General features: G+C 39.0%; 2 protein-coding genes across 6 annotated transcripts; both read right to left on the bottom strand.

The window, feature by feature from the left end:
• Positions 1-2,876: 2,876 nt before the first annotated feature.
• otud7b (OTU deubiquitinase 7B) lies at positions 2,877-49,396 on the bottom strand. Of its 4 annotated transcripts, none has more exons than XM_039619790.1 (12): positions 49,198-49,396; positions 23,874-24,121; positions 22,533-22,703; positions 21,611-21,838; positions 20,231-20,332; positions 18,420-18,547; positions 15,153-15,259; positions 14,696-14,823; positions 12,604-12,753; positions 11,431-11,548; positions 9,220-9,298; positions 2,877-8,465 (listed from the first exon to the last, which is right to left on the bottom strand). In XM_039619790.1, exons 2-12 carry the CDS (start codon positions 23,956-23,958, stop codon positions 6,996-6,998), a joined length of 2,766 nt encoding a protein of 921 aa, XP_039475724.1. In that variant the 5' UTR covers positions 23,959-24,121; positions 49,198-49,396; the 3' UTR covers positions 2,877-6,995. The 4 variants fall into 4 exon arrangements, with proteins under 4 accessions (XP_039475724.1, XP_039475726.1, XP_039475725.1 ...); XM_031733672.2 differs by having other exon boundaries at positions 6,996-8,465; positions 11,431-11,545; XM_039619792.1 differs by lacking the exon at positions 12,604-12,753 and having other exon boundaries at positions 11,431-11,545.
• Positions 49,397-50,468: 1,072 nt separating this feature from the next.
• On the bottom strand, positions 50,469-55,466 carry rbm8a (RNA binding motif protein 8A). Of its 2 annotated transcripts, none has more exons than XM_031733683.2 (6): positions 55,357-55,466; positions 54,789-54,848; positions 54,618-54,695; positions 53,676-53,812; positions 51,954-52,090; positions 50,469-50,784 (listed from the first exon to the last, which is right to left on the bottom strand). In XM_031733683.2, the coding sequence occupies exons 1-6, from the start codon at positions 55,421-55,423 to the stop codon at positions 50,736-50,738; spliced, it is 528 nt and encodes a 175-aa protein (XP_031589543.1). In that variant the 5' UTR covers positions 55,424-55,466; the 3' UTR covers positions 50,469-50,735. The 2 variants fall into 2 exon arrangements, with proteins under 2 accessions (XP_031589543.1, XP_031589544.1); XM_031733684.2 differs by having other exon boundaries at positions 55,363-55,459.
• Positions 55,467-58,040: the final 2,574 nt, after the last annotated feature.

The raw sequence follows: 58,040 nt of genomic DNA, 5'->3' as shown, positions 1-58,040 counted from the left end.
AACTGGAGGAAAGTGATGACAAGTAACACGCTTAACTTTGTTTTTCATGACTCACAAACTACTTTAATCACATTTTAATATATTTTCGGCTTTTCTCTCTTCTCTTTCACTTCACACCTTAACCATTCGAGGCCCATGGTATTTTTCAGGTTAAAAGGGGTTTTTTCCTCCCCATTGCCATCAAGTGTTTGCTCATAGAGGAACATTTGATCATTGGGACTCTTTCTCTAATACTGTAGTGTTTACCTTACAATATGAAACTCGTTAATATCTGTTCTTGTGAACTGGCATCATCTAAATTAAAATGAATTAAATGCAATGGGCAAATGTAAAGCGGGAAAAATAAAATGTACTGACCTAAAAATATCTCAGTTAATAAGAAACATTGGGATAAATGACATTACTGCTACAGTATCTACAACACTTTATGATAATCAGGACTCTAAGCATGGTATCAGGCCTCTGTTCTAACATCACAAAATGTGATTCTGTCTTTAGCTCTGCTGTACTCAAACTAAATCCAGTGTACACTACCACCTTGTGCCAACTCTCATAGGATAAACCTGTTTGTGTTTACCCATAAAAGAAAACTTAAGAAACAACCAATTTTTAAATGTATCTTTAGTTATTTTGTCACTAGCACCTCGTAGCAAAGCACAAAATGTCTTTTATATTTCTTTATTTGAATCTGCCGAAAAAATACCAAAGACAACACAGTTTGATCGGCATAAAATAATATTTTGCCACAACAAGGTGATTCCCAGAGAGCTATTAACTGAAGGCTTAATCTCACCATGGTAAAGTCAATTTTGAGGAAGCTGAGCAAGTGGAAGACAAAAGAAGTGACAGGTCTTGATGCACCATGAAATACCACCCAGAAAAGATCTGATTGGCAACTGATTTGTTTTACAACTTGACAATGATCCCAAACACACTGCCAGTACAGTGAAAGCATACCTGGATTAAAAAAAACACACACACACACACAAAATGGGAAACTATCAGCCACGGATTGACCTTTCCAGAGTCCACACTTCAACATTATGGAAGCAGTGTCGGGTCATCATGACGAAGGCTACAACAAAAAGGCAGCCAACATCCAAAAAAGAATACCTAAAGAAATTACAAGAAATCTGCCTATTTTTGGCCTATATACTGTGTTCCTGTGTATGTTTACACATTTCAGTGCGAGTATGTCCATGTCTCCTGTTTTAAGTTGGGTTTTAAGCAGGCATTATATTCTGCTGTGCTGGCTGTGCATGACCATCCCCAACTGCTACAAAATCAATATGCAAGCTATTTTTTTCTCTTCAAATAAGTTAAAATATGTATAATTTTGCAAGAAATACAGTTATTTTAAGTAAAGAAGAAAATACATCAGTATTGCAAACTTCTTTTTAGGGTTTGTGCATTATAGTGCCGAAGGTGACCTCTGTGTTTTAAGATCATATGAAGAAAATTCAACTAGTTTGGCCTTAAATGTTTCCAAGAAAACAATGAATGAATCACATTTGCCAAGTTCTTTGGTCTGGAAACTGTAGCAGAGCCACTGAGCCAACATCTATTTAAAAAAAAAAAAAGAGAAATTAATCTCACTGCTGTTAGAAACCAGAAAGAAGAGAACAATCCTGCTAGTTTACCTTCTTTTTGTATCCTTTTTTGATCCCGTTGCAGAGTCCTCTTCTCTCTCATCCAAACCTGAGCAAATAAAGCGTCAGTCTCTCTTTCAGACAAACAGAAAACCTATTTAGAGGAAATTCCTTTCCAGCGAGAACAGGGAAAGTCTGAATAGTGTAGAGCGACACTGAGCCCTGCTGAACAGGTGGGGAGACAGTGTCCCTGTGAACTATAATAGAGAGAGGTCTGGATTTTTTACCACATGGGAAACTGTTCAATATTACATAAGGGTCTCCGATTTCTCTGATATATAAAACAGTCCCAGACACAGGACCGTGCATCATCTGAGCTGCAGTTATTCAGCAATGTATAATGCAGCAAGGTTAGAATGAAACACACAAGTATTAACACAATGAAAACTGCTGAGTTTATTCTGTTTCAGTGAAATCTTTGTTTCTTCTAAACTACTTCAATAAACTCCTGATAAAGTGAGTGGTCTGAGGAAACTGTGCGTCTTTGGTACGTACACTCAGGGGTGGGAGGGATTTGGTGCCCTGCTTTTGGAGGATGTTTTCTGGGAGCTGCCCAGTTATAGGAAAACCGTACACCCGACTGTATGAGCTGAAGTTAATGACAGAATACAAAAGAAGAAATTTCTGTGATTGCAGTCATGATCAATTAAGAGTACAATATGCCAGATTTTAGCTCAATCAGTAAAATGACACAATAATGTTAAAAATGCACTTTTTTTTTGACCAAGACTCAAAAGAAATATTGATTTTAATAATGATTTATGATCATGCTGATGAAAGCCACGAGCTAAAACATAGGGCAGTCTAAGAATAAAGTTGTTTTATGTAAGTGATGCAGCGTTTTGGCTTATTTTTCCTTCGTTATGTACCTTAAGTAGGTTTGTGCCAGAAACTTCTATTGCTTTAAAGGTGTTTGGGACCATCCTTACCGACCCGCTGCCCCTTGAGTCAGTTGTACAGTTGATGTGGTTCATGAATCTGAGTGGGATGGACGCCTCTTTGGTGAGGTGAGGATGACTTGTTGATGACTGTTCTATGCTTGGTCCCCCAATTTAGGTTTAAGGTGTATGGACTCATGGTGCATTCAATTCTGCAGTAGCTCTTCAACATTATGGATTTATTTCATATCACAAACTTTGTGGCTTTAACTTTTACAACTAAAGAATTTGCAGATTTTTTACAAAAGAAACTTTGCTTATGAAAAGCACATGAAAGAGAAAACAAAGCTTTCTTTAATACAATGAGAATTTATTCAAACGGTGCAAAAAAATTAATAATTATAATAATAATAATAACAACAACCTAACATAAAATCTGATGTTCTTTCTGTCCAGATTGCACTGTCACACAGCCTTAGAGCTCTCCTCTCAAAACTAAAAGGAAAAAAGAAAAATGTTTATTCAAAAAAAATAAAATAAAGCCAACTAAAATACCAGGACAGCTGAAATTAAGCTCAGATAATGCACAAATTTGGTAGAATGGTTTGCCATTTACATGCAACATTTTCAGTCCCATGCAACTCAAAAGTATTCCATGTTAATGTTTCTGAGGAGGAATCTTCTGCGCTCACAGAAACGACAGTGTCGACGATATAGAAAAATATAATCGGATCGGTTTTGTCACCGAACTAATTCTGAGCCATTTCTCTTCTGGTTTGGAGGAAACAAGCTGGGTCAACATCACCTGTCATGTTTTAGCACAGCAAATGGTTGCTGCAGAAAATAAAACCTAATTTACAAATTAAAGAAACAAAAAAAAAGCAATAAAATAAAAGTCAGACTGCTAGACAATTAGCCATGTGAGAAAGAACATCCTAAAATCATTTCAACTAAACATTCCACAAGGAACCCTATTTTAAAAAAAAATCTCACTATAAATATATATTCTCGAATTATTAGGTCAGCATTGAGGAAATTAGTTTGCAATGAGAGAGCCTCGAGTACGAAAAGGCTCGTCTGCAGGGTCACCTTCAACAGCCAAAATGTCTTCATTCTTAACACCAGTTGTACCCCAAATACAGCCTCTTACAATCCCGACCTGTTTTCATGTCCAACAATATACATTCTTACCCTTTAAAAACACTGTAAAACTTTGGGCTTACAAAAATAACTCCGAACATATTTATACATCCTCTCACTGTTTTTTTTCTTCAATACAAAAAAGTGTTCGTAGCCTGTAAAGTCTGATGTTTTACATGTTTCTGAGGCATCCATGTCATTGCAAAAAAAATAAAATTGAAAAAAGGTTTGTAAGCTAATTATTACTATGGAGGGAAGGAAAGAGTATGCACACATACACATAAAAAAATAATTAAATTTAAAAAACAAAAAACAAAACATTCGTCACCACTCAGAGAAACACTTGCCGGTCGGGTCTCATCTCAATGAAAACAAATCCACTTTCATGAACACATGATGACACACAAACACAGCAAATGCCTTTTGGGGAAAGAGCGAAACTTCAGTGTTTTAATGTTGTTAAAGCTATAAAGCACAGCAAAAAGAAAAAAGCTGAAGAAATTCTGGTCCTTTGACCAGCATTAGAGAAAATAATGTGTTACACAGAGTGAAATTAAGCCTGAAGAAATTAGTCAGAAACATTTGGTTTTTGTGTGTTTGCAGGTTTGCAGGAGAGAAAAGCACAAACCAAGAAAAACACAACAAGGGCGCCCTCGTTTGGAAGAGGCAGTGTATTGCAGACTGAATTGTGCTTCTCTAAAGCCCTTTGCAGACACCCTGATCGCTTTTCTGTAAAAGTCACAACATCAAATCTACGAGGCCAACTGCCAGTTGCCAGTTTAGGTTTACAGACGCTTTCTTTTGAGGCCGGTCACGCGGGAGCCAGCTGTGCTCCAGCTGTGCTCCAGCTGCAGGTGAGGATTACTGTATTCTTTTAGGTTTTGTAAGAAATGTGGGAATTGTACTAAAATGAAAACATTGACTGACACTAGCTCATCAGAGAAAACCAGAAACACAAATTACAGCCACTTCATGACATCTCCGACTGTGTTACTTATTTGATACTAATACTTCTTTCTTTTCTCAGTCCAGAAGAGAGAGACCTCTTTCTCTGAATCTGATGTGGAGGTGCAGACTGCGAATTAATCACAGTCAGACTTCTCGAGCTGACGTAAAGTATTTTGCACATATGGATGTACACAGTGGCTCTCGCCATCAGTGTCGCCAGTGTTAAAAAGCAATAACAGCATGATGTCAAGTATCTCATGTCTGAAAAGAAAATACTGAATCAACAAGAGTACAACAACCAGAGTTGCTCTGTCAAAGTTAATCACCATGGCTTAATTACAGGGGGAAAATAACAAATATTAGAAATTAATTTGTCAACAACTAAAACAGCCTTAAAGAAAAAAAAAAGCAAAAATCAAACTGAACACTTCATCAGACTCATGAAATAATTTGCTGAGTTTTGGCGACAGTATTTGTGAAAACTGCAGGCAAGCAGTGGATACTTGAAGTTGGCCTCTTCGTTTGCAAATGCTGAAAAAAGGCAACTGGGACACTGAGCAAGATGGTGACACTATCACAGAAATGCTGGAGTTCTTCTGCGTCCTGCAACGAAAACTTTCTGACCCGTGGCCTCTGATTTCCCAGAACCAGAGGTGGCAGTGTCTGCAGTGATGACCAACTAAAAACCAGTAAAGCTCTGAGTTCACAGACATAAGGAAAAGTGCTCAAATTTGTGCAAAAACAACCGACTTTGACAGACCGAATGCAAAAAAAAAAAAAACTTCAGCAGAACCTCTGAATTTGCAGTAAATAGCCAAACCAATAAGCAGCTAATTAATCAGAACACCTTATTAATTAAAATTTCAGGGGAGACCACATAAAACATGTTTTACATTTCTAAACCTTCAGAGAGAACAGAGGGAAAATATTATAAAATTAATATTAAAAAAAATAACCAGAATTTGTTAATACCATGTCAGTTTCTCACATCCAGGCGAGTGTTTGTGTCAGTTTGCGTCATGGAGAGACAAATCGCCACTGATTAATGCAATATGTTTGGTAACAAAGCCATAAATTTTCTCCTAAAAATCCCAAAATGTGCTTACTAATGTTCAACTAATTTAAGTTATTGACTGTTGTCTCCAAAAATCTGCTGTTCTGAACGTTAAGTTTCATCTCACATTTTATATATTATTGCATCCCGAGGCCACACAAACATCAACCATAGTAACAGGAAACAGGAAGACCCGAGTACAAAAAGAAAAACATTCCAACAAACACAAGAAATACCAGGACAGTACCTTACCATCGTATTATGTTTCTATCTTGTCTTTGTTCTATAATGCCTGGTCAATCATGTGACCTGGTCAATAGCTCTTAATATTAAAGAAAAAAAAAGGGGGGGGGCTGACATCTTCATAATCCAATTTACAGAATTGGACAAAAATGCAGAATTTTTTAAGTGATAGTTACTTTGCCCAAATGAGTGCAGTGCAGAGCAGTCGTCTTAAACGCATTCTGTAACATTAGCACCGCAGCAGCCTACAGAACGCTTATCATGAGCATCACACAACAGTTTCAGTGTGCATTTTATGCGACAAAAGAGGAAAAAAAAGCAACTCGACGAGGATTAATTGTGCTGTTTCCCGAGGTACAAGCATCTAATAATAATAGTGTTAATATCTGTATCTGTAACACTGAAATCACCTTATAACCAGATGTGACTTCAAACATCCCTTAATGAACCAATCCAAACATCACAGAATACAAATGGAGCAGAGACACTCATGCCTTTTCCGTTTGTGCTTGCATCTCTGTTTATGTTGTAGTGTAAGTATTACTTAGTGTGGATGTGTGTTCTGTACATGTATTGAGTGTCATGTATGATGCCTGCCATATACATTCGCTCCACTAGGAGGAGATAGTAGCAAGGCGTTCCAACTCCAAGAATTGAGGAGAGCTTGTACTTCTCTCTCTCTCTCTCACACACACACACACACACACACACACACACACACACACACACACACACACACACACACACACACACACACACACACACACACACACACACACACACACACACACACACACACACACACACACACACACACACACACACACAACGCCTGCATAAGAGCCACAGCAAAATGTAACAGAAGTGCAGTTTACTCTACGGTCTAACGTGACCCTGGCAGTCAAAGACCACCTCGTGTATCCTGTAGGTATGTAGCCTCACTTGGTACTTTCAACAGGTAATGACACGGCTAAGAATAAAAGAGGAGGGAGCTGGTTGCCCTTTCCCTCGTCCATCCACAGGCTGATCTGCTCCAGTCGTGAAAAAGGCCACTCGTCAAATTCAAGCCACAATGAGGTCTGCTCAGAACCTGTGGATGGCCGGTTCTGTCTCCCTCTTCTTCAGCTCTTCCCGGTAACAGTAGGAGCAGTAGTTGCCTGTCTCGGGGTGTCCGTAGTAGTTGCAGTTGGGTGTCCGACAGCGGCTGGACTGCAGGCCGGCCAATCCGCTGGCACTGCCCAACGAGTAGTGTCTGACTGGGGGTTGCCCGTTCCGAGAGTCTAGATTGGAGCTCATGTCCCGGAAGCCGTTGGTGTAGTTCCCAGTGGTGAGTTCAGCCCCAGGGTAGTCCGGTGGGTCGAATTCGGGGGGATATGAGGGTGCGAGGCGGGAAGGACTCAGGGAGGAAGGGCCTTGCGAGTTATTGTACTGGGGATGGGAGGGAGGCTGTGCTGTGGGGCCGTGCCGGGGGAGGGTTGCATACGAGGGGAGGCCAGGGTAAGAGATTGCTGAGGAGCCACCAGCTAGCTGGCGTCGATTATCAACGTAGCTATGCATGTGAAGATGCTGGGTCAGCGAGGCTGCAGGAAGAGGCTGGTCAATGAAGGAGGGCCTGGGGATGGGCACAACAGCCGAGTACATAGAGGGACTCAAAGGAGACAGCTTAAGCGTGTTGAAGGAAGGCGACGAGTTCTCCGATAGCTCCTCTTTGGGCTCGTAAGGCCGGTAACTTAGCTCTGAACAACCAACCACCTCCTTCTTGGGGGGTTGGAGGCTGTTAGCGATGCTTTTCCTCTCTGCCTCGCGGCGCTGTTGTTCCTGCTCAGCCCGGAAGCGCTCCTCTGCATCGGTGAGGTAGCGCTGGATCATCTCCTCCTGGAAGGGCTGCCTGTTGCTGGTGGTGAGGAGGCTGGCAAAGATGAACTTCCTCTCCCCCTGCATGGCAGCCCGCAGGATGCCGAGGCTGACCTTCACATCAGCGCTGTACTTGTAGGGCTCGCTCTCAGTGCTGCTCCCACCACTGCTGCTCATGCTGCTCCCGGCTCCATTGAGACGCTCGCTGCCCGAGGAGGGAGAGCCTTTCCCAGAATCCTCAGAGGCGTGGGCTGAAGGCGAGCTATCCTTGCTGCCCTTCCTCCCTCTAAATGAGCCTTTCTTCTTCTCCCCACCCTCTTGCTTGGCACCACCAGCTCCAACATTTTTTCCTGGCATCAGCCCACCCACGTTTTTCTTAAACTTGCTGCCCAGGCTCTTTCCAAAACTGCCAAGCTTATTGGCCACAGAGTCTGCCCTCTTCTTGTCTTTATCCTTGTCCTTCTCCTTCTTAGTTTTGTCCTTCCCTGCTGATCCACTGCTGGATGAACTAGATGAAGAGGAGGAGCTGTTCTTGGCCAAAGATCCCCCTCCATTGACTGTTGATCCTGTGGTTGTGTCTCCGTTGCCATTGGAGCTGCTGCTGACAGACTCCTTGTCCGATTCTCCGGAGTCAGGAGGCGACCGGGCATCTTCTCCAGCTGATGCTGTGGGAGACTCCGGCTGGGCCAGCGGGGCTTGCTGCAACAAACAAAGCAGAACAAGTTCTAGTGAAAAATACTGCAGACCAGTAGGAGAAAATTATACAACTACATAACCAAGGTCCACCACACTTATGGCAGAAAAAGGCAATGTATGAAGAAAGTGATTCAAGAAGCTCTTTTTTTGCTCCCAAATGCTGAAAAAACAAACAAACAAAAAAACCCCAACATGTCCAGATGTCATATAACTTCCACAAACATGACCTGCAGTGATGCGGTGACTGAAATCAGATAAATGCACCATTTTTCAGAAACTATGCCATCACATGGCTATCCTGTGGAAACAGAAAAACTCCCTCTAACAACACAGGGCTTCATGTACTGCTGCCATTCCTCGTAGCATAACCATGAAACTGCTATGAACTTGCTCGTCCAAGCTTCCTGACGTTACCACGTGGGACACAAGAGGAGCTTTGTGATAGTGTTTGCATGCTGTGACTTTTTGACCTGAACGGGCCACTGTTGTTTGTTTTCACATATACAGCAGTCGGAGGGAGAGCTGGCCCAAAGGAAAAGGAAAGAAATTCTGCTCTTGTTTGTAATAATTGAAGGAATTAACATTCATCACCAACCCCTGAAGCATTTATCTGATTACATCAGGATTTAGTTCCTTTTCTAAAAACCCAAAACCAAATTTGTCTGGCAAAGTACTAAAGAAGTCTTAAATTCTGAGCCAACTTCCTCAGCTAACTTGTCAGCCATTTCAAAAGAAGTGCTAGATTAAAAATCCTTACCTCGCATGGCAGGGGCAGCCAGGTGACCGTCATGTAGCTGTGCAACATCTGGAGCTTGGCCTCCAAAGAAAGAGCCACACTGGGTCGAAGGGGGAAGGAAAGGGAGAGAGAGAAAAACAAGGTAAAGTTCAGTGAGAGGGAACTTTCTGCCAGGGCTTCCTGTGCTAATGGAAAAGTAATTACTGTTGTTTGGGTAGCCGATCACGTTATTTTTATAATGTAACAATGTTTTTGTCATTACACAGACAACAGTCATGAGCTGGATTCTAAAGCATCATAATAATGGGCAGAAAAATAGATACAAAACAAGCAGCAAAGGGAAGTCAACAACAAAAACACAGCGGTGAAGAGAGATTTAGGTCTTACAGCGAGAACAAGAGGTGAAAGCAAAAAAACAGAACATAAGCCAAGTTGTTTTATGTGATAAATACCAGTCAGTTGTCTTCTTAGAGTGAACCTACATCTACAGCTATATCTATCAAATAAGGAGGTTAGCATATGTGTAAGTAATCCCCCAAGAGCCTAAAGTTCAGGCTTCAGCTGCTCTAAATGTTCAGTTTCTGATGTTTTTTTTTTTTCCTTTCATTTTTGGTTCTGGATGATGTCATTAAGCAACCATGTTTCTAATATGGTCACCTCGGATACGCAGCATTGTTGTTAATTAATAGAAATTTATTGCTAATAAATAAACAGTAACAAGTAAATTTGCTGTTTAATGTAACATTTACTGTATTTTATTTTTCTTGTGTTGTAAATTTGCCCTGTACTTATTTCTTGTATTTTATCTTATATTCTTTACTTGTGTGTGAATCTGCATACTCCATCTTTCACTTTGCTGCTGGAACACATGAATTTCCCCAAAGAGGAGCAATAAAGGATATTTTTATTATTTCTAATAATAACAGCATAATAACTGACCCAGGATAGCTAAACACTGCAGTTCATCTATAAATATAATTGTGGTTGGCTTAAATTCATATTACTATTACTTGTTTTAAACATGTTAAAAAGACAGATGTCTTTCATTCCATGTTTTACAATCGTAAACAAGCAAATAACTTCAAGTACGTGACATATAAAACCGTGTGTGCATGTCATCAAAGTTTGCCTTTAAGGGTTGCCTCCATCTCACCCTGTCCCTAGCATCCTCCTCTGTCACGCCAACAGTCTGCATGTCCTCTGTCACTGTATCCATTAATCTTATCTGAGGTGTTCTTTTTTTCCTCCTACCAGGCAGCTCCATGTACATCATCTGTCCAAGTTATCCACTGTCCTTGCTCTGCACATGTCCAAACCATCTCAGCCTTGCCTCGCTCGACCTGAGCCATCCCTCTGATGTACCGACTTATAATCCTGTCATTCCTGCTCACTCCAAGTAAAAATCTTAACATCTTTGGCTCGGCTCTGCCTCCTTTTTTTTCTTTTTTCTTTTTAGTGCCACCATGACCAAACCACACGTCATAGCAGGTCTCATTACCATCTTGTAAACCTGCCCTTTCACTCAGATAAGCCATCTTTCTAACTGCCAATCAACTTACAATTAATGATGGGTATTATAAAGTGTAACCAAAAGTCACTTTAAATAAGCTCCTGTACAAAATAAGGAATTAATTCAAACAGTGACTCATAGCTGCTCTGTAAGAGTCCCGGAGTACAAAGACGGAGCTGGAAATAATGAGTATATGTGCTCTTTAAAGGTAAAGTTAAAATAAAATAAAGACTCACGTGGCTCTAAATGGTGGAGTAAATGGCAAAATCACTAAAAGCATCTCATTGTCGTATACTCTTGATGTGCTATGGCCTTTTAAGTCAATGACCTTTTCAAACAATGTTAACAGCCACTCACATAACATCATCTCAGCCCGCCGTTTCATCTAAATAAGACCTCTGGTGTCACCCACTGACGTAAATAGGGTGGAAGGTTATTTTTTTTGCAGAGCGGCTATTTTAGTGCTCGTTCCTCTGGTTCATTCATAGATTAGCTCAGACGCTTCTCTAATTGTCACTAATCTGGAGTCAGCAGTCAATCCCTACACACTGAGACTCGGTGTTAAAGAGACAGCTGTCAATAAGGGCAAGCACCCACAAGTGAGCATGTGCCACTCTAGTTGTTAGTTGTGTCCTTTGTAACCGACAAACCAAACAGAACAAACAACCAAAGCTGGATTTAAAAAAAAAAGAAAAACAAGAAAAAGTAAAATCTTTTTGTACCTTGCTAGCATCACGTTGTCTGTGTCATCTTTCCCCCACTCCCAGTCCTTCCCTGGATCCACAGCAAAGTGCAGTGGCAGCATTTTGTGCTCTGAGTCAGTGAGAGGGATCACAACTGCTGGTGGAAACAAGAATAAATATCAGAAAACAATAAAAATACACCTACAGAAGAGAGGACTGTGTGCAAACAGCATCCTTCATCTCCTATTTAATATTTAGCAGTTGGCTTTGGATGGTTTTGAGTTTTCTGTGCAGTGAATTTCAAGTATAGATATGTAAACTGTGCACAAAAACAGGATTCAGACTCCACTCTTGCAATCAGAAAACATTAAAACACTGCATGGTCTGAATTCCCATGCTTATTGACATTAGCATGGGAATTCAGACTATGGCTGCGTCCCTATTTGATTGCAAATCCTTCCAAGGCTGCATCAGGAGTAGTATAAAGAAGGCTCCCCACAAATGTGACTCGACCTATCCCAAGATTCACTGCACGCCAAAGAAGTCACAAAGTGAAGGAGCAGACCAACCACGTCCGAGCCAGAAGCACACCCTTGGATTCCTGGGGTCACTGGGGTTTTTTTGTGGGCAGTTTTTTAGTGTGCAAATGCTGTCAGAGGCATTCACCGAAGTTTAGCCAAGTTCAGGCGAGAGTGCAGTACTTACACAAAGAGAAGAGAGCTGTGACTAAATGGAAAACAAATCTACACATGAGTGTGCTGGTGCTCTAGTGTTAATAATATCATTTTTTTCACTTGTTTAAAAACAACAACAAAAAACCATTTAAAAAATATCCCAGTTAGCATCATTACTGGACCCCTGATAACATCTTTCATCTTGTATTTTAACCCCAACGTGGAGCTGAGCTCCATGGATCACAAGGTATACTCAAAAGCCTAGTTCCCTTTAGTCACCATTCCCAAATAAATCACCAAGAAGAATACGCAAAAAGGAATTCCCCATCAAGCAGCGGCACCGAGCTGTAAAGTAAGAAAGAAGCCCCTAGTGCTTACTAGAAAACTCATCAACTTCTCTGGGGGAATATTTGTATAAGCATTCCCCTGATTGATGTACTCTCCTTTATGGCTTTAAGATATCAGCTGCTTACTACCAGCCTTTGAAAAAGGAATCAATATTTATGCGATCATTTTAAAGGATGATGGAGAGCATCACCTTGCTCTTTCGAGCTGTCCTTCTGTTCCATGGAGACCAGAGCAGAGAAGTGCGCCTGATCATATGCCAGGACCAGCGGAGAGCGGTGGCACTTGGCAGCAGGCACTTCCAGCGGTAGGTAGATGCCTCCGAACGGGATGGGAGCAAAAGCTGGAGGGCGAGTAATAAACACATTAAACATCTGCGAAACGGGACCTCAGCTTTGTTTCTCAGTCAGTAAAGCACAACAGAAACATATGAGTAAACAATAAAGATATACAAGGACAATACCTCAGTTGTTGGAAGATTTTTAATCAACCAAACTGTTCATGCTTTAGTTTATTCCAAGAATGCTGGTTTCACATTAGTTTTTCCAAACAAAGTGCTCCAGTATATTTATTTAACCTTTATTCCGCAAGGAAATGAAACTCTAATCTTATTAAGATGAGTCTTTTGTGAGACCTGTCTTGGGATGAGACAGGCAAGCCGTCACAGCCCAGCTGTAACCAGAGAAACCCTCTGAAGCATGGGGAAAACATAAAAGGCTGCCAGGAGTTCACACTGTTTGTTTTATCTTTGAGATATCAGAAGGGCAGAGTTCACTTGAAATACTGCAATCATGAATCACAGATTATCTGGTTCAAAGCTTTTGTTTGGCCTCAGCTTTCTAATCTGTAAATGACAAACATCTACAGTCCTGCTCACAGAAAAATAGTCTTGAAAAAAAAGCTGAGCTCATCTGGAATCTTAATCCCTTGTGAATGTACCCAACTAATTTCCACTAAGGGAAACGCTGGAAAGTACACAAATGTTATTTACATGCTTTAATTTAATCCAAAATGTCTCATGTAATCATCTCACGTACACTATGGTTAGCATAAAGTCCTCAAAAGTTTAATTGCATTTAGTTGAGCAAATGAGATCTACCTACAGCTGAGTTTTTCTATAAACTGGCTGCTCATACAAATAAAACTAGCCTTTACATCACTTTGAGATTATTGTGCTGGAGCTGATAATGCTTTCTGGTTCTGCGACTTTATGAAAAGCCCATTTCTGGTCTGTGACTCCATATCTTTCATAAGCTGGACATTCGAGAATCCAAATGAAGACACAGATTATGTTCTTTGAAGGGGAAAAAGACATTTTCTGGGTATAAGTGGACAGAAAATAAACGGGCCCTGCTACATTCGTGTAAGGAGGCCGGCACCACCATTTTTGAAAACTTCTTCCATCAACAACTTTCCATTTCATCGCTTTCTGTCTTAGCTAGCCTGTTAGCTTTAAGCTGCAGCATGTGCACAGAACGACTGTCAATGTGCAGACCACAGCTTCAGCGGGTCATTGGGAATTTTAAAAAAAACATACAGGAAACACCTTTAGTTGTGATTTCTGTCAGTTTGGTCAAATCAACAATCCCACCCACTGATGCAGACAGTAATCGTCCACTTTGAGTACACTTGTTCAACAGTTTAATGCAAATATCTAATCAGCCAATCACATGGCAGCAATTTAGGCACGTAGATATAGTCAAGATGACCCACACGAGCAGCTCTAAGGTTTTTATAGACGATGGTCCAAAAAACAAAACAAAAAAACAGAAGACGGGCTACAGCAGCAGAGGACCACACTGTGTGCCACTCCTGTCAGCCAGTAAATGTTGTCTGACTTAATGAGTGTCAATTTCTGCTGTAACTAATTAAGTGGCAGTTGAGTGTATATTTATTGTGACAGGGCCATCTTCACATGTGTATTGTAATAAGTATTCTGAACTACTTACAACTTGCATTTAATAAAAACCTAAAAATCTATAGTGGCATCAAGATTTTCCAAAAACCTGACCTCTGACCTTGAGTTTAAGGTTTATTCAAACATCCAAGAGTTTTAGTAGATGTAGCTAAGGCATCAATTTGAAAATCCTACATCGCCTCGTTCTCGGGTTATAGTGCTCAGAAAGTTGGGTGTTCACGCCGCACGCCCGGCAGGTTGACAACAATCCCTCATCAGCCTTTTATGGCTGCAGGTTAAAAACTGAAACTAATGAAAATGGAACATTTAAAAACAATAAAACTAAATTGAAACTGAAATAATGAAAAATCCTTTCAGGCTTATTTACCCTCTCCTCCCGAATCCCTCAGCATGGTGTCAGCGACCACCACGATGGGCCTTCTAAGGACATGAGCCAAGACAAAGACGTGAAACTCCTCCAAACTCTCATAAACTGGCTCGTCTGAAGACTCCGCCCTGGAAACAACAACAGAAACAGTTTCTTGTTTATCAGAGATAGTTGTTTAAAGCAAAGATAACAGTTTTTTTACTGCCAGCTCGAAACTTTGGTTAACAGTAAAACTTAAAAACCACATTGTGTTAGTCTGGCTTTGGTTTTTATAGCTTTACAGTCACTGTATTCACCCAGTGGACTTTTGTTTGCCACAGTAAAAAAGCAGATGGACTAATGAGGGCCGGTCACTCAGTTGTGACTGTGAGTGTGCTTGTCTGTTCATGAATAAAAACATGACTGTGACTAAGTGTGCTGGGTTAACAGTCACTGCATTGTCCGGGCCAGGCCTTACCCGTTGGTGCCGTTGGTGCTGTAGTGTATTCTCGGTTCGCTGGAGGCGAGCTTTAACAGTTCATTCCACTCTTTCTGCCACTCCTCCTCCGTGTACACCAGCCCAGACTGAGGAGAAAAGAAGGGCACACACAAACACAACTGCCATTTAGAGAGGCCGTGTCAAATGTCACAAAAGCATGTACTGACGTTATGGCGTCTCACCTCAAGGTTACATGCAGACAACTGAGCCTAGAGCCTTTAGAAACGTACTGTCGCTCGTGCAGCAGCGACAGAGCAGAGCTGTCAACACATATTCTAAATTTTATGAAATTAAACTGACATTGGTTTGCGAGAATCAATAGTCATCTGTGGAAAAATCTGGAAAAGCTGCACTGCTGCTGGCATGAGAAGAGAGCAGTGATCGAGTGTGCAGATAAACTGACAATTAGGAAACATAAGAGGACAAATATCAGCTGAACAATTCAAGGCAAACGCGTCCTAGGTATGTTAAATGACAGGCATGCCGAATAGGTTAAAGCTCCATATGAACTTTAGATGTCAACTTAAAGCTTGATTTAGACTTTACATCTTAACTTGAGCAGTAACCGGAAACTCCTTTTATCCCTACACCGCAACCTTCCACGCCATTCAAGACGTTGGGGTATGGGTTGACCCGATGTGTACTTATATTTCTTGGGAGATGCATGTCAGGTTACGTTGAATGTTGCGGCGCAGGGTTAAAATGCTGTTCTGGTTATAACATGGCTCTGACCCAGAAGTATAAGTGAACTTAACTCTATCCAAGCTGCTGATCTCAAAGGTTAAATTTATAGTACTGTGTTGAATTCCTGCCATAAGTGACATTGCTGTTTGCATATAGACCTGTGCTGGTGCGTCTGCATTGCTCTGCCATCACAAGTAAAAGTGAGCTTTCATATTAAACTTTGAGCTAATGATTTTAAATTCTTTCCTTCCTGCTTCCACTTTAACGAAATGCAGGAAGGAGAGAAGACTTCAGAACCAACTATGAGCTATTAAAAATTAAGAAAAACACAAAGGTCTACACTGGCAGCAGACAAGCTATCACATTAGCAAAATGAGCAAGCCAGATGTAATTAGAGCATATTACCTTTTGTTTCACAGCGGTATTACCTTGTTGCTTAACAACGACACGTGTTTATGCTGCATATTAAAAATATTATTATAGAAAATTAAAGAGACCTAATACAGATGTTAATGTCTGTGTCACTGCCACACTTACAGGAAGTAACAACAACAACAACAACAACAACTGTGTGATAATGATGGTAAATAGTTCACAACCCAACACTGCTAAACAGAGAGTGATTAACACTCAGAGCCCTGTCTGTAAACATTACAAACTTAGTCACCATAGTGGAACTTTAACTCTTCTTACTGAATAATGAATAGTTGAGTGAAAAAAAACTTCATGTGCTGCAGGTCCCTGGTGGTTTGAATTTTTCCTGTTTTATGTTGAGGAAAAGATTATTCCATGTTTCTCACAGCAGAGCTTACTCAGCGCATCGACTGCCCATTCTTCTATAGCTTAACCCAATAATTGTATTTGTTAATGGTACATAGAGCTTATAAAGGACATCTTTATATTGAAATAAATATAGAAGCTATAGAAGTAGTTATATCAAACTCTGGTTTTGTACTCGTGTGGAATTAATGCACAAAGTACGATATTCGAATGGGTCCGACCTGTGCGTGTTTGTTTAAATGAATGGTCAAACTTGATTTTTGGCCAGTTTTGACAGCCACCAAATAAAATCAATGACCTAAATTCACACAGAGCAGCCACAGGCCCGAGCACTGCCCACGGAGCAGCTCCACTAGAGCGTGTTTGGTTAAAGATTTCCTTGAGGACGCTTCAGACGTTCTGCTGAAGAATGAGTGAACATTATGCAGTCATTCATGTGGTTTCTCCTCTTACTGTGGGTATGTGCATGCTGTCTGCATCCACTTAAAAAAAACAACAACAAAAAAAAAACATACTTGCTGTGCTACAATTTTAAGCTTTCAATAGGATAAAAGTTGTGTTGTGTAAAACAGGCTCTAAAATCCTGTTTTTGCCACATTGCGAAAAAGCGTTATCAGTATGCAACTAAGAAAAAAGGTGGAGATACTTGTGCTTAGAGCTACATTTCAGAGTGATAAAACTATCTCAAAATCAATGTCTGAATTTGATACAGCCATCAGCCATGTTGCCATGGCTGCAAAAAATAGGACAAAGGTGACTTTTCACGGTAAAAAATTGAGTGGAAAACAATTTTTAAAAGTTAGTTAACCAATAATGAGTTACATGGAAATTTGATTTGATATCTAAACCTGCAAGTGCCACTTTTTTTTTTTTTTTTTTTTAAACAACAGCACTGCTACAAATGTTTGAATTTAATCTAGAGCACTGCTGCACAATTAAAAATAAATGTAAAAAATAAAAATAATAAATCCTAAATACTGGTCAAAAATGCTGGAAAACAGATTTACTGAAATTAAGTCAGATTTATTACAAGTTTCAATTTAAGATGGGATTTCTTTGTACTTTAATTATAATTTAACTGAAAAAACAAAGAATAACTTAAATAACTAAACTAAACATAAAACAACCAGGCACAGAGTGAATTCAGAAAGGTAAGGGGTTTACAAAAATATATTTAAAAAAAAACTTTCTTTTAATGAAAGTGAAGGCCAAAGGACAATTTATCAAAAGTACCTTGTTTTACTCCTTTCAGCTGCTCCTGTACCACAGGCTTTCTCATGTTTGAGTTGGCAGTTTTACCACAGATGCCCTTCCTGGTGCAACCCCATGTCTTGTTTTACTAATTATTGTAAATCAAAGTTAATTAAATTTTCAAAACTTGATAAACTTCAGTGAGGAAGACAGTCTTGTCCATAGCCAAAGTATTTACAGTTAAAAATGTAGTAGTAGTGGAGGAAACTAAAAAACAAAAACTAAATTCTAATGATTCAGAATTCAAACTACACCTCGTTTATCTTATTCTGTGCACTAGCGCTGCCCCTTCATCTTCTGCCATTTCATCTCCTCTACTTTACACACATCATCCTTAATGGCTGTATAGCACTGGAGGAACTGCATGGTGCTCGTTAAATATCAAATGTTATGCAGGCTGACTTGAATTATCTGGCATGTAAGGCATGTGTAAAGCCTCAACTTGCCTAGCAACTTCTCTGTGCACCGCCCTAATACAGTCATGGGAATAACAAAGATAACCAAGACTAATGTGCAGCCTCTGTGACAGACCTCTTTGTTCTGCTGGGTCTGCTGCCACCTCCACCTGCGCTTCAATGCCTCTCTCTCCAACCCGTGATCCATCAGCGCGTACAGGGACTTCCGCAGCATCAAGTCTCGGTCGTGAAAGCCCCACATACCTGCAATAGAAACAAAATCAGGTCGTTAAACACACATCAACAGAATCTTTTGTACAACCGCATCTAATCATAAAGGTGTGCAGATGTTTCAGGGTTTTTTCTGTATTGTCATGTCCCAAATAAATAATATTATACTCACACCTACTATAAAAGTCTGGAACAATGGCATGAAAGAGGCATAAAAACCATGAGAGCCCTTTACAAAGATGATGTCTTTCTTAGTTTCTCAGAGCTATCCTCAAAATTTAACCTACCTCCTCACTTGTTTCTCTATTTGCAAATTAGACACTGTGTCTCATCACTGTTTCCAAATTTCCCAACTCTCCCTGCTGATCCTCCATGGGTTGACCTTCTGGTTGTTAGGCCTAATCAAAAATCACCTCTATCAAATATATATTGTATGCTTATGGCGACCGAATCTGATTCATCAGGTAAAATCAGAACCGCCTGGGAGCGTGAATTAGGTGTTGAACTGTTTGAATCATGGTGGGATAAGGTGAATCTCATCATGCGTTCAAGTACACCATGTGCTAGGCTACAGCTTATACAGTTTAAAGTAATAAACAGAGTCCATTTCTCAAAATCCGGTTTATCTAAAAATTTTTCCTTCAATTATAGACCAATGTGACAGATGTCACACCTCCCCTTGCAATCTAAGCCATATGTTTTTCTTCTGTCCGAGTTTGAACAAATTCTGGAGTGATTTCTTTTCTGTACTTTCAGGGGTTTTTGGAATTCAGATCCAAGAAGACCCTCTAATTGCCATTTTTGGAGTTCCAAAGACCCCTCTTAATATAACTCCCCAGCAAAATGAGATCTTGGCCTTTTGTTCCCTTCTTGCTAGACGCTGTATTTAACTTCTTTGGAAATCTCCCACGCCTCCATCTGCATTGCAATGGCTTAATACTGTCCGGACATTCTTGAGGGTGGAGAAGATCTCACTCACAGTGAAAGGTAGTTCTGCAAAATTTATCCACAAGTGGACACCCTTTGTGGAATATCTCAAATCTTTTCCTTAGAACAATGCAATTTACCCACCCTGCAACTAGATTGAAAAGAATTTGAAATTTACTCTTTTTTTTTTTTAAGGTAGGCATAGGATTTAAGCCCCCCCCCTCCCCTTCTATTTTTTATTTTATTTTATTTTTTTTAATGTTATTTATATAGTGTTTTAATTTTTTATTTATTTAATTTTTTTATTATTATTATTTTATTTTACTTTATTTTATATATTTATTTAATATTTTTTCTAATTTACTCACTTTTTTTCCTCTCCTTTTTTTTCTTTTTTTTTTTCCTCAATTTTCTGTTCTTGTGTTGGTATGATGTTTTTTGTATTTTAATTTCTCTTTTGTTTAACAAGAAAAAGTTAAAATGATTGGGAAAGAAATGTTTGAGAAAATATGTCATGTAAGATGCATACAATACAATGTATATAAGTTTGTATAATCTCTTGATGAACAAAAAAAAAAAAAGTCTGGAACAATGCGTGCACAGTTGGAGCATTATTAATTTTCTGCGCTACGACTCCTAAGTGGGTTGTAAAGGCAAAGTGAACGTGCACGGCAACATTGTAAAATGCAATTAGTGCTTAAGCTAACACTGGAGTTCCCTTAATGAATGGTAATGGAGTGTGAACCTACACTGTATTGGGGTCTTGTTTGAAAGGCCCGTGATACTCACCGAGCGAGGCTGCATGCAGCAGGCAATTTCCATCTCCGCTTGTTGCCAGAGGTAGCAGACTCTGGCAGTTTGAAACCACTTTTGTCCACCAGTTCAGCCGCCCTGCAGGCAAATAAGAAATGTTTAACTCACATGTTTGCATGACAAATATGGTGAAGTATTCATCCAAAACAACTGCTGTGCAACTCCTCAAAAAGATATTTGTGTCAACATGTGATTTTCAAGTCAAAAGACTTCCAGAGAAGGTTTTCCTCTTGTGTCAGCAGTCTCAGCAGTGTGTCATTTTGTCTTATTTTGGAATGAAACAATTCACCTTCGAAAGTCAAAGCCTATAATTATGAGTTAGTGATTACAACACCTCTGCCTTTACAGGTATTCAGTTTTCGTTACAACTGTCAGAGCTGTTTAAATCAGTTCTGTGTTTACTGTTGAACTCACAATTTATATAATGATGTTGCAAACTGTCTCTATTTTTCTGCCCTAGCTGCACACACAAGGTGAGCACAAAATAAGAAATTCAACACAAATTTTGATTCACTTTTATCCAGTGCCAGTTCAGAACAACAGTAATCAACAGTAAAGGTCCTACAATACTAGATGAAGAAGAACCCCAATAATCAGATTATCTCCTTTGAGTAGCAGTTGGCAAGGTTGGGAACAAAGAACTTCCTTTTAACAGGAAGAAACTTCAAACATAACTAGGCTCGTGGTGGGGCAGTTATTGGAGAAAGGGAAAAAAAATACTGGCGACCGCCAGTGTTACTGCTCAGCGTCTTAGAAAACACATCTTAGAAGACCTTGCTCTCAAGTTATCACATTCACAAGATTTTCAGAATCTCGAACTTTGACCTTTAGGTCTAGGTCACTGAGATTAGAACTTGTCAAAGAGGTTTAGTAGATACACCTATGGTATAAATTTGAAATGATCACATTCACAAACTTAGCTGTCCATGCTCCCCGCCCAGCAGGGTGACGACACGGAGAAGACAGAAGACAGAGAGGCAAGGACCAAACAAGAAATGTCTCAAAATATATTTCACAATACCACCAGCTGACACTCTGGCGGGTCAGAGTAACAACAAAAGTTCTTCAAAGGGCCAAGTTACCACTGCAAAATAGCATTTTACCCTTGTTGGTAATTTAACATGAACCACTCACAACAAACATCCCTAAAAACAGCATACCGTGATTTCAAATCCAAATATTTAAAACAGAAGTAGTACATCTGTTGTCTTATAAATGCAGGAGTAGGTAATATATTTTGGAATAGAAACAACGAACACACGTGTCACTTAAAAAGTATGCGGGGAGTAAGAACTGTCTTTTATCTGCAACCAAGTGAAGCCTAAAATCTCATGTATGGTACAGAGTTATACTAACCGGCATGCTCCAAGGCCACCATCATGGACTGCTCAATAAGGTCCCTCTCAATGAAGCTCCTGAAGTCGTCCCAGTACACAGTGAGGTCTGGCAGTTGGAAAGTGCACAGGGGCGTGTCCAGAAGAGGCTCATTGCTGCTACCGCCGGTGCTCGAGACGTGAGAGCGGGCCAGAGAAACGATGGTAGAGCTAGCATGAGAAATACCCCTCGACAAACGCTTCTCTGTAGCTAAAGAGAGAGAGAAGAAAAAATAAAAGGTGTTGCACGAAGTGCATATTTGCACATTATGATTTGTAGTTATTATGGTTAGTCTCAGGGTAGACTGGAATATTAAGTGGTAGGACAATTGCTAGTGTTTTTATTTGATAAGGAATGAAACACTCCATTAGTAACCCTTCAGGAATGATACATTATTTTTGGCAGCAGGTTGAAAAAAAAAAAAACAACCCAAAACAAGCTGTTCGCTGCTGTTGTCAGCGTTACACTGTGGTCATCACAGAAGCTGTGACATTAACCGAGCTCTGCAACCATTTTTACTCATATTGGAACTACTGCAGTCTACTAAACCGCCGTCGCTATTCAGGAAAAAAGAAATACAAAATAATATATCAGTGCTTAATCATGAAAAAGTAATACAGAAAGTTTAAACTTCTCATCTTTTCCAACCTTTGCAGTTACATCCCTGTGTCATCTGGGAATCTGGTTTCCTGAACTGCACCAACTCACACACTCAAGCCTCCATTGCGAGCACCAGATTAAAAAAATATTGTGAGGTTTACACCTTCTGTAGTTGTCACTTTATCAGCTGATATGTAGTCACTGCATGTTTGTAGTAGTCAAAACATTTAGATTAAGTTGGTGCACCTAATAAACTGCAAACTGAACTCATATTTTGGACTAACTCACTTCCTGAGAACCTCACCTTGCACCACCTCATCTTGGCGATGGAGTATAGGCCGTCCTACCCGAGCCATCTCCTTTTCAGGGGGCAGATACGTTCGCTCTTCTGTGAATGAATACGACAGGTTCCCAGCATGCACCTGTCGCAGCTGCTCAAAGTCACTGAGGGCAGCAGTGAAATCCCAGTTTTTGCCTACGAAGAGAGAGGAAGGGAGAGACAGAAACATCTGTCTGAGTTAACCGGTCCAACGGGACTACCTGAATCTTTTTGGCAAGCAAATGACTGATTCCTCATCAGTTTAAATATTTAACACAAGTCAATGCAACACGGGCTTTGTGTCGTACCCAAAGGCCGCTGACACATTCCTTTACTTGGATAAATATCAGAATATGGAGCACACCTCAGCTCGCTGTCTTGCTGATGTTGCTGTTACATTTTAACCCATATTCTTATCTGCAACTTGTGCTGCTGCTAGGCAACAGGAGCCCTGCTGACACTAGTAATACCTTCATTCTATTAGACTTTGATAGCATAATTAACAGTAACAAGTCAAAAGCACTTACTGAGTCCACTGCCTAGAACATCATCTCCAGTTTACTTTCTATAACTACATCCCCACTTCTGCTTTTTTTTAGTTTACTTGAAGCAGAAATGAAATTAACAGAATAAAAATAGAAGGGATCAAAGTGTAAAGACAAACAGATCTGATAAGTTTTTGCTTTACATCTGTATTTTCACATTAAAGGAAGCCACTAGAAGAAAGTGGTGCATTCATACAGTTCTTTATTCTATAAACATCACACACTTTGTTTATCTCACATCCACAGCCAATTTAGAACCACCAATCAACCTAAAAAAAGGATTTATTTGAACTGTGGGAGGAAGCTGGAAAACCCACAGATAAATCTACACGGGGCCAGAAGAAACATGTAAACTCCACACAGGAAACTCCCAACAGGTTAGAAGATTCAAACCAAGCACTAATCACCGTACTACTGTGAAAGAAAAGTGACATTTAATCTCAATCTAATTATTTGCAGACAAAAAGCTAATAAATATCACATCAAACCACCAGTGCGAGAAGCATAAATATAAAGCAAAGCAAGCTTTATGCCTGGCTCCATCTATTGCCAACTATTTCATACATAGTGAAATACATAATTAAAACACTGCTGCTTGTTTAGTCTTAATAATTAAGTTCAAGTCTTAATTTAAACAATAAACTACACTTTAAATTAAGGCTCAGTCTGAACTAACATGCATTAAGGAAGGGGAAAGGAAACGTCATGTTGGCCTCTGCATTCATCACTTAGCAATATTGTTAATATTTGTAATGAAATTCTACCATCCTTAGTAACTCACCCTCTAGCAGGTCTCTGGCCAATCCCGGTTCAGCTCCAGTAGAACGGACAAAGTCGGACAGGACTGCGTCCATATCCACGGTCATGTGATCATGAATTCACAAGTTGGCGGGTTGCATCCAGGCATTAAAAAAGAGAGAGAGAGAGAGAAAGAAAGAAAAAGCTGTACTCTGCTCTCCCCGACAGGGCAGCAAAGCGAATGGATAAGGTGGAGTCGGCCTCTATCTTCAGCTAGTCTGTCAGCCACACCTGAAAAAAAAAAAAAGGGGGGGGGGAGAAGACAAAGTAAGATAGGCTGCAGGTAATAACCCATCAGAGTTTAAACATCCACATTAATCAGCTTATAAGAAATGAAAAGAGTGCAAGGGGTGATATAATGACCTTATTCAACCCCTTTTTAAATACAAGCCTGTTGTGGCCTGGCTGTTTTTGAACTTGACACCTTTCACAGTCACTTGTCCCGCCCATGAAAACAGCAGAGGCATACAAAGAGCACAGGTTTCACTAACTGTTTGCTCAGAAACTAACGGGAGTCAAATGACAAGTCGAGTAGCTCTGCGAGGTGTGATGTTTGTCATGTAGGAAACTTTACTGTGTGGTTTCAGCTGCTTTTATGAAGACTCTCTAATTAGCTGTTTTGAGTTCAGAGAAGCTGACAGATTAAAAAATTAAAAGTCATGACTCATGATCCCTGTAAAATCTGGAATCAAGACAAACAAGTGCTTCAATCACACCTGCAAATATGACCTGCTGAAAGAGTAAATGAGTATGCACCAAGTATAATTTACAACATGGTTTCCCACTAAACTACATTTATTTGAGGAAGTGTCTCTGCATCTCGTCTAAAGAGAGCATGTAGTGTCACACAGCTGATTGGTGTGCTTGGTGGAAATTTTACTTTGGTTTAACGTTGTTCAATATTTTCTGTTAAGGCGCAACTGCAACATATCTACAATACACCAAGACTGCATTTTTGCTATTGAGCAATTTACTGGCCCTATAGATATTTACTAACCCACCAAAAAAACTAGCTTTATCTATAAAATCATAGTACTTTTTATAATTTATATATTTTTGTAATTTATATATCTATATATCCATCCTGCATGCTGCACCTATCTCTGCTAGAAATCATGGTTGTTGTATGCTTGCAATTAAGTTTGAAAGAAATCAATCAAATGTAAATTGTGGCAAACTAAACAAAGAGTTGATCTGCATATAGACAGCTTCTTATTCCAACTTTTTAATTTAGTTGTGCTGTTATGTAAAAGAAACAATATTTGAAAGATTTATCTTATTCACATTTAAACCATCTTAACTGAAAGTTTCTTCAAATAATTTTATTCCCATTTTAATGTAAAAAGAAGATTTGTTTTGATTGGTAGTAACCGTCAGCCACTGGGTCAGCTGCTATTTATTTACTGTAAAATCCAGAGAATATCATTGTTGATGCAGACAGCATTTTAGCATCTTCACCTACAGATAAAGACTTCATACCATTCGTTTAGTCCAATGATAATGACTATGATTGCTCCACAATGACCAGTCAGCAAGCAGTCAAGAAAATAATGGGAAACCTTGTTCACAGAAATACCAACACCAACACCCTATATGAATATTTCTGAAAACATTAACTGGAAAAGGTCATGGCTCTTACCAAGAAAATGTCTACTAACCAACAAACGAGAATGGCGACTTTCCAAATTATTCATAACTGTTGCTGTGAAAATGTTGTTCAACCAGAAATTAAAAAGATGGGACTGGACAACTTGTACATGTTTTGTAGAAATTATAATGACACAGTGATGCATCTTTCCTGGAACTGGGGGGAAAAAAAACTTTCAGAATTTTTTTTATATGCTCTCAGTAGACATTTTTCCCCGATGCATTTAAGGACTAAATTACTGAACTGCTAGTTTCTGGTATTACTGAATAAAATTCCAAAGTCATTTTTTAAATTATGGTCATCAGGAGTCAGAAAGGAAGTTTCAAAAAACCAAGATGGTGACAAAAACAGACACCTTTAAGTCTCACCAGACTTTACTAACCAACTGGTAATTTCCCAGTGGCTATGTCCATCTTTTATACTATCTATGGGACCAACAAGCTGAAGTCCAGTGCTGCCACATCTGTGCTTTATATTTACTCTTGTACACTGAGTGAGGAGAATAAGCAAAGATTAAGATAAAGCAAAGAAATAACAAACTATGTGGTACCATATGTCTGACAAAGCAAGAGGTAAAAGAAGTGAAGACGTGTCACATCCAAGTACAGCCTGAGGGAGTGGTTTGGTATGAGGAAACACGTCATGCCTTTCACTCGTTTGAAATCAATTAGTCTTCAAATTTCAATGGCAGAGCCGAAGGACCCACAGTGAGCAAGCTTCAGTTTGGAACTAAAATCAATACAGAAAAATCATCAGGACTGAAATAAAGACAGAGTAAGGATCGACAGGCCGTTGGCATAAAGGATGTAGAGGGCAATCGATGCACAGCAGACAAAGACTATGAATCAATATAGCCCTGGTCTGACGAATGTAATTTGGGACCAAATAAAATCAATGGGCCTCTGTTTTGTTTTGGGTTTGTTTTTTGTTTTTTCTCAGTAAAGATTTGCAGCACATATTCAGACAGTTTAAGTGAGTGCTGTAGCCAACGTGATCAATTAACCAAAAATATTCAGTTGGAGATACGAAACAGAGAAGAAGAAAAAACTAATGCTTTTCCCTTTCACACGTAGCGAATGTTTGAGGGGTGCATACGTAAACCCTGTCCACCAAAAGCTCAGGTCTCAGGATGCTTCACTGTGGGGTTTTTGTGTGTTTGTTTTTTCTTAGGCTCTGCATGATATCAGTGAGAGTAGATATCCATAACATGGTCATCTAAGCCACACAACTTTGGCTTTGAGGACATAAGCTCCATCCAGCTGCTGTCCAGACCTTGTTTCCAAAAGGGGGAGCTACAACAGTTAGTTTCAAACAAACAATTAACTGAAGGGCTGCACGAATGCCCACTATGAGGTAAAAAAGAATTAGTCCAACATTAAAAATACAGAACTGGTAAGCACTTTACTATTACTTCAGAGGGTTTCCATCCGTCTTTGCCAAACAGTTGGCAAACAATTTCTCTTTTATATATATGCTTATAATACAGTCATAATACACTCAATTATATTTCAGTATCATCTAGAATATGTGTAACAGAAGAAGAAAAATTACCCCTAAGAGGAAGTGGGAATTATTCTGTTATCCACTGTAGTGTGGTGCAGAGTTTTTTTTCCACTTTACTTCCATTTTTTGATAAGCAGCATGATGAGGAGGAATGAAGAATGAAGTAGTGATTTAGGTACGTACTACTAGCAGGGATTTGTCATGGCCTAGCCCAGGGGTCGGCAACCTGCGGCTCTTTAGTCCTTGTAGTGCGGCTCCGCGTGGTTTGGGAAAATAAATTAAAAGTATTTAGCTGAAGTGTATTTTATTTATGTTAGTTCTTTTTTAACTTGTAGTTCTAAATTGGAAGATTATTCTAATATTGAAATATAAAAATAAAATTATATTCTATTATTTTTTTATTGCTCAAAATAAGCATCACACTCGTGGAAGCCGGTGCATTTATCGAAACTTTCAACCCCGGGTAGGCCAATTATGGATCTTCGGATCCACATTATGTCAGCAGCTATCCTCCTACGTGAACTATGTTAAAAACAAACACCGCTCACGCCTCACAGATGACAGCTTACAGTCCTGCGTGAAGATGAAAATGACTTCGTACAGCCCCGATTTGCAGACGCTGTGCGCAGAGGTTTGGGAGCAGAAGTCCCATTGTAAGCATACCACAGCCCGACGATGTTTGCATGAACACGCTTTTCAGCATCTCTTTATTGACCACTTTTCACACACGGTTGCTGTACGCATACAGCCGGCTGTAGCTTTTCAGCTCACAGCCCAACACATACCATCACAACAGCAGAGAGAGCACAGACGTTAAGGCGGCGAGGCATGATTGCGGGTGGCGCTCAGGTGCGTCCGACTCCCCTGCAGCAGCGCTGCAGACCACGCCCCGCCACACACATTAACCAGGTAAAATACATATTTAGGCAGAATTTTGCAAATATCTATTTTTCATTTTTTAGCAGCATAGTGCTTTTTTTCCAATTATTTTTTTAAAAGTCAGGTCAAGGCTCAAAAAGCCCAAAGGCGATATAAGGGTGGCGGCTCACAACAGTTTTTGTTTGCTACATGGATCATTTTAGTTCAGCTGGGTGTCTTTCCTTTTGTTATATTTCTTTAAGAGTTCAAAATGTGTTAATTACATAAATAAAATGTAATTTTCTCTATAGCACTTCATGGATTTCATAAACAACACACTTTAGTTGTTCACACAAAGCATAAAGGTAAAAAAAAAAACAAAAAAAAAAAAACAGTATATACAATGTTATCTTCATTTTAGATGTCAAAAAGTATTTGCGGCTCCCAGTGTTTTCTTTTGCGTGGAAACCGGGTCCAAATGGCTCATTGGGTCTTAAAGGTTGCTGACCCCTGGCCTAGCCTTATTATCCACCCTTATTTCTGATCAATGTGGTTCAAAAAGGAAATAAAATGTAACTATAGATACAGTTTGTTTTTAAAATTTTACTCTATATGCATGTAAATCACTAGTTTGATGAGCAAAATAATATATTATAGTGACTGCTGACTCCTATATATATATATATATATATATATATATATATAAATAAAATACCAGTCTCATGGCTCATCCACCACCTAGTGTTCCTGCTTCATCTGACTCAGTGAACTCTTTTCCACTGTGCCTGATGAGTCACGAGTTTACTCTTCTTACACCTCTCCACAGTTCTCTCGCTTTCCCTGCCTCCCTCAGTTTCTTTATCATTATTAAAGGCACGCAGGCACACGGGGGAGAAAGACTTTCTCAGGCAGCACTGTATTTCTAGAGCATTCTTTGCAAAGTCAGCAGCTCGACGGTCTCTTCTTCAGGGCCTCCCAATATTCTTGCAGTTTGTCAGTTCAGTGAGGTCTACCGATCACATACACGTTAGTGTAACGAAACGGGCTGAGATCTCATTTGGACTGATACAGAAACGAAGATTAGACTGTATTCTGACCAACAGCACAATCGTGGCCGACCAGAAGCCTCGACCCACACTCTGGGAATCACTGCGACAGGTTTTGAGTCACTGTCTGACAAGCCTTTGTTATAAAACAAAACAAATTAGGGCAATTTTATTGCATTAGTACAAACTTTGATATAACATAACTACTATAACTACTACACTGACAGGGACATGCTATAAATGAAGTGAGGCCCATTGCAAGAAAACAGAACTATTCAAAATATCATTACAGCTTTCTGGCAAATTCTCTTTTTTTTCCCCCTGGTATAATACTTAAAGAAATGAAAGCGTTTAAAAAGGAGAAAGCAGATTAAAACATACAAACAGGAAGCCACCAGGTTGTGACAATACCACAGCATAGTAGATGTACAGGCTGCGCCTTAAGTTCTTATGGCTAATCAGTGATGGCTTTAGCAGCAGCATCAACACGTTTTACCAACTATGATGGCTTTAGAAGAGGACAGTCTTCTAGTTACAATGTAAAAATCTGTGTTTTCTTATAATTCTGTACCATTATGTGATGTATAGTCTCCCAGCACAGGCAAAAAGTACTCAGAGCCATTAAATATAAAAAAAAAAAAAAAAAAAATGGAAGGGTGATAAACAGAGGGCTGTGGACAGAATGTTCTCACACACCAATAAAAACCTAGCTGCTGCTGATGTGTAATACTAAAATCATCAAATGGCACCTCCTTCAAAAACACTTTTTTCTAGGATCAAGTTGGTATAAATGACAGTCTGTGTCCTCCAAGTCTTCTGGCATTACACTATAATAAAATCACTTATCTTATTTTTTATTCTGTGCTGGATCAGATCTGAGTGCATATTTGCAGGTCAGGTCACTCATGAATCAACTGTTTCGATCACAGTTACTTCTTAACTGTAAAACTTTTTTAATGGTGCTGCACAATAAAACTAAAGTTATAACACAGGATTAAATTATGGTGGAACTTAAAGTCATTAAGACCGCAATAAAAACGTTTATGACACTGAACACCCTGAAGGGAAGGAGGAAGTGTGGGAGGCCATAAGTTTATGGCATCCATCAAATGCTCATCAATAAACAATAATTTGTTGTGGTGTTGGCGCAGACTGAAACTTCACCACAGAGTTTGACACCCAAAGGTAATTACAAAGCCAGAGTTTACCTTTAAGGTCATAGCGGGCTTAAAACAACAAAACATGATATCTAACAAATACCTTGTATTTCATGCCCTCAAAATCTATTATTGCATGGTCAAAAATTTCCATTTGGCAGCCAGGGAAAAAACATTCTCAACAAGAGAGACCCTGCGTGGATTACTGAGCAGTACTATCGCTGCTGCCAACATGGGCCAGTCAGTGATTTGTATCTGGGATGGCTGAGCTTTTGTCTGGCAGGAGCGCTTACGTAACAGGAGCTGCTGACAACACGTGGGTGCTGAGCTGAGGGCGGGAGAACGGCCTGGATCACGGAGGGAGACGGAGAGGTTACCACAGCCCACTGTGTCAGCCGTTGGTGGGCTGAGGGGGTCACTTTGTCGCTTGGATTGGGACTTCAAGTTTGCTTTGCTGTTCTTTACAGTATTTAAGGAGGACACATTTTTTACTGTTTTTTGTACTGGTTTTACTGAACACACGAGGGCTGTGGAAAGTGAGCAAAAAAACTAATTTTATCCACTTTTTATGGTGAATATTACAATATTACATTGATAATAAATCAGTGCTGGCTCCGTATGATTATGATAACTAAATAATTGGGATAAAATCTTTGTTGTTTTTTTTTGCATTAATTTTGGCAAAACTCTGAGAAGTGCAGCTCTAGCATCAATTTCTTGTCATTTTGCATTATCATCTTTTTGTGCTTTTCATGGGCTCAATTACATTTTGTATCCATCCACCTGATCTATCGCCCACATTGTCTTTATCACGAAGAACATTTAATCCAGAGCAAAACATTTGCCTCTCGATCTGTCCTACTGGATACTCGCCTTTTCCTTCAAAGTTCTGTGTTTTTGTGCTTCCCTAAAAGCTCGGTCTCACTCACTGTTTAGTTCAGCTCCAAACAAGATGACTAAAAGGGGGCCCTTGGTGTAAAAGATCTATATTTAAAACTCAAAATATTTCAGTAGAAGAATTTATCAGTAGGTCTTGCTTTCAAACTGTTTCTCATCTGGTATACGTTTGACTCCGTTACTTCTGCTGTGACTACCAGGGTGTTTTCCTTAAACTGCCTACGTCTTTAATTCATCACAGTCTGAAACCACAAACTTCTCTTGAGGGGGAGGAGGACCTGTGGTGGCCACTGTGCGGTGGGGCTAAAAAATTCCCTACTGGATATTGATGGTGTTAATGCTTTTTTCATATATTGATTTGTTTTTCATTATAGATTAACATTAAAATTAATCTTAAATGGCATGTTTTTTATGTTCAATAACTGCATAATACCTTCAAAATAGTTAACAAATCAGGCACATATTAAGACTCAACACCATGCCCCTCCAGCTGTTCAGCTAATATCTGTCCACTTTTTGTTCGCCAGTTCCAGCAGGCTAAATTCAGTCTTTATTTCCTCAAACCAGAAACAATGGTTGCCACATTCTTCACTGGGACTAATTTACCATGAATGCAGGGTAAATTAAATCTAATTTCAAAATAAAAACAAAGCTGAGCTTTTGCCACACCTAAAAACTGATTTCTGGAAAAAGCAAACAGATAAAAGCACTTTTTTTTATATGTAGCATAAAATCTCTCAGATCTGTAGCAGAGCTGGTATGATGTGGAGTCCTATTATGGCAAGACAAACAAAAACGACTGAAACAAAAACATCGAGCTGCCCTCATTGCTGTAAATTTCCATCTCGCACTCTCCAAAAGGCTTCACTTCTTATTACTCGCTCAGCAACACTGTTTGCAAACCACGAGTTATGAACCACGTTTTCCTCTGGCCTGAAAGTACAGAGCAGTCTGACTGTCTACACTAACAGACATGCAGAGAATTGATCATTTGTAGGAAAGAAATACTATATGAATACTGGACAAATTACTAAAAAAAAGATATGTAAAAGGAAAAGCAGCATTACAACAAAACTAGCAGATTTCTACATATGACTGGCTAATCTGGTTCCAGATATCTGAACGATCATTCACAAGATTTTTTTTTTTTTCTTAGCACAAATATCTTTGCATTGATTATTCTCAAAGCTGGCTTTTGACTTCAACTCCATGATGCTAGTGTGCAACTTTCCCAAGGCCATTCAAGAATGTTTAAGAAAATACCTTTAAGAAAGACACTTTTTTTAAGTGCAATAAATTAATATGTTAAATAATCCACATTACAATTCTGTCCAATTGTGTTAATGATTTTTGACACAAATCTCTCAATAAAGCTATGCCTCAAAACTCTCGCTTCTGGAATTCTACTCTACAACTGTGATCCCTCATCTAATTTGTTTGTCTGTAAAAAGCAAAATAAATAACAACTGATGCATTATTACCGTACAGAGGCAAATACTAATGTTTTCCACTCCTGCCCGAATGGACACTGGCAAAGTAAAGCACTGAGATTAAGCTAAAGGCAAAAAATAAGTGAGTTATTAGGTAAATGAAGCCACTTCTTTAGGCAGAACAGGTTCTGTGTTTTGACTTTTGGTAATGCTGATATTTACATTTGCATCACAGTTTGTGCTTTTTCTTGCTCTATGAAAGAGGGAAACGGCTCACTGAAACCCTGTGAAGGGGGAGATTCACCGCCTCGTGTTTTTGCTCGCTAAGGTTTCATTGATTGTGTGAAACTCAAGCTTTGCTCTACATTTAAGTGACAAAGAAGCTGTCACACAAAGAACAAGGATAGTATGCTTTACCTAAATAATGTTGAGACTTCACCAGATGAGGATGGCCGAGTTGTTCTCCTCTAATGGTCAGTATGTGATAAAACACAGTGTCTATAAATGTGCCCGTTCTATTTTTGTTCAATCACATAAACCTTTCCTGTGATCTCAGCAAATGCAAAACACACCCTCTCCGCCTGGCAAAACCACATGAGTAATGAGATAAAGGGCATAAGGCAAACAAACAGGGTGAGGCGATGTGGCTGGTGGGAGTCGAAGCAGGAGTGACAAGTGTGACTAAGTGCTTCATCTCCACCACAGAGGGATGGTGGGATAGAAAGCAAAACCTTCCAGCCTTTGGACAGAGCAGTGAGCACTAGCAGCTACAGCTAGACTGATGAACCAGCCAGATTACTGCAGTTCCATCTGCTTCGGTGCACACACCTGCCAATAAGTGACTACAGCAGAAGTGCAGAAATGACTAATTAGGTCTGATGCACCTAAAAAAAAAAAAAAAAAAAAACACTGTTTGCAATACAAAAACACAACACCATCGTTAACAGTACATGAACCAGTTCTCCGTCCAGTTCATATGCAGACCACCAGAGCAGTCAGCAGCAGTCAGAAACAGTGGCTGCTTGGGACTGATTGGGACTAGATCCTCTGTGGGAAAGCAGCTTAATGGAACAGAGGACAACATCATCAGCAACCTGACTAGACAGCCACAAGACCGAAAGACCGGGAATAGGTGTTTAGCAGACACCAAACTAAAAAACACACACAAAACAACAACAAAAGAAAAACAAAACAAAACACATAACCACGTACTTCCCTGGTTGTTAATATACTTGCATGGTTCATCCAAGTGAAGTGTATCTGTGGATAACTCTGGCATCAATCTGGATTTTTTCCAGGCTCAAAACAGTCCTCACTCAATATATAAGCATAACTGGATACACACTTAGAAAACTAGGAATTTTCCTTTTACAGCTGGTTATTTGATCAACAAAACTATTCTTGTTTTTTAAATTACAATTAAAAGGCTAAAACCTTTTTGGGAGACACCAAAAAAATGATATATCCAGGAAAAACCCTGTCAGTGATCTTTATTAGCTTCAATAATACAATACTACTCAGGCTATCCTGGCAGCTAATAAGGGGACTTTAGAGAGATACTTTAGGAAATACTTGTATAGCCACATGACTGATGTGCCCAAGTCTCAATCACTCTCTTGTTGTCTGACTTGTCAGTCACAGTAAGCTCTGGAGTGTCCGCAAGGCGTAGGCATAGCATACTGTCCTTAAAAAACAGCCACATGCATAAAAACAGAGCAGAGCAATGGCCTCCTTGTTATTTCTTCTCAGTGAGTCGAAGCCAGTTTTTAAGTGCTACAGAAACCGGGTGGATACGCTGTGAACAATCAATCACAGTAAACACCAACCATGCTGCTGAAGGAAGCCAGCAGAAAGAAAAACAAAGGTGTGGTGAGATGGCTGTCCTTCAGCTGTCTGAATCTGTGGAGTGCTGTAATCTGGTTACTGACTGAGCTCAGTCAGCCTACACTGGCTCATTACATAAGAAAGCTACAGCTGGGAAGGAGGCTGATCATTGCCTGGCTGAGGAATGGAGGAAAATTGAGATCTTTATAGGTCTTCCAAAGTTGCCCTCATATGAAGGGTGCAGCACAATGGCTCTGCTGCTTGTGTATAGGAAGTGCTGCTTCAGTCTCCTCAACATAATAAGTAGAAGGTTTAAAAAAAAAAAAAAGGCCTTCTCAGACAACAGCCTTGGACAAGAAAATGCACAGCAAAGCAAACAGAGCGCAGAGCGATGCAAAATCGTCTCATTATATTGCAATATCCTTCTATAGGGCCGGGCAATGCTTTCTTTTCCAACTATGTTGACCTCATCTTCAAGGGCAAATGGATGCATCATAGGAATAGTGTAGGCACATCACTTTCCAAGGGCTTGTATAATGCCAAAGCACTGCAGAAACAGCATCGAGCTAATGCTAGGCTGCCGCAGACATGGTCTGCATCAATTCTCATTTTCCCTTAATTCATTTATGAAGCACTTTTAACTAATTTACTATCACTAAAGAGAAAAAAAAACAGTTTTGCAATTCAATTACAATATTTAGGACTTTAAACTGCTGCATTCTCAGGGAGAGACTTATGGTTTCAGTTGCTATTGGGTTACATCTCAGAAATCAATAGAGTAAATTTGAGTGTGCCTATTCCTCTGGACAAAAGGAAATATGCTAGCAAGCTGGTCATTGGAGCAAAATCAATAATCCCACTGAACTACAGCTCAGGGGTACATGCACAGACATGTTGCTGACATATGAATTATGGGGACTAGAGGACCAGTTCAAGTCCATTAGCCCAAAAAAAAAAAAAGAAAAGAAAAGAAAAGAAGAGAAGAGAAAAAGCTTCATCATCTGACTCAGACAGTGTAGCTGCAGGAAAGATGGGTTATAGTCTTCCCAAATAATATTATTGATTATATTTAGAGGCACACTACTCTGATATGTCGACACAGGTGATCTAATCAATATAATCCTACTTTGTATCTTTAGTCCACTGGCTACAGTAAGGACAGCCAAAATAGCAAGGAGGATCAGCGATTTAGAGTTTCAAGCTCATTTGCCAACAACTTTTTGTTAGCAAATTTTTGGTTTAACTGCAAAATGTGCCAGCACAACCGAGCTTCAGCTTTCAGCACCTGCTCAGGGTCTGTAACACTTTGCAGTATGATGCTGAATGTAACTCTAAAGAATCTAATAATGATTAAAACTAAAGGAGTATCCGAACCACATTTTCCCCTCATTCTGTTTAGAAGAGTACAAGTACAGCCTACAGTACTTGGTGAAAGTCCAGGCCTGCAAGACCGCTATGTACTGATATAAAGTCCCGACAGGTGCAAAGGTGTGAGGTCCAGATCATCGCTTCTTGTTGCCTTAATTATCTGTTAAGTTTCTTTTACAAAACTGGCAAAGCAATGTTTAAATTGAGCGCAGCATTTGGGTAAATATAATGAGCATAAAATACAAATGAATACACTTCAACAAATTAACTATATGCGGACCAATCATGCTTTCGTGTACAGTCACCACCCAAAGACCCATTTTGATCCACAAAAAAAAAAAAAAAGCAGCTGATTTGCATAAACAAGAATGATTCAGTAAGGAATCCAGCTTTTTAATGTAAATCTAGTACTGGATCAGTATTGGATCAGAAAGCCAAGGTATGAGAACTGAAAAAGCTGCATAGCTGCATTCCTACTTATTTTTCTTCCACTTGGCTTGTCTCTGCAAGAGTACACTGCAAGAAGTGTCAGGTCTAATGAATGTTTACAAACAAGTCAGGAATTTAAAAAATTAAACAAAGTAGGCGAGATGAGCCTCCCTGCAAGGAAAATAAAAACACATTTCAACCCTGCTGGCTTAACCACCATCTGGGGGCGTCTGTGTGTGTAATGCGTAAGACAACACCACCATCCCGAATGCACACACAGCTGATGTCAGAGATTCCACACCATGTCTGCCCTCTCCAGGCCGTGCCACCTGAGCTGGACGAGTCCAAAAGCTGTCCAGTCATCAAACAAAAATCTGCAAAGTCTAATGTCCCTCTCACAGCCTCCCTATCCCGTTTGCTGGCTCAGAAACAGGCAAACTTGATCCATGTGAACCTCTATTTTTCTCTTAAGTGCTCAAGGCAAAACAAGCTGAAGAAAACAGGATTTACTTACAGATCATTTGATCACAGTTTTCACATTTGGGTTGCAGACTGCAGCCGTTTTAAACTTCATGACTGAACCAAGAAATTCCTCAAGTTTATCTGGTCTAAAAATAGTGCAACACTGGTAATAAGGGGGAGAAAAACACATTCACAGACATTTAGGTCAACTATTAGTATTGTTCATGAAAACAGGGTTCCTGAATGTTCATTACACAGCTGCGCACTTGTTCTGAGTGTCTATCTTTACATCTAAACCAGAGCAATAACAACTGTGTCAGCACCACCACCAATGCAAACAGAGAGTTAACATCTAATCCAGGGGTGGGCAATCTCAGTCCACGAGGGCCGGTGTCCCTGCAGGTTTTAGATGTGTCCTCGAACCAACACAGCTGATTTAAATGGCTAAATTAGCTCCTCAACATGTCCTGAAGTTCTCCAGAGGCCTGGTAACGAACTAATCATGTGATTCAGGTGTGTTGACCCAAGGTGAGATCTAAAACCTGCAGGGACACCGGCCCTCGTGGACTGAGATTGCCCACCCCTGATCTAATCTGAGCTGCCAGAATTAGAGCAACCTCCTGTTTCAGATAGCCTAAAAATAATCCACTGCTAATCACAGTTTAAACATAGAAAGTCTGCACTGTGGAGAGCTCAAAACAGCTGATGGCTAAGATTTAAACACTGTTGGGGACAAAACCCAAGGAACGTGTAATGCTTCAATCAGAGACAATCAAATCAGTGACGTCATCTTCTCCTTCTGAAAGCATGAAACCCTTTATCATTCAGAGCTAATTTTCATTAACAAAAACCATTTATCTTTTTTGAAAGTGCACTGTTCTTAGGAATCATCATTCTCTGGTCCTTAAGCTGACTGAAACACAAAACACCAGTTAGCATTAGAAGGTTTTTACAGAACGGATGACCTAATAAGCTAGAGTATGCTTATGTTTCCTTTCCTTTGTATGAATGCATGTCTTCAGAGTTTCCTGTTTTAAAAAAAAAAAAAAAAAGTTTCAATTAATGCTTGTCAAAGACCTCTTTAGCGAAAAAAAGGCCTAACAATACCAAAATGATCTATTATTTTTGGACTTCTATAAATAAAGAGCCTTCAAGATGGGAACATAACCATCCAACAATAGACTGTAATATTCCTTACCACAATATACATTTCCTTTTTTTCAACCACACATTACTGTTTTCTTTGGATTTTGATCTGGTCATAAATACAACCTCTACAAATGTAATACCTACAGCAAATTTTATGACTGTATTTACTTGATTTTCATTTCAGATTTTTTTATGTCAAACAGCTAAGCTTGGTTTCAAATCTGTACAGGTACAATGCACAGACACTGACATCTGCTAATTAGTGGTTAATTATTAAACTGTCAAAATGGCAGAATTTAAGTAATTTACGAGGAAGGACCAGCAACCAAATTTCAGGCAGGAGGTGAAAAGCAGTGATATTACTCATATTTTGGTGTTATTTGCTGTTCATGCATGGTAAACTGTTGTTTTTAAAAGATTTTAGCATAAGTTTTGGTCAGAAACTTGACACGTTGCATGTATACAAAAAGCAGTTAAGTTTATGACCTTTTGTGTTAGACTTGAAGCAACACTACCCTGTTGATATACATGCACCACGCAAGTAAGCACAAAGTGCATGTAGTGTATGTAGTAGTGCTGGGCGATATGACGATATATATCGTGTGGACGATAGAAAAGTGTCTATCGTGCCATTTGTCTTCTATCGTTTCTAACCCTAATTTTATAAATTATTACATAAAATATATCATTAACCCTTTACAACCGGTCGGAGCAGGCACATTGCGTTTTGCCTAACTATTTTTAAATCCCTGTAGAACTGGAACCACGTAAGGTAGCAATAATTTTTTTTTTGCATATGAAATCATAGGAGTCATACTTACATCTTATTCCATTAGCTTGCCCTAGGGTCATGGTTTCCTTCCACATATAGCTTTGCAAAAATTGCATAAAAAGCACTTCCAGCAACAAAAACATAATATTCCAGACTTGCAGCAACAAAAACATAATATTCCAGAAACAGGCTTTGCCGATCCGATCAGCTGTTCATAACACTTCCTACGTTGGAATATAACTCAGCGCGAACTATCGCATGTCCGCCATTACCTGTCCGAAACCGGAAGTGACATCATTTTCGTGGAAAATGTAGTTTTCTAGCTTCAAAGCCTATATTGGTGTTTTTAAAAGTCATGTTTGACTTTATGCTTTTCTGTATCGTTTCTGGGATGCTTAGAAGTCAAATTACACTGTTGGAAATAGTTTATTTTGATGCACATGCTGTGTTTTTGCAAATTTGCATTTATTTATTTTCATTTTTCCTGTAGTATATAAAAATTAGTGTATCTTTTATATACTACAGTGTATCTCAAAAATAAAACTATGAAGACACTCAAAATAAATTTCTCGTGGTTGGAAACTATTTTGTGCAACTTTTTTGTATTTACAGTTTTGAGGGATCAGCCTCTTAAATTTCTCTAACTAGAAATATATGTAAAAAAACAAAACAAAAACGATTTTCAATTTTTTTGTAGTTTATTGCACTTTTTTGCAATTTATGTAGTTACTATGGACTTAATGCATACATATTATTAAAATTTGGGCTATAACGGTTGTATTGATGTATAGCAACTAGAAATGCTCCCACAAATGGCACTACAGCATGTAAAATGTAAAGATAAGCTCTGGTGGACTTGGTTCTATGGTAGGTCTTAAAGGGTTAAATAGCCTGTGGCAAATATATTAGTGTTGTCTTCTCACTATACATGCTCTTAACTTTATGCAAGAGAAAATAACGTATAAAAAAAATGATATTTTTCGCAAAGAAACTCCGTCTTGTGTTTTTGACACATGGTGCTGCTTTACGTGCACCCGGATTTGCGACATGCTTTACGGTAACTCATAACAAAGACTGCACCCTCTCCACTCGCTGTTTACAGACTGCATACTTTCCAGATGACCACAGGTCAGGTGGTATATCGTGATATATATCGTTATCGTGATATAAAATAATTCATATCGTGATAAATATTTTTTCCATATCGCCCAGCACTAGTATGTAGTCTGCACACAGAGGCATTCTGATTGAGGTACAGTGATGGTTTAGGACAAAATGTCTCCTGGTCAGTGGAAAGCTTAAAGTTTTTCTTCAGCCAGATGTAAACTCTTGCTGATATTCACTGGAGCAAAGTAATAATAGCCAAGTCCAGCCAGCTGAAATGGGCAGTATTAGCTTCTGAACACAAGTGTTTATCAAAGTGTCTGAGAGCTGATGTCATAGTGTAGCAGAGCATGTAGCAGAGATGTTTGAATTCACTTAGTCCACTTTCCTCTAAAATACTGCTCTGAATGCCACAGCATGAATCACCCGACTCACATATCAGTGGACAAGAACAAGAAACATGAGTGTTGATTTTTATATAATGGATACAGAGGCATCAACAACTTCTCGATGAAAATAAACAAGCACACATTTTCCTCTTTAACAGGATATGCCTTAATTGACAGCAGCAAGTGATTTCTGATCCATGGTCATTATGATTCTGCCTGAATGGTCATTTTACATAAATTTAGAAAACTAAATACGTACAAAACCAGTAAGAAAACAAAGGAAAAAGTTTAATCATTTAATTCTTTAAATCCACAAGAACTTCTTGACTCAAATATTCCAAAAACAACAAAGTAGGCCATCCTTTGCAAATGAACTCTTTCACTTTTCATAACTGACAAGGTTTTGACAAATAATTAATAGAATAACCAAGAAAATAACTGATTAGTTTAACTATCCACATACATGTGTTATCATGTAATAAATATAGTAACATGTAGCATTAATGCTGAGATAGTTATGATTACCATTTTACATACAGGTGCAGGCCAATCTTTATTTCCTCCTTTCCTGTCCAGTATGATGGTTTACTAGATCTCAGAGGGTCCTAGGCTATGCCCGGGGCATGTCTCTGCAGTCAGGCCCAGTAATCACCAGTCAAGGAGCGATAATTAACAACCCCACATGAAGCAGGCTGCTGTGGAAAAGGGCTTTAGGGGACTATAAGTGGCATTCCCACATTCCACACAGGGACCACACTGCTTTGTGCACGGGGTCAGTGCGACGGGTGACTGAAACAGCAGAAAATGTAATGAGGGTATTTGATCCTCAAAGTGAGAGGGGGAAGTGGAAGCTAATCTGCCATCAATGCATTACTGGTTCAGAAGCGCACACAAAAAGAAACCCAAAATAAGACATTAAGAGTGATGACCCCTGCATGACTTCATGGAAGTCCGTGCTTTGCAGACCAAAAGAGGTGCACAGACACACAAATGCTGGTCCAGTGCTGCTGAACATCCGGCAAGAAATGCTGCTCTGCCTCTGAAGGACATCAGCACAGAGATTGATGGATAAATTGCTTCCTGTGGTGACTGTTTGCAGTCAGCTGTCATCCTAAACTCTAAACCAGTTTACAAAAGTCCTCAACTGGCCTTGGTGGGCTCAGTGATTTGTATCCTTTGTGAAGAAACACAAGCCTCTGCATCCATCTTAAAACTGCCTACCTAAATATTCTAAAGGCTGGATATTTTCACAGTAAATAACAAAATGTGTGTTTTGTCTCTAGAAAATTAATTAAGATGATTAAAATAATAGCACAGGATTCCCTGCTGCATGTCCAAGCATGACACAAGCTCATCTTTGGTGATACAGCTGAATGACATTGAGGACCGCCCAACCAAGTAACCAAGACTTTAACAGTAAACATGACATGAGAAAGGTCAGAGTAGATGATTAGCAGCAACTGGACTTTAAAAGAAGAGCACGGGAAAAAAAAGAGGGTGTTGCCAATTATAGTTAGATGACCCTGTACCTGTGGGTCCTACCCAAGTGAAGTCTTTGTGTAGGAATCACTACATAAAGGCACCTGTGAATGCAAGCACTTCTACACAATAACACATACTACAGAGTTTGAACTGTGATTATTGACCAAAGGTGATAAGTCTAAATTTGTTTTGGCAAGCCTAACAAATCTTAAAGATGACTAAAATCACCTCCTCTGTTGCTTTGATCCGTGCAGTAATTTTAAAATAAACTGGCAATATTTGATGTTACAGGGATGGCACTGATGCCAAAATATCCTTTTTGCTTCATGTCTAAACAATTAGTATTGCATAAGTCACATTTAAAAGGCAAGTGAGATGACTACTGCTTTCATTTGCATATCAACCCTCAAGGAATACAAGACATTTCTTAGACTCCAACTTGATCTTTGGCTGCGCCATTTTAAAATTAAGCACATTCGTTCCAGTCCTGCAATACAGAAACTGCTGTAAATAAAAGAGCTTAGAAACTGCTTAATACAAGAAACAAAATGGATCTGTGACTTGCAAGTACAATACCTACAACAGTAAAGATCTACTAAATCAGCCTGAATGTGAAGCCAACCAAGCCCTGCCCGATCTAAAGCCAGCGGCTAAACAAGCACCAGCCTCTGCAGGCACGCAGCACTAATGCTCATGTGAATCCCCACGTGCTGCAGGCCAGTCGCTATACACAGCAGGGTGACTTCACGTCACACCCCATATGATGTCATCCTGGGGGAACAGGCTCCTCATTAGGGCTGTGTGTGGGATTACTCCTGATTTCCTAAATCAACGAGGCAGAGCAGGAGACTATAATGTCCCCTGGTCTGCACAAGAAAAGGCACATGCCCAATAATATGCTTTGAAACAAACATTAATCTCAAAGAACATGATGAGTGATTTACTACAACTGCAGAATTTACCAAACTGAACATACCTAAAATACCTCCACAAACTAGTGATCTATTAGCCATTTCTACCTTTGCTAGGTAGCACTCAAAACACCAGTTGGTTAAAAGTATTTATTCATATTTTATTAACGTGCAACACCAGTTAACTATTGTTTGTTATGACACCACCCCTCAATAATAAGTAAAGAAGAGAGACAGCAAAAGAGCTATGCAAATAGACACTGATGCTGATCAATGAGTCCAGCTTTACTGCCACTAAGCTTACAGTTAGTGTTGTTCTGTCTGTGAAGGACAGAATTTAATAGAAATCACCTCACTTGTTATGAGTTTGTTTCAGCTGTCAGTTGACAGCTGCCAACCTAAACACAAGAATCCATCAGTCAGAAGTCCTCATTTGGTCCTGATGGAGTCCTGTTAACCTTTAGATTTTGTGGAGCAGTCAACGAAATGATTTCTGCTCTCACTGGTCAGCAGCAAAAATAATAGCTGGTTAAACTAATTATTCATATTTCAATAATGTGCAACCCCAGTTAACGTTTGTTTCTAAAACACTATGACACCACCTGCCTCTGTGTCTTTTTGTGATCTAACAATGTAAACTACCAGGTGGAATATAGGACACATGACTGCCGCATGAACCAGCATGGTTCTGCAGTACTTTAAAGTCCAAAATTAACTAATGACTCAAAAAGATAAATAAGGTACAGATTAAAACAGGCCAATGTATTTAATTCACTTCTATGCTGGTCTGTGTTAACCATGCATCAGTGCACCAGCTCCTTCTGAAGTCCAAACAATCCAGAAGACTTTAAAATGTCTAAAGTTTCATACATGCACACAATGTACAAATAGGGCGGTCATTTCAAACTATTTTTCTACACTTGGCTCTGGATGATACCATAGCGAGTACACAAGCCCCACCCACACACTGTTAAAGCCTTTTGTTTACCATGAACAGCCAAAAGAAGAGAAAACAGGACAATAAAACAACTGAGGACTGTGACACATGCAAAGCTACCCTTGCAGAGTCAAAGAACAAAACTATGTAGCTAGAAATGAGCATAATAAACTTCCTCAAAGACCAATCGGTTGAAAACATTTATTCCTATCATAAAGGAAAAATTTGTATCTGCAACAATAGATAAAACAACCACTGCTTAAAAAGTGAAAGCGAAATAGCACTATGGTGATAGCAGATAAGACTGAGGTTCTGGCAAGTACAGCTGTAATAAATTCTTTAGTCTAGTGTGGTACGGAAAAGGTGCAGCGAGCAAAGTAAGTGATACAACAAGCTTTCATTACCACAGCTTTTCTCATGGGAGTGGCAGCCCATGCTGTATTGGATTATAGTTTTTCAGGTGGAACAAATAAAACTGTTACACCTTAGTTTGCGTTGGCCTCTATTCTATCAACCGCATGAATTAACTAAACACAGACCGGGCATAATCCTGCTATCCACAACTTAACATGGGTGTAGAGTGGAGACCTGGAACATAGGGTGAGGACCTAATGTGTGGCCAGCATCTATTTACTGATTTATTTATTTTTTTAACTTATATCATCTGATATGTAAAAAGTTTCAACCTGTATATCAGTGACATCCCTAAGTTGCACTTGTAGCCTAAGAACAATTTTGTATTTAATATATGTATATGTCAATGCTGCTCAAATACCTGCTTAAAATGAGTCTTTGTAAGTATGCACTGTATTTTGGGCCACTTAATGAATAAAACCTTTTTTTTTTCAAATGCAAGACAAACCTTTACTATAATCTGTTACATATACCGGCTTACATATTTTAGTGAAATGTCTTATTTGTTTTGATAAAGTGTACTTTACCTTTATGAACTAGAAACTCCTCTAATGGTCATAGCTATTTTGTTAAAGGCTACAGAGTTTCCCCAGTTTGGAGGATAAATCAAATATAGTTTATACTATAGTATAGTGTACTATGGTATATAATGAGTGTCAACAGATGCCTGATTTTTGTGTTTTTCTTTACACAAATAAAAATATTTTACTTATAAACAAACGAAGAAACAGTATAAAATGAAGAATTTTGGACTCAAACATGCATGTTTCCAAAGTAAAGCAGCTGCTGGCACCCAGGTAAACACCTCAGTTCACAGTATCTACCCATCCTGGACACAAATGGCCCTGGGCACTGGCTAGCTGCTGTGTCACAAGACTGGCAGGCAACCAGCCATGGTGGGGAGGGTGGGGCTGCAAAGAGTTTTATGAGTTGCTGTCTGGACATGGAGACCTCTTAGAGACAAGCCACCTATTGATCCTCGTGTCGCTGTGGCAGGGCAGGGACTAAAACGGTTTTTTGCCTTTTATCTTATCCCCTTTCTGTGTTTCTGAATAGTGCTACTTAAAGATATAAGAGCACAGATGGATGTGGGTTTTAAGTCTTTTTTGGAAATCTGCAAAGAGTCCAAACAAAACAAGGCTTAGTTCATGCCTTACCACCAGTGGGACACGCACACTTAACAGGAAAAAAAATCATCTGTTTGTCCTACTAACCTCATCTACTTACTTATTAATCTGCCCGTGTTTTCCTGTGGGAGTAGGCCAAACGGGCCTGGCCGTGTAACTGACACTGCACCGCTGACAGTGAGCAGCTGTTTGGGGGAACTCAGCGAGAGGAAAATTTAAATTTTCATACCCTCTGCATGGCTGAAACAGACAGGTTACCTTGTATAACACTATATTCACCAAGACAGTAACAAAGGATATTCAGCAAAATAAGTGCGTGACACATGTTTACAGCACTCTCACACTAACTGGCACAAAACCTTAAAGGAAGTCATACAGAAAGTCAAACAAGTTAAACTGGCTGTCCGTCATGTGGAAGTATAAAGCAAGACTCACTGTCTTTATTGCCACGTGTAACCGCAAAACAGTGTGCAAATAAGCCCACGACCATCATCTCATAAAACCTCATGTTGCCAGCGTCATGACAAACCCTGTTACGCAGGTCATACGAGTGTCTACTTACAACTCATCATTTCGGATGACAGCAGGGCATGCAACGCTTCAGAAGGTGAAAAAGCTCATGGCCCACTCCACACAGTTTTATTGTTAATGAACGATTACAAAAGAGCTTGCAAACTAAATTTTAGTGAAATACAGTTTAGCACGCTGGCTCAAACAAAGCCTTTGTTAATATGAAAGTAAGCGCAACTGCTTTGTACTGAGTTATGGTAAAAAGTCTTTGGGTGATATAAATGTACGCATTGTCCTGTTATTTTTTGATAAAGCAAAATGTGTTTTAAAGTTAGCAAAACTAAAACCAACTTTAGAAAAAAGTAGCGATTAAAAACATTTTAGCCACAGTCTTGGTGATTTCCCTTCCAGAACAAAACCTCTTGAGTGGGCACCATCACCATCAGTGTCACTGTAACCCGAGGCTACTATGAACTTCCAACCACATAACATTTGAATCCTGTTAAGAGATCTGATGCATATGATACACTGTAGATTACAAGCCACATATTTAAATTTGGATCAACCAAATTCAAATGGTTCGAGGAAAATCAAAGAGCAATAACTCAGTAATGTTTGTTTTGTTCCGTTCCACTGGATGCAGGCTGAGCTACTGCCTGTTTAGTGCACTGAGAAGGCAATTTAATAGACTGTATACGTGCGCCTATAATCCACATATTCACAAAGCAGCAGAGCACTTTTTGTTTTCAGTCTTCATTTTTTTTTTTTTTTTTTTTTTTTTTTTTTACCCTGCCAGTTTGGAAACTGACTTGCAGTCAGAAGGATGCTACACCCCTCTTAAAATACTCGCCTGAGGTGCTCTCTCTGCTGCTGTATGCATCAATATAATATGTTCCTTCAAGTGTTGAGGACTTGTATAATGAAACCTGACACACACCCTCAGAAAAACTGAGCATCGTGGTATGAAAATAGTTTCCACCATGAACTGATGGGCAGCTTTATCACTTTAATTACCAACAGTGAGATAATGGGTGCAAATATGAGGTGCGGTCAAAAACTTCACTGACTGCGCCTATGAAAATAAAAATGTTTAAAATGTTGATTAAATGTTCCCTTCATTGCATTCATATTAGTTGACCAATGCAGCAATATATGAATCCCTGTGATTCATGTCATCCTGAATAAAACAAAGTTGTTTTCTTCAAATTACAGACATTGTTAGAAAAAAAAGAAGGATCATTTAGGACATTATCTAACAACTTCTTGGCATAATTTATTCAGATCCATCCTCGTACATCACGCCCAGTTTTAAAACACTAAGAAGGCAACAATTAAAATGCTCACCTTTAAGTTTATAATCTATATTTTCAACACTTTCTCTTTCTTTACGTTTTAAACTGCGTAACAAAAAAACAAAATTGAAAAAAAAAATCTCTGCCAGACTGTGGCAGGTTTGTTTCACTTCACATTTATATACTCCGTTTATTCAGTTCAGTTTAAATTACAGTTCATGCAACTCTCATCCCTACATACGATCCTTAATATAATAACTGGGTCATTTCTGGCCTGCTGATTAAAATCCTCACCAACTTTAATACAGTGCTGCTTTTGCAACTGGTCACTTAAACGCGTGTTTAACTGTTAAACAGTTAAACACTGTTCTTCTTTATCAAAAGAAGAACAGTGTTGAGAAGAAAATCTATTTTTCCACATTCATGGCCAAAAATTGGGCTACTTTCATAGTGACGGTTAGCAAAGCTTTGAGAGTGACGCATTTAAACAGGAAGGAGGATTCATGTCTACAGCTTGTAAGTTGTCCAGCATAGTCATGCTGACAACCAAGAAAACTAAGCTAAAAAGAAGTGACAACCACTGTAGTTTAATTCTGATTTTGTTTTTTTAATTAAGCAGTTTGAATAATCAAAATAATGCTGTTGAATTGTAACCATCCTAATGATTCACAGCACCACCAACCCCTCCCGTCTCTAAATGTAGACTTCTTGCACCCTTTAGAGGTGAAAAATATTTACTTTGTGTATATAGACACAAATCAGTACATATGGAAACTTGAAAATTCAGGGACATGAAAATAATTTGATCAATTTTAATATCTTAACACACTGAAAGTTGTGATCATGTCACAAACTGCCACGAGACTATGCTGGAACGTACTGATCATAGCTCAGAGTTATCGAGCTGCAAAAGTCACTAGCAGAAAAGACAAATATTACAGTCAAAGTGCGCTGGTAGTTTCATTCAACTTTCCACACTGGTACTGATCAGCAGTTGCTTATGTGTCCTACACTTCAAGCATCATCCTTCACAGCCACTGGAAACAGTGAGTATGGGTGGAGGGCTGAATGTGTTTTTTTCCTAGTACACCATACCTAACTTCTCAACGAGCTTCCTCTTCACTGCTGTGTTTTTATTATGCGTGTGTTTTGTTTTTAATCAAAATCAGCAGTCAAAGCACACCCAGCCTGGCCTTCTGGATGGCTCTGCAAAGCGTGCAAATTTCAGAGAAGACACTTGCAATTCTCTCTGCTTTTACAGACAGAAGTAAAATACTGTTGTTGTCGAGATCCAAAATACATGTGTGAAGGTCATGTGCCTTTAAATAGCCACTATATTATACTATTTTAATATACATGTAACACCAATAGAGTGATGAAATGTGGAAATACTGGTTTTAATTGCACTCCTTTTGCCTAAGAGATCATTGACTGCTTATCATTTGTTATTTAAATAGCTCATTAAATGCAAATGTTTTTCCTAGGTACCTATACTTCTTCACACAAAGACATTTTGTGTATATAAAGGATATTATCCAGTGGTTTTATACGTCAAACAAACTTAGGATCAAAGTGAGCTGTACATATGCCCTGTTCACTAAAATGAGTTTTGACACCCCTGCTGTAGGCCAAATACACTGAAGAACTTCTACCTCTGTCCTACTTTTCATGTAGGCTGTCTGTCCTGGTGTCCCGGCAAACAAAGGAGTCCACAACTACAAGACCTAAATAATTCAAGGCAGAGTGCAACCTAATACTTTCTCGCTGTGGTGATGTAGAGAAAAATATGGCAAATAAACCTAGTTCTAGTTTCAGAATGAGTAAAAAGCAGTGAACCCTGTGACCCGTCAGCTCAGGCAGGAGTCTCACACCGAGTTAGATGCTTATTCAGACTCAATAAAACCACTTGTTTTGGTTAGAAATTGAGTTGTGTGAAGAGCTGGCTCTGGTAATTTCCTGTGAGCTGGTCTTTTAAGTCAATGTTACATCACACATGCACCTTAAATAAAAGGCGGACTCCGATAAGCTGGATCGTGACTAGAAGCTCCCAGAAAAAACGAGATGATGATTTAACTTACTTCCACAGGCAGATGCACAACTACTAAAGAGATCAGCTGAAATTGATATCAGTGTTCACACTGCTTAGCTGACAGCTTATAAAGCTAAGGCAGTATTCAGAAACCAGTTCTGCTCTCCGCTGAATCCTAACGCTACACACGATGATGGCTTGTCCCCACTGCTGACTCTGAGCCAGCTTTTAATGGCTAGAACTATTCTTTGAAGAAAAAATATCAGGGAACAATAAACATGCTTACATAAACGCATTTGAGGCGTTCAAACGCATGAGGTTCATGCACCGTTCACACATATCCCACTAACTTTATTTCCACCCATTAGTAATTATAATCGTCCATTTAAAGTCTGCCAGACATGTGCATGAATGCTCACCATAAAGAAGTCCTGTACATTTTTTTTCAGTTATTAGAACGAACCGTTACGTTTGGCTAGCAAGTGGCTACTTCAAGCCTGGCTAATCAGCAGCAAGCTAACGGTAGCTTACGTTAACGCTAGGAGCTGGAGTATCCCTCTACTGCTTACCTTTAGCGGCCTCGCAGATGTTGTTTTCATCGTCCCATTCAGTTTTCCAGCAAGTGCCAACTTGTAAGTAGCAAATACGTTTCCAGTACCAACGACTTCTAACTTTTTAGTGTCCTCATATGGAGAACGGTGCGTAAAATCCCAAACCGGACCACCAGCGACAAAGTAATTTCTCCACCACTTACAACAACAACGTCAACCAAAGGTTTCAGACGGCCCCCGAGAGGACTCGGCCAATCAGAGGCGGGAGTTTTCTTTTATTGACGTTTATGAGAACCAATGGTCGGGCTAGAACATTTTGACTGACGTTCCCCATTAGCGTAAACACCAAATGAGAACGCCAAACATCCGCCTGCCAATTGGCTGCAAGAAAATGAGAGGCCGGTGGTTTTTCGTGTCAGCAGCCAATGTCAGTGCGGCACTCAGGCCAGAGTGACAGGTGCTTTGGAGTTAACAAAATAGCTGGGGCGTCACCGTGGCCGGGATGAGGTCATCCAGGATGATGTAAACCCTACGTCATTAGCGATGCTAAATAAAACGCAGCAGGGTACACGTCTGAGCGTAATCCATCCTTTCTGGAATTGTACAAACACTAATAAGTTGTGACAAAACGTGTACATTTAGCATGGTTAATATTACACACAGCTTAAGTTTTTTTTTTTTTTTATAGGTCTCAGTACTTTTCATGACCATTAATGTCAATTTTCGCATGCAAAACGTTTTTTGTGGTTTTAAAAAATAAATGGAAGTACATGTCTAACTTTTTTTACTCATGAAAGACAAACTTAGTGTTTCGTTAAGATGTTTTAGGGAATAGCCCACCAGGTTTCTTAAAAGACATTTAAAGCTCTTCCTTGCGCTTTAATGATTCATGGGGGAGTGTTTAGTGGCTTCCTCTGAAAATGGTCAGGTACAAGGACTGAACTGCAACTGAATGAAAGAAAAGGAGCCAATGCCGCCCCCCCCAAAAAAACCCCCCCCAAACCCTTGAATAAATATAAAGAAATAAGAGGTAACTTTTTCACTAAGTTACACACCTAATTAACATTAAAGGTAAATTTAACTTATTTTGAAAGTAAAGATAACCTATGCATTATCATTTCCCATTTTCATTCAGAAAGTATTATATATGTAAATCCTAAATGTTCTTTTCTACATTCTTCATATGTATATGATGTCTATATATGCTATAATTTCATGCAAAATGAGCTGTTATGCTGATTTCTCTGTAAACTGTTATTTTAAAGACAAAAAGACAAACAAATCATAGGTTTACATTTTAAAAATTTTAATTTTCCTTAGGTTATATAAAATAAAATCCAAGTTACAATGAGCAAACAGAAAGAACTGTGAGGGATTCATGAAAACCATAAACATGTACATGTCTGTCTGAAAGTAAAAGCACAAATTCTCTGTTAGATCCAATTACCCAGCTACACAACGTTTACTGAAAATATTGTACAAAAACTCCAAAAGTTGCTTCGTAGGAAGGCATTAGAAGCCTATTAACTGGTTATCAAAGTGATGACATCCTCCATTCAACGCCGCCTCCTGTCTGGACTTCTGCTGCGCCTCCGTCCACCACCCCTAAAACAAAACACACATTAAATCAAACAGGAAAATCTTAAAAAAAGAAAGAAAGAAAGAAATTCAAAAATCATCGAGTTTCACTTAAATACCTACACTGACAATATGGGTGGTAAAATGAAAAAAAAAAAAGAAGGATCAATAACAACAAGGTGAATATAATATTTATTGTAGTCAAATCTTTATAGACTTATATAGAGTTTATTTTATTTACATTTTTAACTCCATACCTTTATTGTATTTTTAGATTACAATTTATTCAACGTTCAGATTTCTACTTATTGTATTCAATTGACCCTTTTTTGTCTAATTTTATAGTTGTAATTTATTTATTAAGCTATTAAGCTGTGTTTTATGTTTTACCTGCTTTAACATTAACTACAGCATAAATAAAGTATATTTATAGTAACTTGTGGAATAGCTGTAACAGTGACAGGTGTAGTTTATTTTTCTTGTTTAAAAACATGTTTAAAACTAGAGTATTAGAAAATAAATCAAGAATGAAGAAGAGCAATATTAATAATAATACTGAAACTCTTGGTTGTTTTGTGTGGATTATCGAATTATTACAATAATTATTATTATGAAATTTAATTTACTTACTTATCTAAGATGGAAAGTTTTTTTGTTCGTTGTGTTTTACTCTTTTGCCTATGTAAATGAGCTGCTTCCTAAATGATCTTTTGTTAAAAGGGTTGGCATAATAAGCATTTGCTTCAGCCAGTACCTTTTTGATTAGCTTTTATCTCGCGCTCTCTTTCTTTGTGGTAGATCTTTATTCTGTATTCATTGAGAGGGGGGGGGTTCTTTTTTTAAATTATTGAGTCCCTTCATTTTTTGTTTTTGTTTTTTTAACTTTATTGAACCACTGTGTTTTGGATATTGTTTTCCCTGTTTGTTTTTAACAATTGGACTTTAGGCTACTTATTTCTGAGCTGTGTTTAATGTTTTGTCATCTGCCACACAGACATTTAAAGTAAATTGTATCTTATCTACAAAACTTAAGTAGTCATGTCATCAGTAGTGGCTGCGAGGTAAGAGGGGAAAAAAAAGATCACTTATGATGACAAAATCCTACTGAAATTAATGTACAGAGTATGTTTCTGTACATTTTTCGAATATCATCGAGCTTGTTTCTGCTCCAAGATGGATGAAGACACCACCCTCACCTTCTCTTGTTCTTGGGAGGCCCTCTGACAAAACACCAGTCTACACTGATAGGCTGGCCCATCATGTCCTGACCGTTGAGCCCTTCCATGGCTGCTTGAGCCTCTTTGTACGTCTCATACTCAACCAGTGCATAACCCTGGGGACAGAAGACTGTGTGAATTATTGCATATTTATGTACACAGTAAACCAAATACTTCAGTTATTGGGAAAAACACATTCTGACTTTGTTGTACAACAATCTGTTTTTGCTTCAAACTGCCTGTAAGGAAAACTTTTTACGTTCCCCATTCTTAGCTGACAGAGGTAGAATTTCCTTTGGGCCTACTTTACATAAAAACAATGCTGCCACCTTGTGGTAGAAAAGAGGATGTGTTTCTATATTTAAAAGGAACAGTTTTAATTTGCACCTCCTTGCCCTCACCTAGTTCCCCATCGTTAGACTTGACTGTGCCCCCACTAAATTTTATTTCAGCACGCCTTACTGAAGGATGTCTGCATCCGTGAAATGCAACTGGAAAAGAGAGAAGAGGCATGCTGAAGGAGCTATAATCAAAGATGACCAGATGCATCCTCTGCACAAGTGTTGTTCCCGCATGGAATAAGTGTTATACACAGCTGAAATACAATGACAATGGTGGGATGAGGACTCTACAAATAGCTGTTCCTTTGCATTCATGCAGTTGTTTCAGTTTGGCTGCAGAAACAAACTTGCTCTACTTTACCATTTGTGTGGAATAAAAACAAACAAATGTGTAATATCTGTATATTCCTGATTTGAATTTGGTTAAGTTGACCTAACTATAAAATAGTGTCACAAGCCATTGTTAAAGTGACTTATGGGATCATAAAAAACAGACAGCGCACAACAACAAAACACTAAAAGGACAATGAAATGTGCTTTTGGTAAAAATTTGACGTCGTGTGTAAAATTTCCAGTTTGATCCACATCACATGTTAAAAATGAGAACAATCTGATCAGAAAACCAGCAAGCAGGTTACCAATAATTCCATTTTTCACACGGACAGAGGAACAGTATGGGATTGTTAAACCAAAACATAATCCTTTACAGACATTAAGGACATTTGCAGTATTAAAAATATTTGGATTTAGGGTTTAGTTTAGCGATAATTAGAACAAGTCAGAGAAATGTTGGTTACTTTTTTGGTAACTAACTTGACACTGGCACTTCTCTTTGAATGAAATCAGTTAAAGTGTGACTCAGTGGATGGTCTTGGCTCTGGCTTCTGAGTTTATTCTTCATGGATGGCATCGTGGTGTCATCATTAAGGGTCAAACAAACATGTTATGCAGCCAGGTGTTGTGTATGCAGCTGGAAGGCAACAGTGATCTGTCTGGGCTCAAACCACCTTTACCCCAGAATGAAGCAATGTTTTCAACAAGCCATTTTTCCCCCCCACTCAAACACAATTGGATGTAAAAACCAGTCACACAAAACAAAAAGAGCCAATTTAACAGTTTAACAGAAGCGTTGTTTGGGGTGTACAATCAGCCTGTCTGAAAGATCTACGGAACAACCCCACGCCTCCCATTCCTCAAAGTATAGCTGCAAACCACACTGAGGTTCAACTCCAAGTAGCGGGCTAGAATCAGGTATCACCAGACAGCGAACCTGTACTAAGCCAGGGTTATCAGCTCACGCACGCACACAAAAAACCCACACAATAATAGTATGTGGTTTTTGTTGTTGTGTTTTTTTTACCTTAAGGTAACCTGTTCTGCGATCAAGGTTGAGATGGAGGTTTTTGATTTCTCCAAACTCTGAAAACTTGTCATGGATGTCCTCCTCTGTGGCCTCCTCATGTACACCCGTCACAAAGAGGATCCAGCCCTCCACAGCTGCAGCAAGGAAAGGAATCAGCATGTAATGAATCAAGTACCACTTTCAAGCGTATCAGCTTAAAAAAGACAAAAAACAAACAAACAAAAAAAAAAGCGCTGTATTTGAGTCATAAATAAAAACTAGTTGTTGACAGTGTGATGCCAAAGGTGCTACGTTGCAATAAAGCATTTAATGTAAAATAAAAAGCTTTGCTTTGATATTAAGTCAATAAATAACAGAAGTGACACTTTTTTGGAAGCCAGTCTGCTTTTTTGTAAATCTGAATGGATTTTAATGGTACCAGCGTAATCCTTCTTTTGCTGTTGATTAACTCTGAGATTTCTATTCACACATGTAGCTTGGACTTTATACTATTGACCAAACTTATCATTACAAGCATTGGAGTTGTAACTCAAAAAAGCAGCAGCATTGTCTTACCGGTTACTTTTAGAAAAGTAATGCATTACTTTACTAATCACAAGTTATTTCATCATTTTACTTTTGCATTACTCTGTAACACAGACTGTGGTGCTGTAGTGAAAGGTTTATAAATTGACAATTATGAGAAATTGCACCACACAATTGTAATGAGAACAAACACACAAATTATTTTTGTGCTTAAGTATTAAGACAATGACAATTAAGAACATGTATTTAAATAAGTTCTAACATGTTCTACCCAGCAGTGATTATCACATCAACAGCAAATGATGTAAGATTACTCAGAAAACCACTGGTACTTTCTGCTATATCACAGCAAAGCCACAGCCTGCCGTTTCAAGTTCGTGACATAATCCTTTGTTAAACTGTTTCTTTACTTACATCTCTGAGGGCCTGGCTCATCCCCATCTTGTTCCACAGTATCATAGTCCTCTTTGGTTCTGGACCGGGCTCCCTCCTCTGGAAATATCGACAAAGAAACACTTACTGTACTGCATAGCTAAAGTAAGAGAGGCTATGTAAAATATCGCCATCACACTAGGGGTCACTCACCTGAACCGAAGCCTCTTCCTTTCCTCTTCTTGGCTTTCTCTTTCAGCTTGTGGATGCTCTCTAATGAATGAAAGATGAACAAGTCAAAGCCAGCGCACGCCGCTGCAATGCTCTCTTGACTACAAGTTATCAACGAACAAAATTCGCCAATTTAATTCAGCTGACTAGGAACATGTTTAACATGCCCGCTCCCCCCAGTTTGAGCCGCAAAAACAATTACCCGTTAGCTGCACTAACCGCGAATTAGCGTGTTAGCAGCTGCTAACAACCCTCACAATGAGAGTTAAGTTACCGGCCAAGTAAATTTCCCCTTCAAAAAGAAACAGGTGAACTTTAAAGACCTCTATGTCCGTAGCCTCGCTAACTTGTACGGAGCGACTGAATAAATCAACTATATGGCGCTAACTCGCATTAGCATGTTAGCATTGATCGGGCCTGCCACCACGCAGTCTAGCTTTTGTTCCGTTTACGAACATGGCGGCTGCGATTCGGACCTCAATAATTACACATCATTTGAACGCGGGGACAGTAAAGTATTTTCCACTAACAGTGAACATAATATGATTACCATCACCATCCTCATCCATAGGAAAGTCCTCGCCTCCCGCTTCATGAAGGTCCAGCACGTCCGCCATGATGTCTCTGTGTGTATGCGTCTGACCAACGTAACGTACGTACGCAAAAAGCGCTGAGAGGTAGGCGGAAGTTGCCAGTTTGTATAAAATAAAAGTCAATATATTAAATAAAATACACAAATACAAATGAAAATAATTATTAATTTTTTTTTTAAAAGGTAAATGGTAAATGGCCTGTATTTGTATAGCGCTTTACTTAGTCCCTAAGGACCCCAAGGCGCTTTACACTACATTCAGTCATCCACCCATTCACACACACATTCACACACTGGTGACGGCAAGCTACATTGTAGCCACAGCCGCCCTGGAGCGCACTGACAGAGGCACTATTATTTTTATCACAGAAAGTAAAATGGCTCAAATCAATTTACACAAACAGGCACAGTTAGGTTTTTAATGGTGTAGCTTTAAGATACCTGCACTTACAGCACTGTGCAACTTGTCATTTCTCTATATTTTGTTTGGAAAATTAAAAAAACTGGTGCAATGGTTTATTGAAACATGTGCAAACCAATGACGCAAACATACATGGAAATACAGTACACACACAAAAACAAGTTTATACAATTCTAACAAGCTTGAAAGGCAGTGTTTGGTGTAACCACCTTTTATTATCCCATCTCACTGCAGGGCAACCTGCTAGCGACAAATAAAGCTGATTCTGATTCTGATTCAGTTGAACTCTCTTGGGCACCTTTCTTGTCATTTGTGTAAATAGTCTCCAGGAAAAGTTCTCCAGGCTTCTTACTTCTTGGGACCACCAGAGCCCCAAAGACTCAAATACAACTGCAGCAATGTGCTGTGAGGCAATGTGCAAAAATTGCAGTGATAGTAGAAGAAACCTGATTCATCTACGAGGACCCCACCCAACTCCACTCACTTCCATTGCAAGTGGAGTGTATGATTTAGTTAAAATAAACATATAACACTGCAGCTAATATTTCAGCACACGTGGTATATAATATTAAATACTTTTACGGTGCACATTTTGAAATAACTTTACAAAGCCATTTTTGTCCATTTGATTTAGATTGTGATCATCAGTATTTCATTTTTTTTTTAACTTAATTTCTTTGAGAACTGTAGATAATAATTACATATAGTCTGTACATGTAAAACAAACACAATGTTTTTAAAAAATATTTTCATATACTTTGATTTTAGCGAGGCAAACATATGGGACATGACATAGACACTCTTTACATATATCATGGGGTTTTCTTGCCATTTCCAATGATTTGTTGCAGAGTACATTAGGGTTTTGTAGAAAACTTTGTATTCAGTGTTAAATTGTCTTCATTTATATTCTGGTGAGATGATTAGAAACATTCACTCACTTGCCGTCAACTGTAATCTGAAGACTTATTAAACATGTCACATTTCAGGGAAAACAGTGTTGTTTATTTGTTCTCTCATCCTGAATTTAAACATTTCCTGTGTTTATTACACTGTCATCTAATCGTGCTTAAAATCCACAGCGAGACAGTGTGCCTGAGGTTTATGACTCACATCTTCAAAAATTCATGCTCGTTCAATCTCTATTACAGAGATGCTGTGATTTCTGATAACACATCCCATTATGTCTGAGTTACTCTTATGCTTTGACATAAGTATACACAGACTCATTTTCAATTGCTATTCTAATTTCACTGTATGACTTGGAAACAGGAGATGAATGTGTGTATTTAGTGTCTGCTTATATTACACTTACTAGTGTGAACTGGCTCTAATATGACTTCTGTATCATATGTAATCTTACCTAGTTTACAGGGAATTGCTGTTCCCTGTCATAAATTACAACATAAGATAAGGCGAAGGTGAAAAGAGCAGCATTTTTTTTTATCTTCATCCATATTTTAGGCCGTTTTTTGGTTGTTGGTTTTTTTTGAGGATTTATGTGTTGAGTTTGTTGAATTTTACTTTAAACAACTAGAAATATCTTTGTTTGAGTTTTGGTTTTTGTAAAAAATACATTACAAGACCAACAGAGGGCAGTCATGAATCCACTCACGCTTTTGACCCATGTGTTTGAAAGTCATATAAAAGCTGTTCATGCTTGTATTCTGGTGTCATTCTGGTATACTGAGAGCTATTCTTACTGTGAACTGAAATCAAGTGTCGGTAGAGAAATGACTTCAAGCAATGTGTAATCTGGTTAAAGGGTAAACGCAAAATAGTAGAAAGATGAAAGTAGTTCTGATAAACATCTTTAGTAAATGTACTGACCCTTATATAGTGCGTTTCTATTCTTGCACAGCACTCCAAGCACTTTATACAACATGCCTCATTCAGTCACTCATTTAAGCACTTTTATTCTACGCTTTCTTGTATCTTGCCCAAGGATAGTTGACATGCAGACTGGAACAACTAGGGATCAAACTGCCAATCTTCAAATCAGTAGGTGACCTGCCCTACTTTCGGAGCTACAGCCACCCTTCCAAGCCCCATAGTAAGCATATATTGTATATAAAAGTAAGTGTGGAAGTGCCTTTAACCTGCACTGTGTCTAAGGGCCAGCAGGGAGCGACTCCTTTTGGATACCAACCGGTCGCAGCAGATGGCCCCGCCCCTCCCTGAGCCTGGTTCTGCCGGAGGTTTCTTCCTGTTAAAAGGGAGT

This window comes from Oreochromis aureus, linkage group 11 (assembly GCF_013358895.1).
Source record: "Oreochromis aureus strain Israel breed Guangdong linkage group 11, ZZ_aureus, whole genome shotgun sequence".
Taxonomy (NCBI): domain Eukaryota; kingdom Metazoa; phylum Chordata; class Actinopteri; order Cichliformes; family Cichlidae; genus Oreochromis; species Oreochromis aureus.
Note: the sequence above shows the minus strand (reverse complement) of the source record. Positions and strands in the feature narration are given on the sequence as shown.

Excerpts from the sequence above, each read along its gene's own strand:
- otud7b (XM_039619790.1), bottom strand. The coding sequence starts at position 23,958 with ATGACCGTGGATATGGACGCAGTCCTGTCCGACTTTGTCCGTTCTACT. Across the intron at positions 11,549-12,603 it reads GGACAGCTCGAAAGAGCAAG|CAGTTGTGATCCCTCTCACT; the intron begins GTGATGCTCTCC and ends TGTTTCCACCAG. Across the intron at positions 8,466-9,219 it reads GGCTGCCCCTGCCATGCGAG|CAAGCCCCGCTGGCCCAGCC; the intron begins GTAAGGATTTTT and ends TGTTTGTTGCAG.
- rbm8a (XM_031733683.2), bottom strand. The coding sequence starts at position 55,423 with ATGGCGGACGTGCTGGACCTTCATGAAGCGGGAGGCGAGGACTTTCCT. Across the intron at positions 54,696-54,788 it reads AGGAAGAGGCTTCGGTTCAG|AGGAGGGAGCCCGGTCCAGA; the intron begins GTGAGTGACCCC and ends CGATATTTCCAG. Across the intron at positions 53,813-54,617 it reads TGAGCCAGGCCCTCAGAGAT|CTGTGGAGGGCTGGATCCTC; the intron begins GTAAGTAAAGAA and ends TCCTTGCTGCAG.